Here is a 72,089-nt window from a genome sequence, read left to right as displayed (position 1 = left end):
TATGATAAACCTATGGGTAGATACTATGCCATATTTTGCTAGTATTATATATATTATGCAGCATTTCATATAGTTATCAAAATGTGTGTTCTTATATTTGAATTTAATTTGATAAATGTTTATTTGCAAACATGTCTCTACATAATAACTAACCTATTAGCAATGAAGACTGAAAGATGATTGGAAGAATTCAAAGATGAGCACCAATAATATTTAAGGAGAAGAGAATGCTAAGGAGTACCCATGGTGGAGGAAAGTTATAATAGTTCCAAAAGACACTGTAGCAAATATGGAGGAGCTATGAAGACTTATTGCCTTCTCTACATTTACTCCTATGGCAAGCAGATGTTCAGACTTTATTATTCTCACCTTAAGCTGTTATTTCTTCTTCCCGCTTGAGTTGTTATTCTCCTATTTTCTCTCCTACAGATTTAAAGCTAGGTCATTTACTTTTCTATTATGGAATAAGTGTCAATCTCTTATATATAGGAATCGACCCAAGTGTGTTAGTTTAGCCAGTTAGGATAAAGAGTTTATGAGAACAGACTATTAACTTTTATAGTTGTGTTTTTATAATTTTGTGTTATGTAATGAATTAAGTTTTTGGCTTCTATCTTGTGTTAGTAGTTTAGTTGAAGCCAACCAAGGGGGCCCACTTGGAAGGTGGATTAGATTAGGATAGACTAGATTTATTTCTAAGCATTCTTAGTATTGTAAGTAGAAGTTGTAGGTTCCTTTCTGTAGCATTGCACTTCATGAATGTTCCTACAACATATGTGAGAGTAGTTGCAGTGGATGAACTAAGTTGGAATATTTGTTAGCTTTTCATTGTATTTCCAATATTCATAGAGTTAAGTGTGTTAGTTTCCTATAGAAATAGTGTAAGTTCTTTTTCTTGCATTTTTACTTTCCTGTAGCATAAGCTTAGTGACTCATTAAGATACCTAGTGCACATATTGTGCCAACCGTTTCAAGTATACATCCCTGGGTTGACAAGATTAAATGCACCTCATAGTGAGAAAAATAGTCCTTAGCTTGAATATATTATTCCTCAGCATGGCCTTAAGCATGAATATGATACACCTATTGTGAGGCAAACCACTGACACTCAACATAAATAGGAAAACTTGGCACATGAAGGGTCACTCGACATACACTAGGTAACTCAACACATGAAGAGTCACTCGACATACATTGGATAATTTGGCACATGAAGGCACACTCAGTCAACACTAGATTGCTATAGTAACTCAACATCCACTAGAGCTACAATAACTCGACATCCATTAGAGCTACAGTAACTCGGCATCCACTAGAGCTATAGTAACTCGACATCCATTAGAGCTATAGTAACTCAACATCCATTAGAGCTACAGTAACTCAGCATCCACTAGAGCTACAGTAACTCAACATCCATTAGAGCTATAATAACTCAACATCCATTAGATCTATAGTAGCTCGACATCCACTAGAGCCATAGTAACTCAACATCAACATGTAGAATGAACAAAAAATGAGCAGGATAACAAGGCAACCTAGGATGCTCCTGCATCAAGAATGCCCCTAGATTTTATGATAAAGTTGGCTCTGCAGTATTTTTAAGTTATATTTACTTTTAGGATGACATAGTGATGAAATCTAACCATATATTGGTAATTTTAAAACATAAAATTTCATTATGTGACCATGATAATCTTGAAATATTTTTGAAAGCCAACTTATTCATGATTGAATTATTGGAACCAAATGTTGGGACATTTCTTGAGGTTCACTTGATTCAAATGCAATAGGATTAGATTGACCATATTTAAGGTCTTCATTTAGATGTGTTTGGTTGAATTTTTTCTTTGCCTTTGCAAGTTGTGCAATAAGTTTTGGTGTTTTTGATCTATCCATGAGATATTTTATGTGACCTTCAGGAAAAGTTTATAATGGAGTAGCCATGTTGTAGCCTCATTTTATAATGAATTCCATTTTCTTTTGAACCTTTTGGCTTCTTTATCCAATTTATTTTGCAACCTTTCAATAAGGAGTATGTGAGATTTGAGTAATTGATCATAAGTGTGTTGAGAACAGATTAAAGAAGACTGTTAAAGAGGGAGATTATTGAGAATAGATTGATACAAGTATGATCAATATGCTTCAATCATTGTTTTGTCATTGATGTCAAACCTATTATTTGCTAATAAGATAGTTGTTTATATAATTTAAGTACTATCTCTTATTTGATTAATAAAGAGGATTTGATCAAAAGATGTAACAATAGCATCTAGAGGAAAGGTTGAGTTATGATTATGTAAAAGAGTACAAGAATCAATTAAGACAGTGATAACATGATGCATTTATAATCTACTTAAGGTTACAAAGGTTGGTTACACTAAGAAAATTTAGAAGAACAAGTTACACAAATTTTTTCTACCAAGCTTGATCGAGTGGATAGTAGGTGCTAAGAAAAGTCAATGCAAACTGAGAAAAAAATTAGTTGGAGCTGAGCAAAAATTTATTTTAGTGTATGTTGAGAAAAATAGTGGATGCCGAGTAAAGTTTAGTTGATGTCTAGCACCAGTAAATTTTACTTAATGCCGAGTGATTTTACAGAGGATGTTGAGCAATGTAGTATGTGTCGAGCATCAGAAGCTAGATAATGCCAAGTGGATGCATTATTTAAAAGATCATGAATTCAATGAATATGAGTCGATAAGTTTGTTTTCTTAGATTCTGTGAACTAGGGGGAAGATAAGATTGATGAGTTGGTGGCACAGAATTCAAGGTAAACCATTTTTAGGTGAATTCAAAGAGGATTGATGGAGAAGTTTCTAGAGGAGATACAAAATATAGGGTAGATTCATTGTATCCTACCTAATCTTTCCTAACCCTAAATTAGACGATGGAGAATGAGCAACAAAAGATCTTTATTTCCTACTTATAGGAATGGTTGGTTAGAAGTAAATTTTATCATGCATGAGAACCTAAGGAAGATAAGGAATCAAGGGTTTTGTTTCATTAATTGACCTAAGAAGAAGAATTTGCATTGGCATGTTAAGCAAGAATGCTTAAGGGTATGAATGCTTGAAGGGTGAACAAGCTATCAGAGCTAAAATGTATGAAGGCTACATAGAATGGAGGACTGAAATAGAGATCTACAATCTACAAATAGAGTTCTAAGTTATTATCAGATCAAGACTTATTATTACTCTCTAATAATTATATCAGTCTAGGGTAAATCCTTTGGATTAAGGTTGACCTAACAGTCATTTGTAAATTCTTTAACTGGGTGACATTCCAAGTGAATGATCTAAAGTCCTCTAACAAGGCTCAATCCTAACAAGGTGATTGAAATCCTTTAATAGGGTCACATTTAATAGTGTGTATTATAACCTTTAACAGGGTTGGCCTTTCATAGGGCATCACTTCAAAAGAGTGAAAAAGAGTAGCATGTTACTGGTGGTTTTTCTCAAATTGGGCTTCCACATAAATCATTGTGTCAAATGTGTTGTTGAATTTGTTATGTTTCATGTTTACATTTCTGCAAGTTGATTTGACAATAACCTACAAGTTTTAAGTGATTGCATAATCTTATGGATGCACGCATGAAGATAAATGTTTTATGGGTTCACTAAGCTATGAAAAGTTTTATTTATACATCTAGACCTTGGATAACTGATTCAACCCCACCCCCAAGTTATTCTAAAAGTATTCCAACAATTAGTATTAGAGCCATCTACTTAAGAGGACTAGTTTGAAGGTACTAGAAGTACAAAGATCAAGATGTCAAAAAGAGAAGTACCCAAGCTTAATAGAGATAACTTTCCTGTATGAATTTTTTTGATGAAACTACAACTTGGAGGACTTGGAGATCATGCACAATCTACCATTACTACTGAGCATGTTAATCTTGTTGGAGCCCTAACTGCTAAGAATATGAAAAATAATAAAGAACACAACCAAGAAATACTTTAGATTGCCTCTGCCCTAAGCTATGATGAGTTTGATGATATCAAAGGTCTTGACAATGCAAAGAAAATATGGGATGCCTTAGCCACCATTTATGGAGGAGACACTAATGTTCTAAGAGCCAAAGTTGAAAGTCTCAAAGGTAAGTTTGATGATATGAGAATGGAAGAAAGTGAAAATATTGCTCAATATTTTGCAAGGATAAAAGTTGTTAATGCAATAAGAGGACTTGCTGGAAAAATAGATGATGATATTGTACTAAGAAATCTTTTAAGAACACTATTGCCTATATATGTTATTAGAGTTTCTACAATTCAAGAACTAAGATGCATACCAGGAAATAATCTATCACTTGAGGGTCTAGTAGGTAGACTCACTACTTTTGAGCTATCTAACTTTGATAATTACAAACCTGAGAATATTGAATCTACTTTCAAAGCTAAGGTGTCATTGAAGAAACCTGATGATAAGAAGAAAAAGAAAAAGATAAATTATGTGTCTAGTGATAGTGATACAAATGAGGAGGATGTAGAACAACTTGAAGCATTATTGGCAAGAAGATTCCACAAAGGTAAAGGCAAGTTCAAAGGTAAATTACCTATCATTTATTTCAATTGCAGTGAGGTTGGTCATATTACTACTAGATGTCTAAAGAATAAGAACTACAGAGGTGGTGACAAGTACAAAAGTAGGAGAGATGAAGACAACAAGGACTAAAAAGACAAAGGCAAGAAGTCTTGCTATATTGTTGAAGAAGAAACAAAAGATGAATTTGATGAACATGATGATGAAGTGGTATATGTTGCAATGAAGGATGAATCTGATCAAGATGAGGCAACTACACTAGTGACTTGTGTGAACAGAATGGCAGATGGATCATTGATAGTGGGTGTCCACATCACATGATTGGAGACAAATGTAAGTTCATTACCTTGAATTGTTATGATGGAAATAGTGTAAGATTTGGTAATGATGCACCATGTTTGATAAAAGGAAAATGTTACATAAAATGCATAGATAACATTCAATGTGAGAATGCTTACTATGTTGAAGGACTTAACTATAATCTCTTAAGTGTTTCACAACTAAATAATTTAGCATGTAAAGTTGAGTTTGAAAACAAGATTTCTAAGATATATAACATAAATGGAAAATTGATTGGAAAGGGTGATCAAACTAGGAGTAATATATTCTATCTTGATATAGAGGATGCCACTTGTCTAGTTGTAAAATTTTATGATGTCCGGCTATGGCACAAAAGGTTATGTCATGTCAATTTTGATAACCTGGTCAGTATCAGTAATACAAGAAAAGTTAGAGGTTTGCCTAAGTTGAAGAAGCCTAATAATATAATGTGCAAACAATGTCAGTTAGGCAAAATGATAAAGTCAAGTTTTAAGAGTAAAACTCATACCTCTAAAAGTAGACTAGAGATTGTTCATACTAACTTGTGTGGACCAATTGAAGTGCAAAGCTATAAAGGATACAAGTACATTATTTTGTTTGTTGATGACTATTCTAGAATGATGACAGTTATGTTTCTAAAACAAAAATTTGATTCTTTTCAAATGTTTAAGAGATACTTGGCAAGAGTTGAGAAGGAAATAGGTAAAAGTTTGAAGTGTTTGAGATCTGACAAAGGAGGAGAATTCACAACAAATAAGTTTGAGATGTTTTGTAATAATAGAGGAATCAAAAGATAGACATCTACCCTTAGAACCCCTTTATAAAATAGAATTGCTAAAAGGAGGAACAAGTCTATAATGGACTGTGCTAAAACATTCCTGATGGAGAAAAATGTTGCTTTGAAATACTAGAGAGAAATTGTAAGTACAGTTGTCTATACCTTTGAACTATGTATAAGTCAAGAAAGGTACTCATTCAACACCTTTTGAACTATGGTATGGATACTCACCCAATGTAAAATATTTTAAGGTATTTGGAAGCAAGTGTTACATTCTTAAAGACATTAGGAATGGTAAAATAGATGCAAAAAATGAAGAAGGTATATTCTTAGGATATTCCACAAGAAGTAAAGCTTATAAGTGTTTAAATACTAACACTAACAAAGTTTTGGAAAGTGCAAATGTAAATTTTGATGAATATATAGAAGTACATGAGGTTGAACCTATGAAAGAACCAAAAGAATACAAATCATTTCTATAATCTTATTGAGGTATGCCTGCTGAACAAGATGCTTCAAATCAAGCTACAAACTAACAGCAAGTTTCAATGACTGTTGAGTTACATATTATGAATGTCGAGTTACACTCAGGAACTGGGTTAGACTTAGATGCTAAGTTACAGAATTAAGTTGAAGCACATTTAGATTTAGAGGTTAGTGAAAATGTTGAGCTACCTAACAAAGATGTACACAATGATTCTGAAGTTGAGAGACAAATTGAAGAAACTAGAGTTGAACCAAGATTGTCCAGATATGTCAAGAGACATCATCCTACTGCACAAATTATTGGAGATAAAAATGCTAGACTAATGACAAGAAATAGATTCAGAAATGCCACATGTTTACTAAGCATGAAGGAACCTAAATCAGTAAGAGATGCATTAGAAAATGTGGACTAGCGTAAAGTCATGGAAGAAGAGATCGAACAAATTGAGAAAAACAAAACATGGACTTTAGTTCCTAGACCCAAAGACAAAAATGTGATTTGCATCAAGTGGGTATTCAGAAACAAGCTAGATGAAAATGGTGGAGTCACAAGAAATAAGGAAATATTAGTTTGCAAAGGATATGCACAAGAAGAAGGAATTGACTATGGAGAAACATTTTCCCCAATTGCTAGATTGGAAGGAGTAAGAACTCTACTTGCTTATTCTGCATACAAAGGTTTCAAAGCTTATCAAATGGATGTTAAATCTATATTTTTGAATGGCATATTAGAGGAAGAAGTTTACATAGAACAACCAGAATAATAAGAACAATAAGAACTCTACTTGCTTATTCAACATACAAAGGTTTCAAAGCTTATCAAATGGATGTTAAATCTATATTTGTTGATGTTAACAATAAGAACATGGTATGTAGCTTACACAAAGCTCTATATGGTTTGAAATAATCACTAAGAGCATGGTATGAGAGACTTCATAAGTATCTTTTGAAGATTGGATTTAAAAGGATAGATGACAACAATAATCTGTATATAAAGACAGAAAAAGGAAAAGGTGTTTTGGTATCTGAAATTGTTGTTGATGATATCATATTTGGACATCAAGATGCTTTATGTAAGGCTTTTGCAAATGAAATGAAGCAAGAATTTGAAATGTCTATGTTTGAAGAGATCAATTTTTTTGTGGGTTTGCAAGTATATCAAATGTAATATGGTATATACATCTCTTAGTCAAAATATGTTAAGGAAATACTAAAAACTTTTGGATTGGAGGATTCCAAACTAGTAAGTACACCTATGGTGATAGGGCACAAGTTGTCAAAGAATGATGATTTAGCTAAGGTAAATCAAACATTATACAAATCTATGATTGGAAAATTACAATATGTAATACATAGCAGACCTGATATAGCATTATCTATAGAGATAATTTCAAGATTCTCTGCCAATCCCAAGGAGAATCATTTGATGGTTGTAAAGAGAATAATGAGATATCTAAAAGGAATAGAGGAGAATGGTCTATACTATAAAAAAAATGAAAAATTTTGAATTAAGAGCGTATACAGATGTTGGTTGGGTTGGAAACATTGATGACAGAAAGAGCACCAGTGGAGGAGCATTTTTCTTAGGAAAGAGGTTGGTTAATGTTGAAGCTGAATATGTTGCTACTACTTTGAATTGTACAAACATTGTATGGATCAAACAATTACTTAAAGATATGAAGGAAGAGATCATAGAATCAGCAACACTTTATTGTCATAATACAAGTGCTATCAATATATTAAAGAATCATGTGATGCACACAAAGACTAAGCACATTGAAATCAAGTATCATTACTTGAGAGAATTAGTTCAAGATAAAGAGGTGAAGATGGAATATGTTAACACAAAAGAGAAAATTGCTGGTATCTTCACAAAAGCATTACCTAAGGATGCTCATGAGTATCTAAGAGGTAAACTATAGGTGATACCCCTATCAAAAGTTGTCTAAGTAACAAAAGGAGTGTCCTACATCAAATGAGTTGTTTTTCAATACTACAAATTGATGCAGAGGATCTTACTTTAGGAGCTACCTAAAGTAATCAAAGAACTGACACTTCAAATTAGTCATAAGTAAGGTGACAGAGGGAGAAACTAAAGAAGTTCAGATCTGCATGTTAAGATGGCAAGTCTTTGGCATTGTTGTCAAAGAGGGAGATAATTGTTGATCAAGGAAAATATAAGAAAGAGGAAGTTAGTCATTGATCAAGAGAACAAAGAAAGAGAAATTCTAATTCTAACATCTACCTAGTAAGAGGGAGATGCAAGAAGTAATTTAGAGGGAGTTATAAGGAAGATTTTTGTAACCTATTCAGAAGATGGAAGTTGGTGATAGAGGGTCTCGATTTCAATACAAGGATTTTTATTTTTATTTTGGTATTTTGTTGGTCTTATTGTTTTAACCCAGCCAATTTGGTTGATTAGTTTGGTTTGCCATCAATGCCAAAGAGGAAGATTGTTGAGAACATATTGAAGAAGACTGTTAAAGAGGGAAATTGTTGAGAATAGATTGATACAAGTATGATCAATATGCTTCAATCATTTTTTTGTTACTAATGTCAAACCTTCTATTTTTTGGTAAGAAAACTGCTTATATGATTTAAGTACTATCACTTATTTGATTAATGAAGAGGATTTGATCAAAATATGTGACAATAGCACCTAGAGGAAAGGTAGAGTTATGATTATGTAAAGGAGTACAAGAATCAGTTAAGATAGTGATAACATGATGCATTGATAATATACTTAAGGTTACAAAGGTTGGTTACACTAAGAAACTTTAGAAGAACAAGTTACAAAAAGTTTATTTACCAAACTTGACCAAGTGGATAATAGGTGTTGAGCAAAGTTAGTGCAAGCTGAGCTAAAAATTAGTTGGAGCCGAGTAAAATTCTATTGTAGTGTATGCCGAGCAAAATAGTGGATGCCGAGTAAAGTCTATTTGATGTCAAGCACCAGTAAACTTTAGTTCATGCCAAGTGATTTTACAAAGGATGCCAAGCAACACAGTATGTGCTAAGCATCAGAAGCCAAATAATGTTGAGTGGCTACATTATCTAAAAGATCATGAATTTGATGAATCTGAGCTGACAAGTTTTGTTTTCTTGGATTGTGTGAACCAAGTGGAAGATAATATTGATGAGGGATGTATGCAAAATGCACTTTGTTTTTGTTTTTTTGGATTTTTGGAAATATAAGTATGAAAAAATGTACACTAAGGGTATGTATGAAAAATGTTTTTTGGAATATTTGAAATTTTGGATTATGAAATTTTGACATCAACAGCAAAATCTAGACAGAATTTTATGGACTTTAGACTTCTTCTTTTTAAAATTCTTTTTTGGACTATTTTGATCAACTCAACCCTACAACCCTAAAATAGATAACTAAAAAATAGCGAGTTATCCCAAGACTAGCAGTGATGTACTCTCTAGTACAACATATTCATGATTAATTTACAACATATTACAATCTAAATCCATGGATGATCATTGGAGGGAGGTCAACATCTTAGGGAAACTAAAATCTGATTGAATATAAACAATTTCATTTCAATGTTTGATGGGAAGGATAAATAGAGTTAAATTTGTAACTTGTTTGAAGTAAAATATTTTCTTATTCCTAGATTTTAACATCTCAAGACTTGCAAGAAATGAAGGAAACCAACTTCCACTTGGAGGAAATCTATGATTAATCTATTTTGTCTCAATATGTAGTTAATTTCAAGATTTGTAGGAGGTATGATCATTGCTTTGAAACTTGAATCAATCCATGATCCAAGGCATGTTTTCATACTAATGCAATGTAGTCTTATGAAAACATCCAAAGTTTATCATTCAATAAAATTGATTATTTTCCCTCCTTTTTTTGCAAGCTCAAAGATGTAGGGTCTAGGAGGTGGAAGATGGAGATGATGTTACAAGTTCAAGTCTTGGACTTCAAACAAGATCAAGCTACAAAAGGAGTGCTTCAAGTTTCAAGACATCCAAATGAGAGGAAGATACATCATCAAAGTGCAATTCGGGTTCAAGATCAAGCCAAGTACAATCACATGAAGACATATTCAAATACAATCAGGTTTCAATTAGATTGAGATACAAGTTCAGGATGCAAACTCAAGTTAAGGCATGAGAAATATCTCAAGAGAGAGAGAAGACTCACAAGATGAGGCATTTGAGAACATAGGCCAACACATTCATCCTCAAGAAGTTGATAGTTTCAAAAGAGCTAATCAAAGTTAGAAATGTTGAGAGTTTCTTTATAATAATTGAAAAAGAAATAGTTGTAGTTTTAATAACCACATTGATCATCAAAGTGCAATTCAGGTTCAAATGAGAGGAAGATACATCATCAAAGTGTAATTCAGGTTCAAGATCCAGCCAAGTACAATCACATGAAGACATATTCAAATACAATTAGGTTCAAATTAGATTGAGATACAAGTTCAAAATGCAAACTCAAGTTAAGGCATGAGAAAGATCTCAAGAGATAGAGAAGACTCACAAGATGAGGCATTTGAGAACATGGGCCAACACATTCATCCTCAAGAAGTTGATAGTTTCAGAAGAGCTAATCAAAGTTAGAAATGTTGAGAGTTACTTTATAATAATTGAAAAAGAAATAGTTGTAGTTTTAATAATCACATTGCACAAACCAACATTCAAAACACATCTTCTCAAATGGAGCTATAGAATAAGGATGGTGAGGTGGCACCAAGTTGTCTTCTCCAATCAAAAAATTCCAACTCAAGTAGAGCTAATCACATTATACCAAGTGTCATTTTCTCATTAGCTAAAAAATTATTGTAATTTTTTTATTGGCCCACAATGTAGTGTGCTCATGTAATTGGTTGTAAAAGATATGCATTGACAGAACTGAATATGATTCAAGTGTTGCCGGCTAGTTGATAGCAACTATTGGATTCTATTGTGAAAGAAATTACCAACATGGATATCTCTAATATATTTATTTATCATGATTATGATATTGATCATGTTGATTGAATCTATGGTAGATGATTATAATATAATCCATACATGAATGAAGTTCACATCCTTGTTCATGACACTCAAGTGACTACATTTTTGCCAAGATCTTATCATTGATAATTAAACTCAAAATAATCTCAATTCCCACTCTCTAGCAATCTATAATCACAAATGCAAACAGTAAAATCACTTTCTATTCTTTCAATTTTGAGTTTCATACCTCTTACAAAGTTTTAGGTGTTTCAAGTGCCTCTTCAAACAATCCTTGAGACTCAATAACTTCCTTGTACATAGGTGTATCTTTAAAGCCCGTTGCACCAAAATTGTATGTCCTAACTACTACTCCACAAGCAATAATCTATAGAAAGAAGAGATCAATCACATCTATTATTGAACAAAAATCATAATCCTACAAATATATAGGCATATTTAAAGAGCACAAGAAATGTATATTTCTTGAAATCTTTTTACCATTAAACATAGATGAAATTTTTTTTAACTTTAAGCTTCTCGTACGTTACAAGATAAATTTCTTCGAATGCTTAAAACACTTCTGCAAGTCAAAAATGGATCTTGGAATTTCTTGTATTCTTAGAGATACAATTATGTATAATATATGTTAAAGTAATATTTTCCATATAATACGGGTCTTTGATTAGAAAACTAATAGATTTATAATGAATCTACTTTTTTACTTCAAACAATAACAAATATAAGAATATTGAAAATGTATGTATTACAATCTAGAACCAGTCTATCATCTTGTGTTTAGAGCATCCAATGTAGTTCATTTAAGGAAACATGGTAAAAATATACTGAACTTATTACAAGAAAAAGGAAACTTCATACACTTAGTCCCACAATCTCAAATCCTAATCACCAAAAGATTTGATGATCTTGCTATGCATAATCATTCAAAGTTTCAATGCACACAACAACTTATAAAAATAACCCCTATTAACTCTAAAAACTAACAAGGTGGTCAGATTTGGACGGGCCAAAACTAGGACATCAAAGATATACGTGTATTTGCAGGAAGCCCACATACCTCCCATGAGATATCCTATTATTACTGCAACTAAAAATACTCAATAGCATTTCTAAAAATACTTAAAGCTTAAGGGGATGGATAATTACCCTTCAAATTTAACTCTTCAACTAAGTATGAGTTGCTTGAAGGGATTGGAGCCGATGATTGACTTTCATTGTTGTGTTATGAAACCTCCTTAAATACTAGTAGACTTATTGTACCAAAATAAGCTTTGTTTTGTTGGTTAGTCCATGGTGGTATTGTACAAAATCCTCTACTCCAACAATTCTAAAATCCTTAGCTCCCACAAGATGTGATTATTTGGCTCCCACAAACCTCGGCTCCAATACCTCCAATAGCATGCAAAGACAGAATAATAAATTAACAAATTCCAACTTTTGGCTATTTAGTTAATATAACCTGACTTGGTTGAAATTTCAACCAAATTGGGAAACCCTAAGTTGGTCAAAATTTTGACTAACTCAGGCATAAAAACAAAAAAAAATTATTGAACAAGTCTCTTCATATGTTGGTCAAAAATTTAGGTCAAAATTTGGCCTATAATGTACTAGTGCATATTGAAAGATAAATGTTGAATCCTAAAATCTGGCTAAGTCTAAAATCTTGAAACCTTGAATTTAGGCTTAGTCTAAAAGCATGAAACCTCCACACCAAGAAGTATTGATTCCATGTAAATTGAGGAATGATCAGTCAAGAACATAAAGTAAATCTAAGAACATAAATAAAGCTAAAATACACATTGTGATAATATGCATCCATCTAATCAACATCATCAATATACAAAATGAGCATAAACAACATTGCAACAAAAAGGAATCTATCAACAAGAGATACAACCAAATAAAATCCACCTTTCTTGTTTCCTCCCAACCTTAATGGCATCATGAGACCTCAAGGGTACTAACCATACCCCCAAGCATCAACTCTCATTTCACCAACAAGGTCATTGGAGTTGTCTCATGATATCTTTATTTCCAATAAACCATCCAATAACATCACATGAAATAAGAAATATCTAACATGCTAATCTACCAATAGCATCACTAATCCAAAGTAGTGGTAATAAACCTCAACTAACTAATATGAATCAACATCATTATAAAGGAATGCATCAAATAAAATACTAAACATAATCTAAATATGATATCAAATGCATCCAAAGTAAAGCATAAATCACAAGGGAACATACTTTGGATACACCGAAGTACCAAGTGAATATCCAGCATTGACCTCAAACTAGAAGTAGACCATCTGTATACATTGGTCCCTAGTAGTGGTATAGGTAGCTATATATCCCAACCACGTGGTATTTGTAGGCCCACAACCATCGTACTCATAGAGATAGTGGCCCAACCACATGCACAAAGGATAATCACCCACGGATAACACACATGCCAATCAAGTGTGATACAAACATCTATATGATCATGAAGATAATGTAGCACATCAAGTCACTAGTCAGACTCATTAAATATAACTATGTAGGGACTCTATTGGAGTGTAAGTGCTTGGAATTGGGAAGCCCAAGCTATGTCTATAGTGGAATGAATCCCTTTGGAAGCCATCACATCGTGCCCTCGAATTAAGCGCACAGGCACACACCCTTAGATTAACTGTACAAAAACACACCCTCAGATTAATCACTCATGTGTTCAATTATCTTATGTTAAGTCTCATTACCCATTCATTAATTAAGTTATCACTTGTTAGAACCTCTTTATGTTACCTTCTCTGAATATACACTAGGGTATATGAAAGAAGTCACTCCACACGTCTACCCTACATAACCATGCTCGTCACATGATGAATGTCCAAAGATAATTCAATTTTCCAACCCAACTCCTAAACGAACAACCCCTCAACTGACCTATATCTGGAAGTTTGGGTCTCACAAGATCTTTTCATACGCGTGTGCACGTGTCGGTATGTGGGCATAACCAGCTTCATGAAATAATCAAGTAATACCAATGCAAGGGTTGGATATTAGAAATGAAAGAAATGATACAAGTATAATAATCTCACTCAATTGATCGATATGCAAGAGTACAAATCTACATGAATCCCAATAAGGCACTAAATTACAAAGCATCATGAATTCACTCAACTAACCAAAATCTGGTAGTATGGGTTCTACACAAATTGCAATGAAGAAAAAATGAAAACATGGTCAGATTATAACCCTAGCATACATTCCAAATCCATGACCAAAATTTGTGCCAAGAAATACCTGAGAAAATTGGGCGACATGCAAAATAAGGCGATGTAAAAATTGCTGAAAATTCAATGTTGTTGAAAATCAATAAAATTGAAACCCATTATCCAAATGGTTTCTAAACTCCTAAAAATCAAATAAAAATTGAGTTCCAAACTCTTATACAAAAATGACTGGCATAACAACTCAAAACTTCTAAGTTCCAAAGTTGAAAACCCCAATTTACTCATGAATGCCCAAATTGGACAAACAAACATACAAAATTTGAGGGGAACACAAGTCATCAACCTACAAATATAAAGCAATAAAAAATGGAAACAAAAACTAACTAAAACTATCAAAACAAAAACGCCCTACCTCATAGCCAAATGGGTTGAAATGGGAACAAGTGCCACAATAAATAGAGACACCAATAGTAGTGACATGCTTGATAAAGGAGGAGTTTCTACATGAATCCAATGACCCTACTCTCACATCAATCCCATGAGCTTAGCTCTCACAATGAACAAATCACTAAAATGCTCACAAGAATTTTGAAGGATTTGCTCCAAAATCTTGAATTCAAATGTAAGAAGTGAGTATTAATTTTACTTTTTGGGCCATATATGCACTTTTTAAAAAAGTGACATATAAAAGGAAAAACAAAAAACATTATAAAACTAAAGCCCTTTTTAACCTATATAAATTAAGTAATTCCAATCAAATTGAATTTAACAATTACAAAGTTGTCAATATTTTTTTTTTAATCAAGTATAAAATTCCCTTTAAATAATTAAATTGCAATATTTTAATAACTTCTATGACCACCGTGAATTCCTAAATGCATAGACACACTCACAGGTCTAATAATAAATGCATAATGAGTTTGGATTTACCAATTAACTGGAGGGTTTACTATTTTAATTAAACAGGATGTGTTGTCATATAGGGATGACATTAGCTAGGTATGAATGACCAAACCACTAACTCCACATACCACTATTGGGAATATAAGTCCTACACAATAAACACCATGATCAAGCATAGATGCAAAATAATAATATAGCAGAAGTAATAGTGTGCAAAATTGCATAAATAACCATTTGATTAATTTCATTAAAATAATTTATTTAAATCATTCTTTTGCACCATAACAAAATTTTACTACAAGAACGGTATAAATATATGTAGCACAAACACATAAATCTTAATCTGATAAAGTCCATCATATATCTATAAGAATTGAATACAAAACAACCATATAACATCATAAAGCATCATGTCACATCACTAGCATCATCATGCATATATGATCAAACTAAATAGTCTAGCAACTAACATTTATCAACTACAATACTAGAAATCTAAATAATGTCTAATCATTGAAGCATTTGAAAAGCAAATAAACATGAATATCATAAAATATCATCGAACAAAATTGGTCATGCTACATAATGCAAACACATGAGGCACTACAAATCATAAATGAGCTTCTCAAAAGGCAATAACCACCTTATATGCACTATTAGGGTTGGTTATCTTTTTTATTTTCCATCTAATTTTAATGGATATATATATATATATATATATATATATATATATATATATATATATATATATATATATATATATATATATATATATATATATATATATATATATATATATATATATATATATATATATATATACCTCTTTCCAATAATTTGATAATAGATTGAGCTAGGAAACTTTGATTTCCACACTATTGTAGGCATTGGAGTCATGATTTAGTATCCTTTCTATCCAAGTGACTTTTGATTTTTTCTTATCTCATCTTGAAAGCTTTTGAAAATAACTTTTCAACACTTTACATTCATAGTTCATCACAATAAACATGATCCCCTATTTCACCTTCGCAATAACAAGCCAAAACACAGGGCATATAACTACTAATGAACTTTAGCATATTCTATAGTTAGCCCTAGATGATTTATGATTATTACTAACATGTGATTGAAGGATGCAGTTAATAATGGTTTCTTGTAGGATCTACACACTAGGTACTTTGATATGTCCTTTTTTCCTTTATCGATGTTCTTTCTACTTTAGCTTGCATATGCACAAGTGTCATATATGACTAAAGTGGGAGTTAAATGTATCATCTTAAATTGTAAGAACTTGTGTGGTATATAATTTAATGGTTGTATAACACCCTCCTAAGTGTGATTTTATTATAAATGTTCATGATAATACTTTACCATTATATCACACCTAATTTAGATTATTTCACTTTCCCTCTTTATCTCATGAAAAAATTGAGGTAGGACTTAGTTTCTATGCATCCTCCTCTATTTTTTCCTATCTAACTTATGTCAAAAATTGAGGTGGGATATAATCTCTATGTATCATCCTCTTTTTTTCCTCAAATCACAAAATTAATTTCCTTTGTAGGCCTCATTTTACCTTGAAATAGAAATCAATTATCAAAATCAACTACATATATAAAACTTACATCATTAGATCTTGTGTGGCTCAAATTTCAAGAACTAAAAAATACCTAGTCTAACCTATATCCTAAGACTTTGTTCCCACTTCAAGGCTCAGACCCATTCTAAGGAATTGAAAGGATTTTAAAATCTATGGTTGACTTCTTAATTATATTCCCTAAAACCACTATAAAAGTAACTCATTTGCTTCATTTTGGGGAGAACACGTGAAGTGAAAGGTGAACACCCCAAATTGATTACAAAAAGAAATTGCAAGGTGGAATACCTAGCTTGATTTTATTCATTGAATACATGGACCACTATTTAAGACTTCATTCAAGCGTATAAAAATCCAAATCAATCATTCAAGACAATTTTCTACACCGTGTAGTTTCAAATAGATTGTAGATATGGATAGATATACTTTTAGCCTTGGGGTCTTAGTATGATTTCCTTATTATTTTAAGATCTCTACTTTATTCATTTATGCTTACATGAATTCAAGCATACATTGTTTGTATTTGAATGCTAGGTTTCACTCTACTCACAAATAGGGTATATATAGGATTTTACTTTGATATGCTATCTCATTTGTATTCTAGACATACAATTTAGATTCATGAGCACATAAAATTTTATACATTTTCTAACAACTATCCGTGGAGGTGGGAATCACCAAAATAGTGGGTTGACTAAGGAAAATTCCTATATAGTAACACATACACACTTTCTAGACTTGAAGGTTTTAGAGTGCAAATTTAGTTATAGATCCAGGAAACCAATCTGAGGACCTTTCTGGATCCACTTTTATGATCCTCATTTTGACTATTTTAGGTATAGGTCAAACTTTTTACCTATAACTTGTATAGGCCAATATTGTTTTGTCATGTTTCCATGACAGAACAAAGTCTTCAAGTTTGCAGAGTTTAAAGTTGTAGCTTATTAGATCCAAAAATTAGATCATTCTCGGACTCTGTCGGTAAAAAAATTGGCCTCTAAACACCTTATTTTTATCTCATTTTCATGTGTGCACATTCCTATTTCTATCTCTTACATATACTTTAATAGATCATATTTATATACATTTCCTTCATATTTTGTAATCAAAACATTAAATCCAACCCTAAAAGGCCTAGATTATAAGTTTGTACCTTATATCATTAGATTGTACTTACTAGATATAACTTGTAGTGAATGGTTTTTAATTCTAATGTATAAAGAAATATCCCATCACATATCATACATATACTCATGGTAGTTTTGGTGCGTAATCAACACCTTGATGTTGTTCACTATTTTCCTCTAAACATTATTGTAATGCCTCACCACAAACCTTTAGAAAAAAAGTTAAAGCATGTAATAATATTGTTTTGTAATTACATGAACATTAATGACAATAATACATAACAATAACATAAATTTCATGAGAAATAAATAAACTTACAATTATCATCACATGATCATGCACAAGTGTATGTCTTATAATCACTCTCAAGGAATTCATGAAAAACTCAAAACATATCATGAAATAAATATGCATGTTCCAACAAGGTATTACTAAATTTTGGACAACATCCTAAGAACTATAAGAGACCTAACTAGACCATTGTCCACAATTACCTCTTGAGGAGACTAGGTCCATCCTCAACTCACAAAAGAAAATTATTCATTGTAAAACCCAAGTGAAGTATGAGATAAACTACACCAAACCAAAATGGGCAAAAAAATGAATATATGAAAGTTATCTCGATAACACAATGAGTCCAAATCTAAAGTCCATAATTACACAAACCCACAAGAAATACAAACAATAATAGATGTGGGAAAAATATAGAGATGAATGTGCAGTAATAAAGGATACATGTGTAGAAACACCAAACAAATGAACAGGTGAAATAAATATATGCACAATTCTACCCATAAAGGTCAATTTTCCAAAACTACAAGTGTTGATGCTAATGCATGATCTAATAAAGTATATTTCCACACCAGGGGGTAGTAGATACAATATATTGAGGCCAAAATTACTCAATATGAGCATCATCAACCTAAATGAAACTAATCTAATGAGTTTATATAGGATGTGAACTCATTAAAAGTAAGTATAAAGGGATATAAAAGATCACATCATCCTAAAACATTCACCACTAGAAGTAGTCACCACTTGTACACCAGTGTCTAGTAGTGATGTGCAATGTCACCCAACCACATGGTACCTTTATGCCCACCTCACAGTGTTTGCAAAGATAACCACATGACCCAAATACAAATAATGCACATACAAGAAGTAGGCTATCACTTACACTATATAAGTGAAATAATAAGGGAATGGTATAGTAATCTCGTTGCAATCACTCAGATGCAAATAACAAGTACAACATAAAGTGCACTCAATTATAAGATACATAGAATATAAGTACATAAGGGCACTATGTAACACCTCACTAGGGAACCCAGAAGAAATTAATAGTAGAAGCATTAACTCACATACGTAACAACCATCATAAAATAGATTACATCTCTTAAGGGTCCCATAACATTGAATCACATTTAAGTTTAATTAATACTAAATCCGAAACATAACAAATCCACCATCAAAGAATAACTACAAGTATAATTCCAACTAAATAATATACAATTACATAGGATGCCACTTGACATAATCAGAATGCTTAATCATCCACTATACAAGTCACAAGGTATGAAAAGCTCAAAGAATATGTATCATGAATATAATACATCATCTCATAAGATCATTGGTAATCAAACACATACAACAAAGTATAACCATCCAACAAAAATACAAGATCAAATAGAAAGGAACATCTGCACAAACACATCTAGCAATGGCATCCAACTGTAGGATCTCAATGGTATAAGAAAAATGCACTACCACTCAACCTCATGGAACCCAAATGGCTGACTCCCACCATTGCAAGGATAAAATCAAGTCCCATACGGATATCAAAGCATAAGTTAAAACCAACATCTAGGTCAAGGAAACACCTGAAATTAAACTATCTCAAAGGGTACCAAGACACCAGTATCATCTAATCCCAGAGGCAATACAAACATGTAGGAAATCTACTATGCAAGTGGGCAAGTGTCATCACATAAGCCAACTCTAAGGTTACCCTAGTAACCTCATTCGACTCTGGCGCCAGAGTGTCTCTATGCAACACCAGTATCCTTTAGTATAAACAAGGCATACTAATGAAGCAAGGTTGCAACCAAGCATCTTCTCTACTCCCATCCTAGCCTGTATTAGCACTCAAGGCATGGGCAAGGAAAAATACAAACTCTTATTAATTCATTTTAAAACTAATTTAATGAAATGTTATCACCTATTAAAACAACTTACAATGGCTTACCCAAGAAACTACTCTGGGTTCCAACCTCCATTGCAAGCCACTTCCCAATGTACATATAGATTACCTACCCTAGGCTCATAAAAATACAAATCAAAGAATCATAGTTTCCACCTTAGTCCTTTACAAGCAATTGGAAAGCACCTATAGATAAAACATAGTAATCACCCCAATCCTTTACAAGCAACTAGAAAGCACCTAAAGACCAATCTCACCTCAGTCCCATACAAGCAACTAGGAAGCACCAAAAGATAAAACACAATAATCACCTCAGTCCTATACAAGCAGCTAGAAAGAATCCAAAAATAATTGATCGAAGACTCAAAGGTTACATTAGAAAAGTCACACCATTCACCTCAATTCTACACAAGAAAAATGGAAAGCATTAACAACCAATAGATCATAACTCATCATAGAAACACATGACACATCACCATGGTTGGGTATAAAAGATTGTGATAAAAACTAACCGTAACATCATCATAGAACAAAACCTAGAAGCCTCTGATAAACATCCTGATTTGGTCAAAGTACTAAGTCAACCTGCACCCAACATCAGTAGACCACACATCACATAAAGTGTCAAGCAATGTTACTTTCACAATACATTAGGTTTTGGAAAACACAAAAGTTTAATTTTCAATTATTGGTTTTCAAGTTTTCACTCTCATTTCCAAAACACAAAGATTCGATAACAACCAAGGTTTCAATTTTGTTTTCCTCATGTGTCATATCTGCCCAAGTTTTCCCAATTTCATAATAAAATAAGATTTTGTTTTGTATACAAATATTTCATAACAACTGAATCCTTTCTAGAATAATGCTCTTCATAACAAAAAAATGCTCTTAATTACAAAAGGGAAACATCTATTCATTTATTTTAATATATAATTATTTATATATAAAACAAATAAATAAATAAAATATTTTATTAAATAAATTTATTTAATTAAATATTACTATTATCAAAATTTAATAATTATTAATTATTAATTAAATATTTATTAATTTATTAAAATATATATTATTTTATTAATAAATTAATAAATATTTAATTAAATTAATAATATTAATAATAATATTAATTATCATATAAATTATAAACTATTAGCATAAATTTTATTTAATAAAAATAACAATTTAAAAAAAAACTAAAATTGCAAAACTATGAATTGTGATTCATATCGCATATCCCTTTTTAGGGAAGTTGCCTAGCAGTTTGGCTACCTTAGCAGTGTCCGTTGCCTTAACAACATCCATTGCTACTACAGCTACTACTATGATAGCCAAGGGGAGATGTCATTGTCACTTCCCTTTTTTTATATTATATATATATATATATATATATATATATATATATATATATATATATATATATATTTATTTAATATAAACAATAAAAAACAACGTCCTCCCTTTCCATATTAAATTAGCATAGTTGGAAATTGCAATACTATATATAGCAGCACAAAATATAATGTATATATAATATATATTTTTAAATTAATTTTCATAGTAGATCTGATAGGGAAATTATGAACAACCAAACAAATTTAACAATTTCATATTTGGTATTCTTTCTCAAACCCCATCCCGAATCCCAAGAAAATAATTATGAATCTATAAAATCTACCAAACAAGGGTTTCAATTCCTCCATTCATTTATAGATGCTTTTGAAAATGAAGAACAATAAAAACAAAAACAAGGGTTTCAATTCAACTTAAATTTCGAATATAAATCCACAAACACAAAGAAGACAAATATTTCAAAGGATGAATCTACTATGCAAAACCCATTAGATCCTACCTAGATCTGATGCTAAACAAGTGACTCCACAAAACTCACAAACAATTCCCTTCCGAAAACCCTCTTCTTAAAAATTCGCTCCTCCAAATCTCTATATGAGGAAATGAACTCTTACTTCCTAATAAAGAAAATTTCTCCAAATTAGGACTTTGATTGTGCAATCATGCAAAACTCATTTTCCTTAATTACTTTATTATATTTTAATTTCATGCACCAACTTTTGCACTTTAATTAAAATAAACTTTATTATATCAATTTCTTCTCTCTCTCTCTCTCTCTCTCTCTCTCTCTCTCTCTCTCTCTCTCTCTCTCTCACACACACACACACACACACACACACACACACACACACACACATTAAATCATGAGACACTTTTAATTAAATATTTATTAATTTAACTAATAATAATTTTTATGTTTATTATAAAAATGAAACTTGTAAATAAATTATTATCAAATTAAATTAATATAAATACGTCAAAATTAGAACTTTAATAAAATCTTTTAAATTTAATTCTTTTATTTAATTAATTTCTCAATTAATTAAATATAATTAAATACTAAATAGTAATTTTTATTTATAAAATTTTCATTAATTAAATCATTAAATTATCTTTTAATTTGATTTAATTATAACTAAAAATCACAATAGACCCACAAGACTAAATACGACAACTCAACTGAAGACAAAGAACATAATCAAACTCCAGGGTCAAAATCATGAATTCACATCACGTGACGAATTCAGACGGGTAAACAACTCAAATACTTGTCCTACTTCCTAGGACAATTGGCTTAGGTTAGGGTTTGGACTCAAGAATTATCTCCCCACTTTTACCATTGAGATACTGCGATAGGGTATGCTCATCCTGGCAATTCAGGGAAGTCAATACCTAGTACCCACAATCTGCATAAAATCCATGCATGTACATACACATATCATCTAAACTAAACTGGCAATGGTGGAGACTGATGCATCATGTAGATCCCGACTAGTAGGTGAGTATGACTCCCACCCTCAACCACATCAAAAATGTCAATCATAATAAAATAGACAAGTACACCATACACATGCAAGTATGGGGTAAGTAACCATAACAACTGCATATAAATCACACATCTAACTATCATTATGAGATAATTGAAAATCAATAAATGAACATACATATATCACCATCAAAATAATCATGAACACATGAAATAACTGAATGTTAAATAACATCTAATCAATCTAGTAATTGAGTACTGATAATCATAGAACATAATCATAAAATTGGCCCAAAAGAATCTGACAATACAATCTGAAACGTAAACTAGGGGTAGGCATTACACACTACTCGATTCTAATAAAGGTTCAGTGCAACTACTCAAGAAGGGAGTGTCAATACAAGGCACATGATGAACCATCTATCATCAAGCCCTTGATTAAACCCACATACAAAAAGATTCAATATGTAGCTTTGATCAACATCTATACATGACCAAATATTATGCATTTGATTGATCAACATCCTCAAATAAATAGGAATTGTATCTTTGATCAAAATCCTTAGATGTCTTTACACTAACTTACCTTCAATCGACATCCTTATATGGTTAGGTAATCATGTTAATTATTGTTAATGTGTGTTACTCATGAATTTATTTGTTTAGTTTCACTTGTTTGAGACTTTCACTTGCTTGAGACTTTCCATGAGTTGCCGTGACAACTCTTTATCTTAGTCCATTATGGAGAGCCACTCCACTCTATTATCTTAACAAAATCTACTATAATCTCATTTAAACAAGGCATTAAACCATTATTTAAATACTAATACAATGCAAGTAAATAATCTCAAGGTCATAGTCAAATTGAAGTAGGGGAAGCTCAATTGATTTCAAACCAAGAGCATGGATCTCTCAAAGGTCCTGACAAGGCATAATTGAATTGTGATCATGATGTGGTCTCAACATCAACATAAATGAATCAAAATGTGATCTCAAATCAAATACTAACAAAATATAGAAAACCAAGTTAGTATTAGGAGGAGAACTCAAGCATCGGAGTGACCATGACTTAAAACCAAGTGATCACACATGCAAGGTACATGTATCAAGATGATAAATCGGTCACTTTTAAAAGACCACATATTCCTATGAAATCTATCAAATATTTCACTACAACATGAGAATGATTCATAAGGCCCCGTCAAAATATAAACTCCAAATTTCAACAACAACCAACAAATAGTGAAATTCATCAAATTTGTAATAAAAGAGTGAGTTTGGATCATAATAACTATTTTTTAGAATGTTCTCTATTTATTTTAATTACACAATCCTATCACAATCATGGGATACTACCAATTCAATCATTTGAACATGCAAAAAATAGTGACATATGAATTTAGAGATCCCATAAAATGAGGCACACCCAAAAACATCCAAAATCAAAAGTGGAATCCCACTATTCTAAGAGAACCCATTGGCTCTCACATGTTCAACATACCAACCATCCAATCATGTCAAGGTTTAAATATCATAAAAGAAACATACAAAATAAAATACAAAGTCGAAAGGTTAAGCCTAGGCATATGCTCATGTAGCTCAATAACTAAGGAAATGGTCACAAATCCTCTTAGAATAAAAATTCACCAAACTCATTATTTTAAAATATATTTGATTTTCACAATGATGAGGTTCTTATCAAGGTTTGTGAGAAAAACAACCATTAAGCTAAAAAAAACCTTTAAAATTTAAAACTCAAAAATGAAAATTCTTGAAGAAGTCTTTGGCTTAAAATACACCCAACAAGGCAAGGAAGAAATAAAATCCAACTGCTAGACATTCATAAAAAATTTAGTAGCATAAACTTATATATTCCATTTGATTTCAAATTTAATTTAGACATGTACAGATGAAGAAAATAATGGAATTAAAATATGGGGGAATACTTATTCTCAAGCCACAAATTGCAACAACTTATTTCAGTTTAAATAACAAAGTAAAATGAAAGTTCAAGGAAGACCTACCTCAACACATGATGAATAATATAAAATGGAGAGAAGGAATTAAATACTCTATGAAAACTAAGGATGCTCCCATATAAAGGCGATCAACCAAAACATGAATCCAATGAGTCACTACCCACAAAACTTTGTTAGGTAGATCTCATCGAATAAGCACATCAACAAAATGCTCCAAAGAGGATTTTATAGAAACTGGTCTCTAAAAATGATTGTCAAAATAAAGTACCATTATTCATTATATGGAACTTTTGATCAAAATACAAAACTACTAATCAAAAAGCCACATAATCCAACAAAATCAAAATAATGAATTACATCCAATTTTCAACTAGATCGATCCAACTTGGTCCCATAAATAGGAATGCACTTTGATGCACTTGCCCAAAAATAATAAAATAACAATAAGGATTAAAACAAAGATTTTAATCCCAACCTTTCCATGACTACTATACATAATGACGAGGTATTTCCAATCATTGTTATAAAAATGATAATGCAAATGAAGTCTAGATTTTACCCACATCATAGTAGAGGTGTAATAGATCAATTAGGATACACTATTCCATCTGGGAATGATATTAGCTAAAATAATAAATGACGAATGTAAATATGTCCTATGCAATTGTTATGGATAAAGACATGCTCAAACCCACAGCTTAGGCATACATGATGTCTAGTACATGTTCATTGACATATGCATCCATCGAGTGCACTCACACATGACATATATAGTTGAAGCACATGCATGTAATAACCATAATGTGTCTAAAGGAAGGGGACATGTTTGTGGCAATATCATTCATATGTATTAGGATATTACAACACTATTCATTCCATATTTAATCCTTAGTGTACAAAATAAATAAACATTTCATTTAAATCAAAATATTAAATACTTATTTTATAACATTTAATTGTATATCAATGAAAACCCAAGATAAGGTATCTATCTACTTGATAAGGAACAATATCACAAAAAATCAATACTTACATCATGATAATTAGAATAAGATGAACATAATCAAAGTATCCTCATATATGAAGTAATCTTTATACCACCACAACATCAACAATGATAACAAAAATAAGCACAAAATGTACTATAAGCAAATGTGTCTCATAATGCCAATATAAAATCATAGCATGGGAAAAACTATAGCGCATCATAAGAGAATTAATCTCAGATCTAGATACATAATATAAAGTAAGTCCACATAATTAAAAATTTTAGCATCTCAAATCAACTAAGCAACAAGTTACACCACCATGGTTCTCACAACCAAACATAAGTACATTAGCAAATTGATAATGCAATGACATAAATTAAATTTTCCCAAAGCTAACAACCTCTCACGAGTCCAACATGATCATAAAATACAAAAATATATCCATCCAAACATAAGGATATCTTAACCAATCACATAATGCAACAAAGAAGCATCCCAAGATAGAGCAAGGCATCGTAAGAAATCTCATCAATTGCATAGAGGCACTAATCTAATATAATGCTAAATCCACAACCATTAGGATGTCATATAGGAAGAAAATAGAAAATATGCTACAATTGTTGATGTTGCAAATGTTACCATTATCATCATTATTATTAGTATCCAAAATATGTTGTCATTAGTGTACACACTTGAGGCATATTGCATTGCAACTCACATTGTCCTTTAACTAGATTACTGAGAATATCTCTTGTCCTTATTCTTGGTGGCCTCTATGTTCACCACCATCCATGTTTATTTCAACCCTTCCAACTTTTTCAAATGGATCAATTATTGATGGGTTTCTAATGTTAGGGTTTGACCTATTTCTTCTTAAGTAATATTGGTGTGTATTAGGTTACTCTAATGCTATTTGAGTTATTCATTCACACTCAACCCTCTAAGATGGCATGATACACTTATTTGATTTTGTATTGTCAAATTTTTAAATTTATTTTTGTATTTCATATCAAGGAATAAAAGAGTTTTACTAGGAACATAGCATTACAAATGACAAAAGCTTACAAAAAAAAATACCACACTGGGACTCACAAAAACAAAAAAAAATCACTTGACTGAGACAGAGAGTTTATGCCACTATCATATAGCTAATACAATATCACATAAGTAGTTCATGGTTCAACATATGAGTTAATCCTCCTCCTTTTCCTCACTAGAGTCTGAAGTGGTGAAATACACAAGGGAAGACATGAACAACATAGGGGGAGCTTCCCTTTAAAATATTTGTCTAGTTTTCTAGGTACCTTCCTCTCTAATCCTTTTGATGAGCTATGATAGGGGGGCATTAAAATCATTCCATGAGTTACTTCCTTCCTTTTTCTTCATTGAGGTAAATCCATAGTGTAGGTCTTTCTTGGTCAACAACCCTTTGCCTTTTGGCATAAACTTCCTTGAACTACTCCTCATTCATCTTGAATATAGTAGTTACCTGTACAATAATATCAATAACTATGAGTCTCCTTAGAGACTCAGTAAGGATTCTTTCTTTACCCTAAAAAACATTATTATTCCTTAATTTCCAAAGAGACAAGAGAATAAATAGAGAGAGAATAGACCAAAATAAATTAAGTTATTTGTTGTTAGGACATATTTTACCATATATAATGTTTTCAACATAAAAGTTGGAGCCCAAAACAAGCTCAAACAATTGCCAAATATCCTGGGAAAATGGGCAATAGAAGAACACATAGAACACAAATTCTAGCTGAGAGCACACGGAGCATAAGTTGGGGTCACCTCCAAGTTTTTTGAAGGATAGCTTGTGAAGGAGAAATCTCTAGAGAAAACATATGACTTTTGGTTCAATAGGGCTAGCCCAAAGCTGGTTAAGAAGCTTCTTCCAATTATTATGGGTGAGGGAAAAATTCCAGTGGGTATTGAGATGGTCAAGGATGATAGAACTAGACGAGAGGATGGAGAAGACATAATTAGATTTGACAAGGTGAAAGGGGGAGGAGTTAGGCCATCTCAACTAGAACAAACAAGAATCACAAGAACAATATTCAAATTTGAGCCTAGATGATTCAATAACACTCTAATCATTCTGAATGTTCTCCTACAGGAGTCTTGTAACTCATGTCATTCCACTAGACTTCCATTACTGAGAATATCATTAAAGGTTCTAATTCCAACCTTAGCCCATTTCTTCACTAAACATCCTTGCACAAGGGCTCGAGGCTTAGAATTACTTTTCAAGTTCCACTAAATGAAATTGTAGCCACACCAGATGTTACTAGTCTCTAATCTCTAAATAGTACCAAGAAAGGGTCTTGCTTATGCCCAATTCTTTGAAAGAGATTTAAAAACATTGGAACCTCCCACCACAATTTTACATTCCAAGCCACAAAATTTAAAATATTCTAGTTATTCCAACTTTTAGTTCCACACTAGTGTCCCCTGCTTAAGTTATGTCTGATCAAGATTTTCCAGGGTTCATCCCCTTGTGTTTCTTTTGCAATCTATTTAACGACTAGGGCAATGCCTTGGGTTCTCAAGTCTTTCAAACCCAGTCCTCCTAGTTATTTTCTTTTAGTGCACCACTCCCATCTTACAACATGGGTTTTACATGTTCCCTTCCTAGACCAAAGGAAGTCTTGAATGATTTTTTGTAAAAACTCAAATTGGATGGCATTAAAGATCCATGATGAGGAGAATTATATTGAGCAAGAAGAAAGGTTTTACTAGTAGACCTAAATCCTCCCTACCAATGATAAGTACATACTATTCCATTTGTTCAATTTACCACTAATTTTCTCTCTGACCCAGATCCACATATCATTAATGTTTGGATTGGTGGTAAAGGGAATGCCAAGATACTTAACAACATGATTCAGACCACCCCAATTGATACAAAACTTGCTACACCAAGGAGGAGCCTTAGGATTCCATCCCAAAATGTTGGATTCAGAGATGAAAATTTTTCTCTCTATAGCAGCACAAAAAAGATCTAATTTATCCATTAGGTGCTCCATATCTATCTCTTCTAGTTTCAATAAAATGGTAGTTCCCTCTGTAAATTGGATATTGGAAATTTCATTCCCATTTGGTAAGAAGGGGCCTAAAACTTTGGGGGAAAGAGAACTATCTCTAAGAATAAAGTGCAAAGATTCTACAACTATCACAAACAATGCAGGGGCCATCGGATAGTCCTTCCTAATATATATTGAGAGTGCATAACATTATGATATGATTCCATTCACCTTAATTACAACAATAACATCCTTCAAGAGTATACCTACCATGTGAATAAAGGTTTCTGGAAACCCTAGGGCCCTTATCATCAAGAAAATGAAGTTCCACTTAATCATGTCATACGCCTTCCCATAATCAATAAGTAGCATACCAATATCTTATTATGAATATTTGGCCTAGTACATGGTTTCCCATCAAGTAAGAAGGTTCTCCATGATATATCTTCCTTTGACAAAACATGTTTGAGTTTGGCTAATAGTCTTAGGGAGGATGTGCATTAACTTAGAAGCCAAGATCTTTGCAAAGATTTTATAAGACACATTAAGGAGAGTAATTGGTCTCCAATTTTTAATAAGAGTTTTATCCCCTCCCTTGTGAATTAATTTAATGAGTCATGCATTGATTTCTTGACCCAAATAGCCTTCTTCTAGAGAAAATAGATACAATTCTTGAAGAGTGGGGCTAATCCAAGCTATGTTGGTCTTCAAGAACTCCACAGGTAGCCCATCTGGTCTTAGTGCTTTCTCTTTGCCCATGGTGGATATGGAATCTTTGATCTCAAAAAGGGAGATTGGCGCTTCCAGTTGCGAGGACTCTGTCTCAGCCAACTTCTTAGGAATAGGAGATTGGATCTTACTCCTAGCTCTAGCCATGTTATCACCAATATCTTCTAAGGAGAACAATAATTTTTAAAATCTAGTGAAGGCACAAAGGATGCTCTTTGGATATGTGAATGTGTCATCATTCTTGCCTACACAATTAATTTGTCTTTTGCTTCCTTAAGTTTCAAAACTTTGAAGAATTTTTTTGACCCTTTGTCATCCATCTTTAACCAATTAGCCCTGGAGTAGACTTTGGCCCCATTAATCTTCCTAGTTTGGAGTATCCTAAGGTCATGCTTAGTTTTACTAACATCCTCAAGAATTTTAGGGTCAGATGGTTTTGAAGAGAGGATTCAACCTCTTGCAAGGAGTTGATCAAAGAGAGTTCTAATGCTCAACCATCCTTGGATTTTTTCCCCATGGTTTTAAATAGTTTCTGCTAGGTGTTAACCATTTTGATTCCATTTCAATATGGGGTTTGCATGCCTAAAAATGGTTGAATTGTACTACTATACAATTTTGGTAGTAGTTAGCACATCTTGGTCTTCTAGTAATGAGACATTAAGAGCAAAGGACTTTGGGGCTTTGAAACCAGAATGGGGGGTTCCAAGTTTGAAAATTTAAACTAAGATAGGGTGATGATTAGAGAGAGAGAGTAAGGGAGGACTTAGACAAGGTTGTTATTTGAGGGCTTCTTGCAACTGAAAAAATTATTATCACAATAGACTCTATCAAGTCTAGAGTAAATCCTCTTGTCTCCTCTCTAGTAATTGGACTAGTTGAACCAAATACCCAAGGAATGCTGCCTCAAATCAATAAGGGGGTCTATGAGATTGAGTTTGTTTATCATTCTAAACCAAATGTGTTGTTCATTTCCTTTAAAATCAAACTTAAGGCCTCCAAACATAGCTTGGGGCCTTTCCACCATATTAAAATCTCTAGCTAATATCTAGGGGATATTTGGTATAGAGGTTAACCACTATCATAACTTGATTATGTTAGAGTGATCATTAGGGGCATAGAATGAACAAATGCCAAATTCAAAGTTCTCAGCTTGTAAAGATACCCATGAGCTTTTTTACAGGGCAAGTTCCGTGAATTATTAATTTTATTCCTCCTTTTAGGGCCTACTAGAATGACAGTCCCCTCCTTTCCCTTAGGATGCTTAGTTGAGAAGGCAGTTGCATCCTTCCATATGCATTTAAGAGCTATTTCAATTGCAAATCCAACTACTTTGACCTCTTGAATCAAAATGATATAATTTTTTTTTGTCTACTTTAGGAATCTCTTAACAATATACTTTCGATTTGAGGTTTCTAGACCCCTGACATTCCACGAAACTAGTTTTAACATGTCCATGAAAGTGATTAATTATCTATCTCCATAGGGGTATGAATCCCTTGAAGCATTTTGGCATTTTGGTTTTGGCCATCTTGAAGGGTTTTGTATTACCACTCATCTGAGAGGGCCTACCCCTTTTCCTCCTTACAACTTCTCCATTTTCATCAATGAGAGCAGGAATGTTTTTCTTTTTTTCTCCTCTTATTTGTAGATTATTTAGCACTAAAGATAAATGTGTCCTCCTCCACACTACTATTAATTTTGGAGCCTTCTCCCACTCTAACTCCTAGATAGATAACAGGTTGCACCCTCCTATCTCAGTGATTATCCTCTAAGGGAGACTGAGTGATGTTAGATTCACCACTAACAAGAATGAGAGCATCCACCTCTATAATACCATTAATATTTGAATCAGAGGCAACTAAGATGATCATGAGGGAGTAGTCATGAAGCCTTTCCTCTTCATTCAAACAATCCATCCTAGGAGATAAAGGAACATCTAAATCTGAACTTTCTGGGTTCACTACGTCAACTTTATCCCTAGGGATTAATGACAAAGGAGATGCAACCTCTTTACTCATCCAACTTGGATTGGGGAAGGGCTTTTGAATCAAGGAGGAAGAACCTTTTCCAACCAATTTAACCTTATCTTTCAAAGATCTCAAGGTTAGTTATTGAGCATTTAAAGGGCGTGAGCTTGCAACAAAAGGCTTTGGATTGAGACTAAAGTCTAAGGAATGAAGATCTAGTAGGGAAGCAAGATCTTCTAAGGAGGCTTGCATATCTAATTATTTAGGAGCAACTAAAGGCTTAACAAACTGGTCCTTCAAAGCATCTAGTGAGGCTCTAATCTTGTTAGAGTCCTTTAGCCAAAGAGAAGCCTGGTGGTCAACATAGATTTGCATGGAATATTTATGGGTGGAGGAGATGATAGACTTGAGTTTCAGATGAGGTGGGAGAGGCACAAGGGGGGACTAAGGGGACTTTTACCAGCAATAATCAAACAATTCTTCCTTTTGTGCCCTTCCCTTCTACACAAATAATAGGCATTAAGCCTTCCCATGTATACTATGAAGTAACAAAAAAGAGAGAAACCATCATCCAAGCATATATTATTAGGGGCATCAACACTAGGGAGGATTGAAATGAGGACTCTGATATCAACACATGAGATTATGGTATTAGAATAATAAAATTTAATGACCTTTCCAAAAGGCTCAAGCAATTGTGGAATGAAGTTCTAAACAAAAGGGGAAGGTTGCTAATAGTAATCCATCTTGGGCTGGCAAGGGCCATGACTTCATTGTTAACCAATTCGAGAGACAATGACAAGGCCCTAAATTCTGCATTGCCAAATTTCTAGAATTATTTCTCAACTACAGCTTTTTGGGAATTAGTGTTGTAGAATATCACTATAAATAAACCCTTCTGCAACATACAACAAAAGGAAAAATGGTGTTCTAATTTTTGGTCCCATACTCTTTGAAACTAGTCATTGAGGAAATTCCTTGAAGGTCAATTAAGAGGGTCCATTGTAATAAAGAAAATTGTGGGGTTCTTTAACCTATTCTTTTCTTTATGTAACTCTATCCTCATTTGTTCATTAGGCTTAATAATGAAACAGGGTGAAGATGAATCATTACCTCCATCTCCATTTCCAGTAGGTTGAGTGATTGAGGATGAACTATCCCTGATGAACATGGCTTCGATTGGGACATGGTGGATTCCTTGCAACACTTGTTTGAACGATGATTTTCTTCCTCTCCTGTCTTCTTCTTTGCTTGCATCTTCTTCTTGTTCTCCATGATGATCGTCAGATGAGCATGAGAGGCGGTGTGACTACAATAAATGAATTGATTATTGTTAACTTTCACAAAGAAATGGGCACCATTATTGTGTTTAAAGGTGGTCGAGATTAATTACTTGATATGATTGAATTTCTCAAATCCTGGAGAGGTCGAGGCCATTAAATGCTAGTACGAGGGAGGATGAAGAGGGCTCTATGAACACTGGGTTGTAGAACCCTTTGTGCTTTCACCTTTTCCTCTCAATCTTTTTTTTGTGAATGTCACATATGGGTTTTAATGATAGTATGAAACATGCATTGATCAAATAAGAATACTTGTAACAACATCTAGATAAAATAAGCACAAATATTTTATTTTTTTGAAATGCCCACATGGTGTAATTTATTTTATGATCCAATATAAAATATGGATAGCTATATAACTTATAAAAGTGTCCAAATCATCAAATTGACTCAAAATGAAAATACTAACATACTCCTTGTTAGAAAAAAAATGATATCAATTTTATAACAACAAGCTAGGACTTCAAAATGATGTCAAAATCCTACAAATCCAAGCTGTCATTTGTGAATAGAAGACTCCAAATCCTAAGAAAAACCTTCCTTAGTATGCTCAAACACCCTCTCTTAATTGTACAATATGTCTCTAGAATGATACAACCACCACTAATGGTAGTAAAATCTATATTTAGTGCTCTTGAATTTGATCCAATGCCCTCTTACATTTCCCAAAAATGTTTGAAACTTTTGGAAAAAGAATTGGAAGAGTGAATCAACAAAGCTCTTGCTTAGTTATCAAATAAAACACTTGCAAACTAGCCATGAGAGATCTTTCACTTTCGCAATTGATGCCCTCTATGAGGGTTTTTTTTCCTCAAATGACCATTGTAATAACAAAGTCTAATCAATAATATTCTTATTAAAACTCGAGTTTATTCAACAATGTACTCCAAAACATTTTTTTTATTTCCTTAAAAAAATCCCACACCAAATATGGTGAAATTAAATATTTACTTCTTGAAAATTAAAATGTTACGACCCCTCATGTTTTAGATGCCCACTTTAATAAATAAATAAATAAACTTTTATCAAAACCACATCTCTTAGACAACCACTTATTATATAAATGCTAAGTTAAATATTTAATTTAACTTTATAACATCATAATTTATTAAAATAACCACCAACTCAATATCAAATAAATAAAGCACAACAAAGGGAAAATGCATCTTTTGCTAAATGATAAAGTTGGTGCTAAAAATAAAAACTTACTAAAAATAATAATAACTAATAAAGTAGTTGAAAATACCCTAGAAAGTGTCATTACATAAGATCAAAGCACCACCTAGAAAGGCCAATTAGATTGATTGCTATTCTCCAAGTCCCAAGGAATTCCCTATCCAACCCATATTAGTTGTATACAACCTAAAACTGAGTTAGAAATCAACGACTATTAATAGCTTAGGAAGGGGGCATTACAACATGTTTGACATCAAGAAACCTCTAGAGAAGGCCACCTTGTTCACTAATCAAAATTTTGTAGGGAAAATAGATGAAAAAGGGAATGATTTTAGAAAAATAAAAGTAAAAAGGAGGTGTTGTTCCAATTAATGAATCAATTTCATTTGCTATTCAAAGCTCAACCTTCCATACACTTTGAACATATATTTATTAGGGATGGTCAATTTACTTCCAGGAACCAAGTAACAAAATGAAGTACATATATACAAAATTAAGCATATATTCTAACACTCATTAGTTAGACATTTCTCCATGAGGATTATAAACAAGTAGAATGTGTACAAAAGGTTTTCAAGTTTTGACAACTCTTTTGAGACAAGGTTGTTGAAATGACATAAATTATGATCTATAAATCGTTAAATGTACCTAAATGATCTTTACACAAAAAGTGTAATCCATATTTGTAGGTCGCCCAAAATAAAATAGTATCCTCAATTATTGAACCAAAAGAGAATCCAATAAAAGAGATTTGAAGAGCATCTATTCAAAATGGAGTCCTTAGATTACTTGCTCCATACCCCTCATGTGGGGGGATGAAAGAAGTACAACACATATATTAATATGCCATTTCAAATTTCTAAGAAAATCAAAGTGTAGTGAAATATTTATAGAATGTGGAAAAAGTTACACATGACATGGGGTGCAAGTTTAGGGATTGTTGGTACACACCAAATTGTCAAAAGTAGATACAACTGCGCTCAATACATAAGTAATAGCAATGAAATAAGATATTTTATCTTTGCACCAATAACTAAGAATGTTTAAAGAGATAATAAAATGAATACATGTGTTTTCTAGTCAAAATTTATATAACAAAATCCAATTTTCAAAAGGTTAAAGTATATCACATTGTGATATTGCTATCATGATTCAACTTTGCAGTTTTCAAGTCAAACTCACTTATTCATTTTTCATTTACATTTCTACATGGTTAAGATAATTATAACCTTTATGATCCATACAAAAATGTTTTGTTATTTTTTCCATATAGATATTTGTTAAAGATCAGGTTGTGACCTTGACTTAAGTAGGACATAAAAATGAAGTTCTTATGACGAAGTTATTTCATCATAAGAACTTCCAAAAATATTTAACCATATAGAATCAACAAACATACGACTTTTTTATTCATATAAAAATATTTTTACTATATTTTACTATCTTAAATATAAAATACAAAAAATTATTAAAAAACCTTTTTTTTATCAAATTCAAAAATCAAGCCTTATTAGAAAAAATAAAACACACTTTCATAAATATCCAAACTTCAACCATCCCCATAGTCTACACAAACTTTTTAAAAATGTACCACAAATAAACAAACTATAATTAGATCAAAAAGATTTGATCTCCTCCAACTTTATTGTCTGAAGTGTGTATCTTTTCATTCTATTTTATAACGGCTATGAGAGTCGTTTGATTGGCCAAAAGTTAGACTAAGATTCTCTTTCTTTCTTTCTTTCTTTTTTACGTCTATCCTCTTCGTACGAGAGGATTGACTGAGATTTCTGAAAATCAAATAGCCGTTGGACATGTTTTGACTCGCTGCGCATTTCCCCAAAGTTCATTATTACAGAAACGAGTTCAAATTTTTTAAATTTCTAAATTTATTATAATTACTTCGACTTGGAATATACTTTTTAGTCGTTATATTGCATGGCCAATGAGCGCGCCGATATATTCAAACGAACCAATTTTCTCGGCCGTCGATTATCTGACCATTCAAACCTGACCGTCGATTGGTTCCCCTGTGGTCCTTTTCAATAACAACAACAAACTTTGAGATAGGAAGTGAATCCGAGCCTTATTGTTTCCTTACTCGAATCGGAAGTAAGGGACGTTGCTGAGCTTTATAATGATCATCTTCTTCTTCTGTTTTTCTGCATAAATTTTATATTTCAGAAAGTTTGAATCGGTTGTGAACTAGATTGAAGGCTCGAGCTTTTATTTGAAGGAGGGATTTGGCTCTTTTGAATGAAAAATTTGCGTACCCATCAAACGATTTTTCGGTTCATGTACAGACGACACGGATTCAATAGAATTTTACAACATTTGGTTGGGTTTTTCCAGTAGTCTAAGAGGGACATTACAAGCTTTCTTCTCCAGGTGAGTTTTTAGTATGTAAGTTCGAGAATTCATTGTTTAGATGAAAATGTTTAAGACCCACCTGAGATTTTGGAGTGTTACCTGTTTCATGAAAGCAGCCCATGGCCTGAGAAGAAATACCCTCTTACAGGATTTGAACGTCGGACCAACCCTTTAATTATACGCATCTAATCATATGTGCTTGATTTGGCCTTAAAATGGGATTTGATCACTTCACCCACCCACTGGGCCAGTGCAGACAAGCAAAAATACTCTTCGTACGAGACAAAGGGCTTTTGCCAAATCCTCATTAATCATTCTATCTATACCTTCTTCTTCACTTCTTCTTCTATACCTGATAAGCAAAATCTCTTCCCACGTGGGTATTCGATTGCAAGGTTCTTCTTGCACTTTAAGACATACAGACTTTGAAATCTAAGTCAATCGGGCATACCCATCAAATCTATTGCTTGCCACAGATCTTTGCAGTTTTGTAGGTTATCAAATTTGGGACATGAACAAATTTTAGATTCTGTAAATTCTTTCGCAGTTTTCATGCATTTTCATACTCTGATTTTTTTTCTCTTGAATTTTAACAGTCTCGGCTAAGCCAGTGTATACTCCTTAAGTTTCCTCGTTTCAAATCATTTAAACTCTGTTATTTTCTGAATTGAATCAGAGTCAACTACGTTAGGCCTCAATTCCTTTTTCTGGGATTTAACAATCGTGCAACTCAATCGAATCTGTATTCTTGTGCTCTAAATCATGCAATTTTTGTTAGTTTCGAGGGTTTCATAATCTTGGGTTTGAATCATAATAGGGTCCTGAATGTGCCTTCTTACATTGGCTTGAGTATTAGATTAATTTATTTCCCATAAAAAAGTTGTGCAAGATGTAAAATGCTTTTCGTTTTCTTGTCTGGAACCTTTGGTTTGAAAAACAGCATATGAGTGAGATATTGCATGATATTCCAGTTTTTAAAGCCTCCCTTAAGTTCATTATTCTAGCTTTTGAAAAATTATAGAGGTTGCCATACCCTTTCAGAAGTATTATCTATCTTGCTTCCTTGGTTTTTTCTCTGCTCAAGAACTGTAGAAGGATTTAGATCTCATTGTCCAATCTTGAAAGAGTGCTTTATATTACTAGCTAAAATGGATGATTCTGTGGGTGAAAAACAGCATGCTGCGCGAAATGTCTTCTCTAAGGATTTTCCGCAGAACTTCTCAGAAACATACTCCGCAGGAAGAAACTGAGAATGGCTTGGAAAAGCCATCTGATTCTAATTTGCCTTCAACAGCAATGGCTGGTTCTATGAGGGCACCCCTTTGCCCAATTTCTGAACAGCAACAGAAACTGGCAGGTCTTTGTACAGAGAATTTCTCTGGTTCTCGAAGATTTGATGGAACTCCCACCAAAACCAAAGGGAAGGGTTGTGGAAAGGCTGATGATTCAGAGTTACCTCCTTTTACATCACCACAAAAGAACGGATCTGTACCATCCTCAACTACAAATGTGAATAACAGAAACAGGTTTGGCTGGGCACAGAGACATGAAACCAATATCACTAATGGAAGGCGGTCTCCACTTCCACGGGACAATCGTAGTGAAATATCTGGAGACACAAATTTTACTCCTCAGTCTTTAAGCAATGCATTTGGAATTGAGGCAAACCATGCAAATGGGAATGCAATTCAATCTGGTAGAGGGTTTGTTGTTGGCAATGGAGGTTCTAATAATGCAACTCCTCGCCCTATAAAAACTGGAGGGAAGGCATCATCGAATCATTCAGACTGCGGTTCTACTAGCAGTACACCTACAAAGAGTGTCTCAAGAGCACTCAACAATGGAGCTTCTACTGGCACGGCCACCAACAGTTTTAGATTTCCTACTGCTCAGAACTCAGCTGCAAGAACTGGTCATGCATGTAAAACTCTTGCTGTGGCATCGGCAACACCTACAGTGGTAAATACTGTTGAAGTGCCACATTTTGAACTCAAGGAAGATCCTTCATTTTGGATGGATCACAATGTGCAGGTGATGAATCTTTTTTCTTCTTCCCATTAAGCAGTGTTTGGGCTGAAAAGTGAAACTTTGTTTTCAACGTACATTTCCAGCTATTTGTAATTCTAGTTTTATTTCTTTCTGCAGGTTTTACTTCGAATACGGCCTCTAAATAATGCAGAAGTAGCTTCTCAAGGGTACTGTCGGTGTTTGAAGCAAGAGAGTGCCCAAAGTATTACTTTTCTTGGTCCTCCTGAAACACGTTTCACATTTGATCATGTTGCCTGTGAAACAACAACACAGGTATACATATAGATATAATCACATATCTGATTGGACATCTTATGATTGCAATCTCATTTGAAAATTGTTCTGATCATGCAGGAGATGCTATTTAAAGTGGCTGGTTTGCCAATGGTGGAAAACTGCATGTCAGGTTACAATAGCTGTATGTTTGCTTATGGTCAGGTGTGTTTTGAATCTTCTCAATGTTTATGACTTCCAATTTTCTGTATGCCATTATTTTTGACACATAGTTATGTGACATTGAATTGGATGGTATTTTCCTGCTATATAACACATATTAATGTAATTTGCTTTCATTCATGCTGATTTATGAGATATTTTTGTGTAGACGGGAAGTGGAAAAACACATACAATGCTTGGTGATATAAATGAATTAGACCAGAGACCTAGTGGAAATCGTGGAATGACTCCTCGAATTTTTGAGTACTTGTTTGCAAGGATCAGAGCTGTAATCTTTTTTGCTCTTTGATTTTTGGTATTTTAGTTTTTTCGTTTAATTTATATAGTTGTGTGAATGCCTGACATAATTGCTTTCCTTGTGAATGCAGGAAGAAGAAAGCCATGTGCATGAGCAGTTGAGATATGTTTGCAAATGCTCTTTTCTTGAAATTTATAATGAACAGATAACAGACCTATTGGAGCCTTCATCAACTAATTTGCAAGTAAACCACCAATTTATAATGTTTTAATCAGTTTGTTTCTGTTAAATGCTAATATTTTTAGCAATTATTCCTCTTCAAAGCAGTATCTACTTTTTTGGACATCATTTATCACTTTTGTGGCATTCAGTGCCATGCTTTTATTGAAGTTTCATTAGCTAGTCCACAAAAGAAATGTTTGAGTTCTTGTTCACCCAACCAAATAAATTTGCTCCTTTAAACAATATGTTTTGCACTCGTGATCATATTCCATAGGACTCTGTTTTCTAACATGCAATAATTATTTTTCTTTGTACAGTTGCGAGAAGATGTTAGAAAAGGTGTATATGTTGATAATCTTACAGAGATTGAAGTTAAAAGTGTACAGGATGTTGTTCAGCTTCTGTTTCTGGTACACCATTTATTTCATTGTAAATTTAACCTGATCAGATTTTGGTTATGATAACAGTTTAATCAGATTACAACTTACTCTAAAGATTGTTATGATTTCTTTATTATTGATAGGGAGCATCAAACAGAAAGGTTGCAGCAACTAATATGAATCGTGAGAGTAGTCGTTCACACAGTGTTTTTACATGTGTTATTGAAAGCCACTGGGAAAAGGACTCTATGACCAACATTCGGTATGGAAGGCTTAACCTAGTGGATCTTGCTGGTTCAGAAAGGTATATTAGAAATGCTTTTGTTTATATCTGTACTTACCAGCTCTTGACTTTCTGCATTTTCCCTTTTGCTTCTTGTTGTGTCACCTGGCTTAGTTTATTGTGAAACAGGCAAAAAAGTTCTGGTGCAGAGGGTGAACGCCTGAAAGAAGCTGCAAACATCAACAAGTCCTTGTCAACTCTCGGGTAATTGTGAAGATTCTTCACATGAAACTCTGTGGACATATTATATGCATACATCAGATGTTTAGATGAAGAGTATCAGCATTTAGTAATGGCATAAATGAATGATGAGCATGACTGAATTGAACTCCAATGATAAATAAGAGCTCCAAAATTTAAATTGTATTAATTGTTTAACATTCTCTCTCTCTCTCTCTCTCTCTCACACACACACACACACACACACACACACACACACACTTGTCACTCACTCACCGCACATAGTTAATTGCATATGTTTTTGAATAACAACCATGATATAATCCCAATTTTATTCAATTTTCCCTACATGTGCAGCCTTGTGATTATGATTCTAGTCGATGTGGCTAATGGAAAGCAACGGCATGTTCCATACAGAGATTCCAGGCTAACATTTCTGCTTCAGGTGATAAAATTGATGTTGATGGATTTGAGCTACTCCCTTGCTTCCCTGTTTCCTTATAGTTATTTTCTTATTTCATTTTTTGGGGCAAATTGAAGTGAAGCCTGCAAGCTTTTCCTTTTCTTATTTATTCAGTCTAATTGTAATGCAAGCTACTCCTTTGTTTTTACAGGATTCACTTGGTGGCAACTCTAAAACAACAATTATAGCAAATATTAGTCCATCTTTATGGTTTGTGTTTATTTTTTTCATCATAGATGTAACTTTTATAAGCACTTGACATCTGTATTTTTGTTATTAACTGAAAAGATGATGCAATATCTAAACAATTGACTCTTCATTGGCAGTTCTGCAAATGAGACATTGAGCACACTTAAGTTCGCCCAGCGAGCCAAATTCATTCAAAACAATGTAGGAATCCATCCTACTTCAAGTTCACATTGTTTGAATACATCCTGAATCCATCCTTTTGTCTTTCAACTGATTATCACGATACCAATTGTTTGTTATCATCAGGCTATTGTAAATGAGGATGCTTCAGGAGATGTTAAGGCTTTGCAACTTCAAATACAACAACTAAAGGTTTGAACTTCACTGTGTGAATTATGGCCTCTTTTACTCTTGTCCATGCCACACATGTGAGCTAAATCATTTTCCAATATAATACAGGAGGAACTTAATTTCTTTAAACGTCAAAATGTTTCAAGATCTCTAGCATTTCGGTCAACAATCTTTTCAGAGAGTAAACTTGGTAATGGTGAAGGAAATATGACTATTGTACCTGGTTACAATCTTGAGGCTCCCAATTGTTCTCTTGACTTGCTGCCTAATCTAAATTCTATAGGAAGCCCTATATCCAGTAAGAAGGTGCGGCTTAATTTAATTCCACATTATCTACAGTCTAACGGTGCATATTTATATAGTGGGAAAATGCCAAACGTCAAAGGCTTATAATGTGTATTTATACAGAAAATAAGTGAAAAAGGATCATTGTAGATTAAGTCTGATATAAATTTTTTTTGGACTCATTCTACAGTTGAAGTCATTGGAAGCTACCTTGATGGGTGCCTTGAGAAGAGAAAATGTGGCTGAAACTGCATCAAGGCGTCTTGAAGCTGAGATTGAACACCTAAACCGACTGGTATGTCCAAAGATGATATATTTAATTCCTTCCACGAGTTCATCTGCTTTCAGTGATCAATTTGTGAGTTTAGAAGAAACTGTTAGAACCCACGAGTTTAATGTTTCAGAGTTAAATAATAAACAAATTCTTCTGATCACATCCAGGACCCTTGAAAAATCACCTTTTTAATAAAGCTGAATGAAAGCTAATTGGGATGTCACTTTTCTACTAGCAAATAAGTTGAATACCATCTGAATATAGATTTTGTATCAAAGAAGAACTTGGTTTGCGATGACTACCCTGCAAGTGGTTGAAAATGTTTTTTGTATTTGTTAGATTGTTTTGCATTCCCATAGAGTAGTGTATTCTCTACAAAGTTATACTTAATAGTAGAATGTGCTTGATAGGATCATGGAAGAGAAGCAAATAATTTTCTATCTGAATCTTCAATTTTAATCAAAGAAGAGTTTTATCTAGTTGCTGAGTTTTAATTATCATGCCTCCATAAAGCCCTACTTAATTGTGAAATGTGCACAAAAGGTACGGCAAAGAGAGGAGGATACCCAGTGCAGTAAAATGATGTTACGTTTTCGAGAGGACAAAATTAGAAGGCTGGAATCTGTTGCAGATGGTTTAATTTCATCAGATACGTATCTCTTAGAGGAGAAAAATGCTTTATTTGAAGAACTTCAGCTTGTTCGTGGGCGTCTTGATCGCAACCCTGAGCTTACTAGATTTGCCATGGAAAATATAAGACTTTTGGAACAACTTAGACAGTACGTTATACATTGCATTTTCAAATTTATGATCTGCTGCAGAATTGCATATCCTATAATCTTAATTTTCATTTTCAGATTACTATATTAAAATAACATTTTCTATAATCTGGAATTTTTAATTTTTTGTCCTGATCTCTATATAGCTTCCATGTTTTACTGATGAATTACTTTGTGATGGTAGGTACCAAGATTTTTATGAAGGAGGGGAGAGAGAGAATTTAATTGCAGAGGTTTCTGATTTGCGCGATCAGGTTTCTATTTTTTTAATACAATGTGCATTTTGAGCTCATTTTTTAACCCTTTGTAAAGAAAAACGATTCCATTTGTTTGAATGGTTTGTTTGCAACTATGCTTGTCAGCTACTTGAGGTCCTAGAAGGAAAGTTTGAGCAAGACAAAAGTCCACGTGCAGTTTCAACACCTGAGGTAGGACTGTTAATTTATTGCCTTTTGTTGCTGGTAATTAAATATTTGCAGAGAGTCTGATACGATCAGGAGATTTGATGCAGGTGGTGCTTGCTCCTGAGCTTGCCTCTGTTACAAGAGAGAACGATATGTTAAGATCAGAAGTTCGTCTCTCTTCTGACTGAATTGTTTTGTTTTCTGCTGTGTTTGAATGCCTTCTTAACATTAAAAAAATAAAACAAAATATCTTTTACATTCCTTAAAAAATAGTATGCTTTATTTTCTGTAGGTGGATAATACTCGCAAAGAGATAGAAGACTGCAGGAATCATCTGAGTGCCTGCCTAGAAGTAAATGAAAAGATGTCAAGGTACTTATGGAGTGTTTTTGACTTATTTCTGATTCTGACGACAGCAGTCTATACATTGAAGATGAAAAGTTTTACGTCTGCTGATAATTTCTTTTAGAGAATGGTTCTTGATTTGATATTCATACTGCTAATGTCTTCAGAGAAATTGATGAATTGCATTTGCAACTTGACGATATTAAGGCAACTTGCTATCAGCAACAAAATGATCTGGAAGCACTAAGGGTATAACTTTCTTTCTGTCCTTGCTTCTTATGTCTTCTTGGAGATGTAGGTTTGCAGTAACATCCTATACAAGATATCTCCAATAACAGTTGTGGTTTACTGTTTATTGCTAATATTTGCAGTCTCGGTCAACTGCTGGTGGCATTGTGAAGGAAGAGAATGGACATGAACAGATCATAGATCATTTGAAAGAACACGTTCAAGCAGTTAGTGTTTAACTCTTAAACTATCAATTAATGATCTGGTTTCACATGTATTGATTAGATGTATAGAAAGGGAACATCTGTTTGGTAACATGATTAGTTTAGTAGTCTATACGGAGGACTACTTTGAAATAAGGACATACTTCCAAATTTATTTCGCGAGTATGCAGTAAATAAGTTGCTGTTTTAGACTTCAGTACTACAGTTTTTAAAACCAGTTTATAGTGTGGAAAGGAAACAAGTAGTTTATGGTTTGGTAATGAGTTTATAAAGAGGACTGCTATGAAATAAGAAGGATGTATTTTGAAAAGCATTTTTGCAAATCTTCAAGAAAAAGATTGCTGTTTGATAGTGTAGTAACTAGCTTATTTAATCTTTAGTAGTTTCCATGTATGTATTGGAATCTGTAGAAAGGGAACAACAGTTTAGTAATGAACTTGTTTACTAGTTTATGCAGATGCCTGCTTTGATATAAGAAGAGTTTATACATTTACTATTTTAGTTTTACAATTTGGGAAATCGATTATATTTAGTGGCTTAGGCAGAGGTCTTATTTGAGACAAAGGGTTAATTATCAAATGCATTTTGTTTTTTCTAACATCATGATTCTTTCTTTCCTGCTTCTTGTGAATTATCAAAGAGTTTATGCTTAAACTATACTAAACTACAATTTTCTATACAGGAAATGGAATCAATGACAAAGATTAACGATGCTCAAACATCTGCAAGGAATAATAGAAATGATTTGCAAGAAAAAACACAGAGAGAACAGGAACTTGAAATGAGACACTCAGAGGAAATCATGCAACTCCAACTAGAGATTGAAACAATTGAAACAATTTTAGAAGAAGAACGATTGAGTAGAAAAGAGGTGGAAGAAAGGGCTGTGCAACTTTGCCAGGATTTGGATGCAGCAAGCAAGAAATCTTTGCAGCTTAGCAAAGACCTAGAAGCAGCTTTGGAACAAGTAAATGATGGAAAATCAGTGATTGAAGCATTGGAGACACAGCAGCTATTTTCAATAAATGAGATAGAGAACCTTCAAGTAAGAAATAGGGAAATTTCGGAGTTACTAAACAAAAAAGAAGAGGAAAGATACAGAGTGGAAAATAAGAACAAGACTTTGCATGAAAACCTGAATATAGATAAAGAGCTGGGAGGACATGAAAAACACAGAAAAGATACTTGCAGTGAAAATGTTAATAATGAACACTCCTCTATCAAAGTTAAGTTAGAGAGGATGCAAAAGGCTCTTGAAAAAGCCAGGAGGCTGAACATGAGGTTACAGAATGAGCAAGCTTCACAAACGTCACATGAAGAAGAAATGGATAATGTACGCAGACAGGTTGAAACTGAGACAGCAGAGGTCATTATTTGCCTAGAGGAGGAACTGGTTGCCCTTCGGCAACAGGTCGACTCAACAACTGCAAGAGAATTTGAAAACAATGAGCACCTGACGAATCTTCAAGGAGAAATAGAAGAACTAAAACATAGATTAACATTTCTTACAGAAGAGAATGATAGACTGGTAAGGATGACGGCTGAGAAAGATTTGGAGATGGAAGAACTGAAGGATGAGTGGGAAAAAGCTGCCAAAGATCTAATCAATTGCCTTGCAGAAGGGGACCAAGCCCTTGAAGATGCATCTGAGCAGATGGAGAGTATCATGGATTCATTTCCCCATAAAAGGCTTAAAATTGATCAAGGAGTAGAGCGAGTGGTGGCCATAATTAGTGAAAAAGAAAAAGTAATTGATACACTTCAAAAACGGCTGCAGCATGCCCAAAATCTAGCACGTGAGACAGAAGGAAAAATGCGATCCTTGCAGGAGGCAACACTGGCAATTACAGAAGTGCAGCAACAAGAAAATGATGACATGTTGAAGGAGTCATGTATGATGAGATCAGAGCTGTCCCATAAAATATCCATCATTCAAGGATTAGAGAGTGAGATAGCTAGCTGCCAAAATGGCATAAGGGAGGCAGAAAAACGATCCAGTGCTGCTTTTGTTATGGTCAAGAACCTTACTGAGCTAAATGATGATCTGTCAAAGGAGTTGTCTAGGTTAAGGTTGGAATTGTCCAAAAATGTATCTATCATTCAAGGGTTAGAGAGAGAGGTAACTGCCTGCCAAAGTGACATAAGGGAGGCTGAAAAACGTTCCAGTGCTGCATTTATAGTGTTGAAAAATTTTAGCGAGTTGAATAAATCTCAGACAGAAGCAGCAAAATCAATAGCTTCCCAGCTTGATGAAGCTTCGGAGATGAGCAATCAAAAGGGAAAATTGGTTCAGGACATGCAGAATGAATTATTGGAAGCAAAGTTGCAGATTGACTCTCTGAAGCAATTGATGCTGAAAACTGAGAAAGAAAGTGATGAACTGAAACTTGTTCTGGCCAGTGAGCAGGGCAAGGTGAAAGAGGCTGAGAAAAATGCTGCAGTCAGTGAAGAGAACATGGGGAAGATGGTAGCTGAAGTAGACAAATCATGGCAAAAGGTTTTTGAGGTTGAGACTAAACTCTGTTCATATGTTGGATCTATTGAGACTGAGCTATCTACTATTAAAGAAGCGATGATAACAACTTTTGATAATTTCAAAAGACAAGTACAAGATCAATTTGAAGAGGTTCATGCATTGAAGGATGAAGTCTTGTATAAACTTGGCAATCAAACACAGGTTATAGAAAATGCAATGCAAACTATTGAGGAGTTAAGGGAAAAAGAAAATCAGTTGGTTCTTGCATTTGTAGATGCAATTCTTGTTGCCCGGAAAATGCAACATCGTAACAACACAGACGCTCAGGTACTCAGTGAGAGAGAATCATCATTGAGATGTGCAAATGAAAAGCTAGAAATGGCAGAGATAGAGTTGAAAGAGAAAGATCACCATGTCCACGAACTGACCGTAGCTTTGCAAGCTCTTGAAATTGCAAAATCAAATGTAGAATTAGAAAAGAAGCAACTTGTAATTGTAGCAGATCAGGCTACATCAAGGTGTCTAACAAAGGAACAAGAACTGCACGTGGCAAAACAAGAATTTTCATTCATTAATACAAAGTTGAAAGAGCTTGAAGATAGTGCTTGTTTTGTAAATGCTAGAATGGACCAGTCTGTAAAGCAACTGAAGTATCTTGGAAAAGAACGTTCCAAACTTCTTGTTGATCAGGAGGTGCAGCAGGAAATGTACAATGAGAGGGAGGGATCTCATTCTGTAAAGGACTGTGTTGAGGAAGGGATGAGGAGAAAACAAGTAACTGAAGAATTAGGTACCACACAATGCAAAGTAAAGGTGATGGATGATAATATAATTGAATCAACCTTGACTACTGAGTCTCTGTTAGAGAAAAATAACCATGTTGAAAAGGAAGCTTTACTCGAAGATTCAGCTATTGCTCATGATAAGGTTTCTAATAAGGAGAAAGAGCTTTTATTAGTTCACAGTACACTGACTGAAGTTCAGCAGAAGTTAAAGTTAGCTGATGATAAAGTGGATGCATTTGAAGCACTAATAAATGATTTTGCATGTTCTGAAGAGACTTGGAGAAATGAAAGGCAATGCCTTTCTTCAAAAATTGAGCATTTGCAGGCTGTCCTCCTTGAAAAGGAGAATGAGGTAGAACAACTACGAAACCAGCAAGTTACCCAGATTTCAGCCACTGTTTCTAAGTCTGCTTTGGCAGAAAATATCAACAATGTAACTCTTGCGTCAGAAGTTGAGAAAATGAAAGCTGAGACTGACAATCTCAAAACAATTATATATGAAAAAGATCAAACCATTGTGTCTGTAAGGAATGAAATGGAAGCTGCTCTAGCAAGTTTGAAGGAAGCCGAGCTGGAGATGAAAAGAATATTGGATGAAAATGAAGAATTGAGCGAGTCTGTGATATTGGGAAGGTGCGAGACTGAAGGGCTAACTAATGAAATCAAACATTTACGTGAAGACATAAATCATAAACAAACAGAACTTGAACTCCTGCAGGCAGAGATGGTCAAAGTCCTTGACGCAATGGAGGAGAGGACAAAGAAAACTGAAGAAACATGGCGAAAAGAGAAAGAGGTACGAGCTAGAAAGTTTATTCGTCACTCCTTTTGCAGATTTTTATTGTGTGGCACTAGCTGCTTTCCAACCTTTACTGTTACTGACAATTTACTTGTAAATACATTCATTTAATTTGACTGTGTTAATGTCAATGATCTGGGTGTTGTTATTGAAGCGGACATTGTTAACTTTTATTATAATTGTATTCATTATTTTAAGAGGGTTACTATTAATTGTTGGAGTATTACTATTTAAGAAGATATAATCTACAGATTTTTGTTATGTCACACTGGCTGTTGTCTAACCTTTGGTATTACTGGAGGACGAGTTTTTGATGCATTCATTTATTCAATAGAGTTTCTGCTCAATGATTTGGAATTATTATTTAAACAGGTGTTATCGCTCGAGCTAAATGATGCCAAATTGGTTGCTGCTGAAAAAACCAGTGAGGCAGTTACTATGCTCAGAAAGTTTGAGGAGAGCCAGGAGACTATCAAAGAAGCAGATCTTATGCTCAATGCATTATTAAGAGCCAATGAAAATGCAAAATCTGACACTGAAAGGTGGAAGAATGCGGAGGAAGAATTTGTTACACAAAGGGGGTCCTTGATTGACGAAATTGAAAGGGCGAAAATTGCATTTACAGATAAGGAGCAGCAGTTTGAGGCAATGCAGGAACAGATTCAAATGAAATCACAAGAAACAAGAGACCTAGTCTCAGATGTAGAGAATTTTGTAATGAATTCCATGAGAGTTCTCGAGGAGGAATTTAAGATCATCAATGTCGAAATGGGTAGCCTGAAGCAGGATGTTTTACATGCTTTGGATGGCAATAGATCATTGTTTGAGGAACTTTGGTCTATTGTTGCTGAGAATGATATTACTCAGTTTCTATTGCATGCTTGCCAAGTTGATACACTATTAGGAAAGATCTATATGTTAAATATTCAAGTTGTTTCTCTCAGTGAGAAACTAGCTGAAACCAATGCAGGCATGCTTCACTTGGAGGAGAATAACATCCGGTTGCAGCAGGAAGTTAATATGCATGTTGGTTTAGGTGCCAATTTACAAGCTCACAAAGAGAGCACTTTAGGCAACATTATTGAGAAAGAAACTCGACTGAAAAGGCTTTTGGGGCAATTAAATGATTTTGAAAAGAAAATATCTGTTCTAGAGGTGCAGGAGGACTCAATGATGAGATGGTCCACTGCCAAGGACTTCGAATTGGCTGAATTGATCTCAGAGGTGGAGAAGAAGCATACTGAGTTAGATGCTGCTAGTGATAAAATTAAAAAATTAGTACATGAAAAGGAGGAAATGTGCCTGCAGCTTGATCATTCTTCTAAGAGGATTTCAAATTTCGAAAGGGAGCAAGAATCAATTCAACAATCAATGAACACTGAGATTGATTTGCTTCATTTACAATTGCATGAATCCAACGAAAGGGCCACCAAGTTAGAGAAACATAACAAAGGTCTAAATGATGAGATAAACCAGTATGAAACAGCTATACTTGAGTTGCAAGAGGATTTGAGAGGTTGTCCGGAAGGGAACTTTAAGTCAGTCAAGAGAGGAGAAAATTTGTCTGGACAGCTACAAACGTTAAAAATGGAAGTATCTGACTTGAAAATCAAGGAAGAAATTCTAAGGAAAGAAATGATGGCTAAGGAATCCCAGATGGCAATTCTCTATCAAGAAGTGGATGGGCATGGCAAGGTTCAGAGCTGTCTTGATGAAACACTTAAAATGATGAATGATTTGCAAAAGGAAAAACAGGAGCTGTCTTTTGAGTTGGATAAGTCTAACAAAATGATTAGACAGCTAGAAAATGAGAAGGTGGCTTTTCAACAAGATGAATCGAGACTTAAAGAAAGATTAGATTCTTTAGTTCTTGAAAATGGACAGAGCTGTGAAAGCCTATGTCACTTTCAGAAGCTTTCTGCTGAAGCAGATGAAAACTTAAAGAAGAATACTAAAGAGATTGAGGCCATGCAGAAGAAGTTAGAAGAGGTTGCTGTCAATTCAGCATACTGGGAACAGGAAAGCAAAGGATTAGAAAACAGGGTAGGCCAGCTGGAGATTTCTTTGAATACTCTGCAATCTGATTTTGATGCCAACAAGAGAGAGTTGCTTGAGCTTCAACTTATTCATTCTACAGCTCTTGAAAATCTTGAAAACAAGCACCAAGAGGTTGCTGATATGGCGAGTAAGCTGAATGCTTCTGAAATGGAAAACACGGGATTGAGAATTGAAATTGATAAACAGATGGCACTCAAGGACAAATTATATTCTGAGCTTCAGCAAAGTAATGACATTGCTGCAGAGGTCAGGAGAGTGCATGATGAAACTGCTGAACTCTTAAAAGTGAGAGAAGCAGAGGTTACAATGTCAATCCAACAAAAGGAAGAGATTTCTAATAAATTGCATGGAATGGAGAATGAAAACAAAGAGCTGAAGGAAGCCTTAAGCAGACAAAATCACAAACTGCAAGAATTAACAATTCAGATAGCTCTTATAGATGATAACTTAAAGCAACTAAGCAGCAATAGCTATGATTCTGTCCTTGCAGTTGAAAAGCTTGAAACCAGGCTTTACAGTATGCCAGAAAAAGTTTTGTCTGCTATGTCAACAAAGATTACAGATGAAGAGCAGCTCGTTGACATAGAAAACATTATTCAATACACATGTGTTCTTGAAGAGAAGACACACAGATTTCTGGATCAAACGGAATTGCTTGAGACAAAATTTGAAGAGGTTTGGTATCAAAATGCTTCACTAGATATAGAATTGAAACGCAAGGAAGAAGTTCTCAATGGATTGCAATTCGACTTAAGTTTATTGCAAGAATCTGCTTCCAAATCAAAAGATCAAAAGGATGAAGTACAAGAAGCAACTGCAGCATTGAAATTGGTTCAAGAAGATCTGTTGGAAAAAAGAAACGAGCTAACCAAAATCAGGTCTGATAATAGCAAACTGGAGATGAAGTTAAAAGAAAAGGAAAGCGAATCTGACAGATTGAAAGCAGGTCTTGCAGAACTGAAGGAAAATCTGGCCACTGTTTGCAAAGAAAACTCTCAGCTTGCAAATGATGTTGAAGATCTCTTCCAAAAGAAAAATTCTGCAGAAGAGGAATTGCAAGAGAAACAGAAAGTTATCGAAGGACTAGAGGAAGAACTTTTAGAAATGAGCTCTTTGGTTGATCACCAGACAATACTTTCTATTGAAAGCATGAAGTGTGAACTGAACAATGTAACTCGAGAGAGAGACCGGCTTCAAGCGGAGACACTTGTTTTGAATGAACAGCTGGAAATGGCACAGGCTTTTGCAGATGAGCGTGAAGCTATTGCTGTGGAAGCCCGCCAGGTTTGTTCTCTTTTTATTTGCTTAATTTCTTTCTATTCTTGAAACTCTTCTGTGTTTGCTTCTGTGACCTTATGAAAACAGTTCTTTCTTTCCTAAAACATTCCAAAAGAAGGTTGCGGAAGCACGCAAAATTTATGCTGAAGAGAAAGAAGAGGAGGTTAAGCTTCTGGAACGATCTGTTGAAGAACTGGAACGGACTGTAAATGCATATGAGAGCCAGGTATGGACTGTAAATGCATTAGAGAGACAAGTAGGTTCGAAGTATCATTGATAAGAGCTTTTGCAACAGTGTATGACTTATTTTTGTTTAAACTTTGTAAAACACAGGTGGATATTGTGAAACGAGAGGCTGATAGGCAGCGACTGATGAGGGAGGATTTTGAATTGGAGTTGCAAGCATTAAGACATCAGATATTAACAATGCAAAGTATGCACACCACTGGACATAATTCAAGTGCAAGTGATTCAGTGGAGAGTGTCACTACTAACCAAAGGTTCAGATTTCTAGTACAAGTACAATTTATCATCTCTCAAGGAATTGTGTCTATAGTCAAATGAGATGATTACTAATTGTTGTTTCCTGTACAGGCCTTTGGTGGGCAAACAGCTAGAGCAGCGAGATTTACATAAACACATTAAGAATCTTGAGAAAGAAATTGAAGAAAAGGATGCCGAGGTAAATTGTTGATTTTGATTTAACAGAAATTCTTTTTAATTTAGTGATGTAAGACTACTCATGATATATGGGTTAATGAGTTTGACTCAAACTACACTGTTAAATTCTGATAGCAATATCACACTTCCTACTTCCTACTTATCGATGTAAGACTTATCAATCATTTTCCCCTCTGGCACAGATTAAGAAGTGCAAAGCACATATTGAAGAGTTGACCATGAATGCAGAAATACAGGCTAATGAGTATCAACAAAAGGTATGGTATGAAGGAAGCTGGATTGGTTTTGAACCTTTTTTGGTGCATTGTTGTATTTGAAAGTGAATTCAATAACTGAACTCTCCAGGGCGAAGTATAAAAAATATTGCTTGTTGATTAATGTTTTCTTTATCATCTATTTAAAACAGTATAAGGCACTGGAAGCTATGGCAATTCAAGTCAAAGCTGAGCAAACTAGTTCTACTGCCATACCTTCATCTAGCAATAAGCTAGGAGAAAAAACTGCTATCAAGCCTAGGGGTTCAGGTTCACCATTCAAGTGCATTGGTTTGGGTTTGGCTCATCAAATGCATTCAGAGAAGGATGAGGAGCTACAAGCTTCCAGGCACCGTATAGAAGAACTCGAAGCATTTCTGGCAGCACGACAAAAGGAGGTAAATGAAACATTCAGTTTGCTTTAGTAATATTTTTGGATAAAGCTCAGTTATTTTGAAACTATTTGTAACTGTCTGTTGTGTAGAATGCTAGTGGACAACTAGGCAGGAAAATATTGTAACTTTTTTGTGGACTTGAACTTAAAGTATTTTATATTCATAATTTTCACACATCAAACATGATGAGACATAGATTGTTTGCCGCATATCTATTTGATAGAAACTTGTGGAAACAATTCGCTTGAATCTTGTTTTCCTACAATCATTGTATTTCTGATTCTTCTCAAATGTTTACAAGGAATCCTAGCCTTAATGCAGTAGAATTTTCACCATTATTCTTTCTCAGACGACTGTCTTTCTGTTTCTCAGATATTTATGCTGAATTCTCGGTTAGCAGCAGCAGAAAGTATGACCCATGATGTCATAAGGGATTTGCTTGGAGTAAAACTGGATATGACCAACTATGCTGTAAGTTTAATCTCTGAATTCTAGAATTCAGCAAAATAAATATCAGCTAATGCTTTGTTTTGTGTATCATAATGTACTATTCATTTGCTTTCATGATGCAATGGCAGTCTGTATTGGATAATCAACAAGTACAAAAGATAGCTGAAAAAGCTCGGCGACAAAACGAAGAATCCCAAGAAAAGGTTTGGCTATTATTTATACAAGAAGACAATACCTGAATTATTTCCTAACAGTTCACCTAAAGGACAATCATTGTTGTACATTTCAGGAACAAGAAGTTCTAAAGCTAAAACATCAATTGAATGAGCTAATAGAAGAAAGAGAGAGGTACATTTTCTTTATTATATTTTCCGCATGGACATATATCCTTGGTATTAAAATACAAATTGAGCCCTGGAATTCGGTGTACAGCTGGCTGGAAGAAATTAATCGTAGACAGGCAGAAATGGTTGCTGCTCGAGTTGCAGCTGAGAAACTCCGACAACGAGATCAGTTCTTGACTACAGAGAATGAAATTTTAAAGGTAAATTGAAGGAACAGTCTTTTATTTTTTTCATATGTTGAGTATGTGCTTCACATATTCACAGTACGTTAAATATATGCTTTTGCGACATTGCAGTCAGATAATTCTAATCAAAAGAGAAGGCTCATTGAACTGGAGGAGGAAATTAAGAAGCTATCGGGCCAACAAAATCTACAGCAAAGAATTCACCACCATGCAAAAATCAAGGCACGTGTGTTAATTTGTGAAATTATGCGTTCATTTTGATGTTTATGGTAATTTACTCCAAGAGGTGCATCCAGAAGTGTGATTTCGGGTAACTCGTACTGGGATGCTGATCATCCTCACCAATGTCCCTGGCTCAAATGTAATTTTACCCAAGAGTTCCCTGTAATGTGATTTTGAGTGATCCACACCAGTGAACCTAGCTTATTTGTATTACTAAGATGACATGGATAGTTCATATGAGCAAGGTAGCACAATCTTAATAAGTGCACTTGAGTCCTTCGGATCTGTGTTTGGGCATGCTCACATTGTGAGATACGTTTTACTGTTTATTAATTTATATGGATCATTGTAATGAAACACTTTTTTTCACAGGAGGAGAATAATTTACTCAGGGCTCAGTATGAGGATGTCTCTGCAAAACTACGACGTACAGAGCTTCTTCTAGCACGAGTAAGTGACGAACTTGCTCGGTACCGAACAGCTGATGGAAAGTCACCGTATATCAGTGTTGACGAGGAGCAGAGACTGAGGAGCAAACTCCAGGTACATATGAAATATAGCCCTTCGTCTTCAATCCTATATTACTAAAACAATAGTAGGCTTACAACAATATATATTCAAAACCTCTCATGTCAAACTGGGTCACACATATTAAGTTTGTTGCAGTCTAGGCTGTAACCTGGAACATTACCTTAACTTTTACTTGTTTAGTACAAAACTTGCCCCAGTTTCAAGCTCATGACTAAAATGGGTCAATTAGCAATGGCACTTTGCATGAAACATTCTAATTCAAAGGTTGATGACAAACATTCTAATACAATTACTGAGGAAGCTGAATGAATATTTTGCAGGAAACTGAGGAAGAAAGGGTGCAAATGGCACAGAAACTGTTAGGCTTGTGTAACAGCATTTTACAGGTGAGTAAGATAACCCTTTGTGTGTTTGTATATCAAATTATCTCTTTACAAAATGTCTTTTAACTTGATAGCTTAATGTGGAATCCAACAGGCAGCTGGAATTGTTAGACCACCAAGGGAAATTGATCCTTCCTTAGCAGTTGAAACATTGCAAAAACTCAAAGAGAGGCTTGAAAGTTCAGAGAGAGAAATACGAGACCTGAAACTTAAGGTAAAGGTTATTATTCTTCAAATTTATAGAAACTTATTACAGACTTTATTTCTGCTGTTTACAATTGCTAAAAGCTGCTGCTTTTTTGTTGAAACAGATGAAAGTTGCTGGTGAAAAGGTGAGGTTGAGTGAGCTTCGTCAACAGTCAACTTCTCCCTTGAGCGTGAAGACAAATGACAAGAGTTTAACAACTGTGCAGCAGAGCTGTCCAAGTCCTCGTCCTAATTTAAGATAATGATTGATATGAAGTGGAAAGATACAAGAATCTTAATCTTTGTATAAACCAAGGAAGAAGAGGTCCATATTCCATGTAATCTAACCCGATCGCTTGTGTAAGCAATTGGGATTTGTTTGAGTTGAAGGATATTTTGTATATGCCCCTCAATTTTAGATTCTTTTACTAATCGTGTACATATTCTAGGGAGATCATTTACAATGCGCTCCATTGCATTGATCAAGTGTTCATGGGAAATTCTTGGTAAATGAAAGATTCTTTTGTCAAGATTCATTCTTCAATTTGTTTCCGAGAATCATTAATCATAATTATGTTTTTGTGACCTGCTGTTATGGTTCTTTTATACTAACGAATCTCATAGTGTTAAATTAATCTTCAACAAAATGTTCAAATTTTCAAATATCTTACTCTTAGGAGAGCTATAATTGTTGTGCATTGAACTTTCACAGAATATTGTAAGAAGTATAGAAAACTATAGAAAATCAGTACATATTAAGATGTCATGATTGATCTTTAGTATGAAAGTCAATTTTCATTTTCATAAAGCATTGCAGTTATATGTTGCTCTTATTTTGGAACAATGGGTAGCGCTAGGGACACGATCAACCAAATTGGTGTAGGGGAACAATTGAATTATTTCTTACCTGAATAGAACCTCTCTATTTGGGAAATACCACATGCCAAGAGACAAATTGAACCATTATAAGAAGTTGCCTAGCCTTTTCTATATGGTAACATGAGTGTCCAATTCCTATCTTCTATGGTAACATGAGTTGCCATTATGACATGATTGGTTCCAATGCCAGTAATACAATTGATGATTTCCACAACTATTCTTTTGAATTGTATAGTTGCTCATCCTTTATTCAAACATGATCTAGAGCATATTACATATGTATTATATAAGGGATTTACTTGTCCTTTATTCCTTGATTGGGGATTACCACTAGAAAAATGAGTGAACATCATATGTGCCAAAAAATGAAGAAACGGGTTTAGGATTTTATCCATGTAATTCTACCATGGCTTGTGGATTATAGACTACTTACTTTAAAGAGTATTTATAAGATCGGGACCTCCATTAAATGTTATTAGAGTAACTATGGTTATTGCATGAGTAAATTGCAAAGAGTGTGTGGATAGAAGTGTTGATTGTGAGATACTTTGTTGGCAACAAGGGAGATGTTGAACAATTACTTGTCCTTTATTTTGTGGTTGGAGATTATCATTATAAAAGTGAGTGAACGTCATGCACGCCAAAAAATGAAGAAATGGGTTTGGATTTTATCCATGTAATTCTACCATGGTTTGTGAATTGTAGACTACTTCCTCCTTTTGCATAGACTTACTTTAAAGGTAGTATTTATAAGTTTGTGATTTTGGTCATCTATTAATTGGGACCTACATTAAGTGGTATCAGGGTAACTATGCATGAGTAAATTGTGAGGAGTTTGTTGTTAGAAGTGTTGATTGTGAGATAATTTTTTGGCGACTAGCGACATGTCAAATAATTTGTAAAAAGTATAGAATAGGAACATCAACACAATGTCATTTGTTCATGAGGGTAACCTACTATACTCAACCTTTTAAAGGAGTTGCATACATTTGCATTTGTAGGTGACTTGTCAACATGTTAAGAGTGACCAATACAATTACTAGTACGTAGAGATTCTTGTAGACATGAATGAGAGGTAGATAATAGGATGAAGAACTTCGTTTCTTACAATAAATGCCAACAAGAAAGGTTAGGAAGATAACAAGAGATATTGCAAAGAGACAAGGATTATAAATCAATCTAAGAAAGATTCCATCATAAATTATTTAGTGGGTACAAGGAGAAAAGAATGGATGTTGATGCAAGAGTTGTAGTGCAATAAATTACATAAAGTAACAGTTCTAATAGATGTGTGGTAAGACAATCAAATGTTAGGAGGTGAAGGATATGAGTTGTTCTCTCAGTGATAGACAATTGTTTATTTTGAGAAAGAAAGAGAGTGAGGAAGGTGTTAATACCTCACAAAATAAGGAAGTACTTCCTCACATCGTTTCCTAGATCATGAACCCCCCCTTTATTCATATGAATTTTAGAATTTTCCCACTACTATTCAAATAAATTTAATAATTTTTCTACAACCATTCAGACGTTGTAGCTCAATATGTTTACTAACCTAAAGTCATTACAGTCACTCTTTCGAAACAAGAAGAATTTCATGCAAGTATAAAGTAGAAAGATAAGGAAATAAATTTGAATTCAAAATGATGGAATCCAACATATCAAACCAAAATATAAAATCCTTTCCATTTTGGACTTTGTCAGCTTTTCGCCAAGATTGCTTGATTGTCTTTTTCATCACACGGAGAAAGGTGACATATTTGATGAAACATCGAAGGCCAATGGAATGCAAGAAGGGTCCTCATTGAAAGCAATGTCATATGTCGAAATGCTAAAGACATTGAAGAGACACATGAAGGTTTGTCTTTGAAATACGAATGAACACACTGGCATCAATATAAAATTGAACATCTAATGAAGGCAAAAGAGGTTTCACTGAAAAGTGATGTTACACCAGAAAGCAGGGATCGAGGAAACAGATGGGTAGATTCTCATCGAAATATGTTGACTTTAATGTTACATCAAGCACCTAATGAAGGAAAAGAGCATCTCATTAAGAGGGTTTGTCTCATCGAAAACACATCTGATGCATCAAACCCCTAATGATAGTGTTATGTGATTAGACAGTTACCAATGTTGTTTAGATATCTATTTCAGCATCATGCTTCGAATCGTGATTTTATACTATGTTTTTAGGATATAGTTTATTTGAACTGTTTACATGGACATTATGTCTCAAAATCCTTAATTTTGTTCAATATCTTGATCAATAATACATATTTTTGAATTTTACTTTGAAAAAAATATCAAACTTAAGTAAATTACTTAAAAATTCTAGCCAAAGAGGTTTGAACCTATAACCTAGGGGTTGGTAGTGGGTTCCTTGGCCATTAAGTTATTTGTTTTCCTTAAAACTTTTTAAGAAGTGGAGCTCTATTAAAGTAAACATAAATAAAATTAAAATTAAAATAAACTAATAATAACTAAATTAGTTTGATTTAATAAATATACTTCTTTAAAAAATCAAACCATATGGTTCTATGGTTGTGCAAATTTTGCGAAAATCACAACCACATGAAAAGTCTATAAATTTGGCTTAGGAGGGGCTGGGAGGAGAAACTATCTATATAAGAACAAAAAATTAAATTGAAAGGTTTTCAATTTTGTGGAAATTGAGTATTTTGGGAGAGATTAGTGAAGGATTGAAAGAATATCTTTGGATTGAAAGGATATCTTTGTTTTAGAGACCAATTGGATTTGGTGGGAAGAGAGTTGGAACATGATGAAGGGTGCTCCCCTTAATACCACAAACACAAAAGAGAAACAAAGAAATAACAACATTTGGTAAGAACAAAATATGGGTTACTTATTATCGCCGCAAATGCAAAATTACAGAATTTTGAAATACAATATGGGAACTCACATGAGCTCCTTCCATACAATAATTCCTTAAATAGGCATTTTTACACCGCTTGAGAAGTTTTTAGACAACAAACCCTAACCCTTGAGACTGACTAACTCTAAAATTATATATAGAGTTTATCTGATACACCTTTGACACTTATTTTAGAAATTTTGGTCGACCCAACTTTGGGAGGCCATAACTTTTGAACCATTACTCTGATTGGCTATTATAACCACTTTTTAGAATCCTCAAATTTTGATCTACAAGGCCTAACTCATGCAAACTCTAGTCGATCCCATTTCGGAGCCCATCTAGGGCATTTAAGGTCTTCAACAATGAGCGATAAGTTTTTATACCAAAATTATAGACCAAAAATTGACAATAACTCCATATGAATACTCATGATATGGCACTGAGCCTCAACTGGTAGGCTAATATATCCAAGATGAACATCCACCTCTGAAATTAGGACATTCCGAGCTCGTATGACTGGCTTACTAAGTAGTGTACACTTAGTTTGTGCACTTCTCTAAACCCTTCTATCCAAGATACCCCATGGATTGGAACATTCAAATGTCGGCTTAGAGCTCCCTAGTCATGGAGTGAAAGAGACATAAAATAAGCATGAAGTGAGCTCTCAAATGAGCCTTAGAGATGCAACCCTTGCTAGCAAACCATTAAATGGGAGGTTCTTGAGACAAGAGCATGGATGCAAGTGTCCAAAAGAACTCTCAAAATGCAATGCAAAGAATGAAGCTAGACTAAGATGAAATGCATAATGCAACTAAGCTAAGAAAGATGAATATATTACAACCCTTTTAATTAATCTATGTGATCTATGCTAATGTAAATCGAAAAGCTAAGCTATTGCAAATGCATCTAAACTAGAATGAGGATGGAAATGAGAGAATGAGACAAGAAGCAATAAGTTCTCCACAAAGCTCTAAGAAAACTTGTCAAGAAACTTGCAGTATAACATTAGCTCAAAAACGAGATCCTTAGAGAGGGAGAGAGCTCTCTCTTTTAAAGGTAGACGGATGGTTGAGATCAAGATCAAGAAGTGGATGATCAAGGGTGGGGGTTGACTTTTTGCATGATCCATGTACAAGAGAAAGTCAACCAATGAAAAGGAGTTGATTTTTCATGTGAGACAAAATCATTTTCTTTTAATTTGAAAATAGGGAAAAAGGCTTTATGTTTGCACATTAAGTGGGTTAGAAGAATATGGTCTTTTATTTAATTAAAAGGAGGCATGTTCTTTTAATCAAATATGGACTTAGGATATTATAGTCAAACTATAAATTACAATCAAGCAAACTGATTTTTAGCAATTTGGCCTAGGGAAATATTTAATTAATTTAGCCAAAATGCTGATAAGGGGGCTAATAGTCTAGATGACAATTTTTAGGTGATTATATTTGCCCCTCTTTGACTAATGTGTGATCGATTTGGGGACACATTATGTCAAAGAATATAGAAGCCAAGTAGGCAGCAATATATAAAGAGATATGATTCTAAAGAACGAAATGCAAAATGAGATAGCAAGTCCTAAATGTGCAACTTGATAGCGATAGTACTGAAAAATAGGAGAGAGATGATATCAAGACTCAAGAAGAGTACTAACATCAAGAAAAGTAGACAGATCAAGAGAAAATGGAAGAATCAAGTTTATGCTCTTAAGAACTAGATAGTTATAGCAAGCAAGCAATGATAGATTATTTTTGCCCCCTCGGGATCGAAATTGAAATGAGGTAAAGGGAATGCAAAAATGAGAAAGATATGAGAAAATTGAGAAATAGAAAAGTCCATGATGAAAGATATGTGTTTAGAACCAAAAAGTGATTATAATGAAGTGATAAAGTGCTCTAGTTTGACTAGAGTTGACCATGAAGGATAAAGTATGCAAATTAGGTCAAATCAAGTAGAAAGATGATTTAGAAGTGGAAGAGGTGAATCGAAGTTGGTATAAAGTGTAGAAATGATGAGGATATGGAAAAATGAAGATGTCCCATCAAAGACTCAAAGATTAGACTTGGAAGGCCAACTAACTACATAGAAGAAGGTAGGATTGTAAAATACAATTTTCACCATCAAGATGAACTTAGATTTTAATTTCAATCTCAAAAATACAGGATGTCAAATTAGCGAGGGGTGCAATTTTTATGATATTTAGAGGCGTTTGAAAAAATGGGTCAAAATGAGGTCAGAGCACTATATAAGGGGTCCAAGGGTCATTTTCAATTCATTTATCTTATGTGATTTTTGAGAGCTCTTGAGTGATTTTGAGAGAGATGATGGCTCTACCAGGTTTTTCGAAGCATAGGCAACATTTCGAGCATGGTTGGTTGCATAATCGACCACACGAGTATGAGGCCCTGATGAGCCTTTGAAAATTTCATGCTTTTTTTGAGAATTTAACATGCTTTTAATGCATTTCTAGGGGTTTTTAAAGCAAAGTATTGAATAATACTTTAAAAGTATCACACGATACTTCTCTCATCAAAATTGTATCGCATGCTTCAGAAAGTTCTATCATATTAGATATACCCAATTGTTGCATGATATGGTACGGACTATTTCCCGACACAAAAGTATCGCACAGGTGTTATAAAATGTATCGTGCAATACTTAATCAACAAAAAGTATCGCCTAAATGTTATGAAAAGTATTGCCTGGGCTATTATTGAGTTTTTTTGAATGTGTAGGACCAAACTTTGAGCATAAGGTTGGTTTTTTCTATCATGTTGATCTGTTTATAATGTTACTAATATGTTTAGAGCTGATACTCATATTTCCATGTTTTCCTGACTTGATTATGCATATTGTCTTTCTAGCACTATTGATCAAAGCCCCCAAGGTAGTGGGGTTGAAGTCCTCCGACATCTAGAGGATGACGAGAAGACCGCTATAGATAGCATGGGATTCAAGTGGTTGCTATACATGCCCCACATAATGGTGAACTATGGATTTCTCACTGCTTTAGTTGAGCAATGGCACAGTGAGCATAACCCCTTTCATTTGCCACTAGTGAGGCCACCATTACTCTGGAGGACGTAAATCACATCTTTCATGTGCCATGCCACGAAGACCCTATGAGTATGATCACTATGTTTTGATATTCATTTTCTTCAAGTTTTTTCTATTCGCATGAGGTGTGCTAATGTGTGTGATTATGTCATATGCTTACAATGATCGGACCCTGATAGAGGGGAGGTTGGAAGCACAATAACTGTTCAAGGATGTTAACATCCTAGACCGCCACTTGAGCTAGGAGAGGCTCATAGACAAATATGGAGACCAATTTGCTCACTAGTTTCCCAGGCGCTTGTCACTGGCTGGGACTAGAAGGGCTTCCCTCTAAGTTGGGGCCAATTGGTTGCAGACTTGGTGGGCTGACCAAGATGGATGGCGTGGGAGATGACTATCCTTATAGATATGTACCATGAGCTGCATGAGATAGTGTATCAAGATGGTCAGACCCAGGCATGCAACATAGTTCTAGCACATATATAGGCTTGGAAGCACATCATAGTGATTCGACCATGGGTGTAGCCGCAAGAGCACAATAGGCCATTCATTTATAGATACACCGAGTTCATCCCCTAAAGCCACAATGGGGATGAGATATACTACTAGCATCTATTTAATGAGCTTACTTCTTTTGTCTGGCAGTCATACTGATAATGTGCCAGATGGTCAGATGTAAGGGAGTTAGAGTAAATGCGATACAATAGGCCATTGGTTAGGATACGATATTCCAAGATAGTTGAGAAGTTTTCCATCAACTGAGTCTAGAGATAGTTCAGACATAGATAGGTGATCTCGATGGAGACCACCATATATGCCTACTTTTGCAGAGAGGAGGATCAGGGATGGCTACCCATGTTTGACTATCATATGGCCGTGAGGGATACAACAACTTTGATGCAGGAGCCTTGGGACTACTGCCCAAATTTGGCAGATGCGAGAGTTGATCCAACCTATTTGTATGAGATGTAGAGACATCCTCTCCCATGGTGGGTGCCAAAAATGTACACTCAATTTTTGCACTTCTCTTAACCCTTCTATCCAAGATATCTCATGGATTGGAACACTCTAATGTTGGCTTAGAGCTCCCTATTCATGGAGTGCAAAAGGCATAAAATAAGCATGAAGCGAGCTCTCAAATGAGCCTTAGAGATGCAACCCTTGCTAGTAAACCATGAAATGGGAGGTTCTTGAGACAAGAGAAAGAATGCAAGTGTCCAAAAGAACTCTCAAAATGCAATGCAAGGAATGAAGCTAGACTAAGATGAAATGCACAATGCAACTAAGTTAAGAAAGATGAGCATACCCTTTTAATTAAGCTATGTGATCTATGCTAATGTAAATTGAAAAGCTAAGCTATTAAAAATGCATCTAAAGTAGAATGAGGATAGAAATGAGAGAATGGAAAAAGAAGCAAGAAGTTCTCCACAAAGCTCTAAGAAAACCTGTCAAAAAACTTGCAACATAACATTAGCTCAAAATGGTATCCTTAGAGAGGAAGAGAGCTCTCTCTTTTAAAGGTAGTTGGATGGTTGAGATCAAGATCAATAAGTGGATGATCAAGGGTGGGGGGTGACTTTTGGCATAATCCATGTGCAAGAGCAAGTCAACTAATGTAAAGGAGTTGACTTTTTATGTGAGACAAAAGCCTTTTCTTTTAATTTGAAAATAGGAAAAAAGGCTTTATGTGTGCATATTGAGTGGGTTAGAAGAATGGGGTCTCTTATTTAATTAAAAGGGGACATGTTCTTTTAATCAAATATGGACTTAGAATATTATATTCAAACTATAGGTTAAAATCAAGCAAATTGATTTTTAGCAATTTGGCTTAGGGAAATATTTAATTAATTTACCGAAAATGCTGAGAAGGGGGCTAATAGTCTAGATGACCATTTTTAGGTGATTACAAGTAGCAAGCCTTCATAGACAAAAAATCAGCATGAGATAAACCTTATTCAAGAAACAAAAAGGAAATATTTTTGGGTGATGCAAGATTGCTTTTACACCCAGGATGCTCCTGCATCGGAACATGCCTATAGGGTAGCCTGCAACAATATCCTTCCTACGACCTAGTTCAAGACATTCTCAACATTTCCAAGTAGGCATGGATCCTTAGACTTCTGAATATAATTACACATGATATGTTGTTTAAATTGTATTTGAAAGAAGAATTTAAGAGTTCTATATGACATTTTCCATCTTCATTATCTTTTTGCAAATTATAAGGTCTTGGGCTTTTTTTTATGAAATCTGGTATAGGTCTTAGTATTTATTTATGTTGGAAGTTTTTTATTTCTCCTTCCAAAGGTTTGTATGAGTCAACATGGATTGGGACAAGTTGGAACACAATCTAGACAAGATATGATGGGGGTTTCATTAAGGAGGCTGGGTGAACTAGTTAGAACACACCCCAAACTTTCTGTATGGACACTTTATTATGTCCAGGTTGTGAGTTGTGTTCAACTTGGATGAATTCATTTAAAAAAAAGAAGTTTTGGAAAAAATGAACAAAAATAAAGAATGTATGTGCATAAATGATAAACATATGCACAAAAATTCTAAACATATGCAAAAGAATGCTAAACATATGCATAAGATTACTAAACATATGCATAGGTATGCAAAACATATGCACAAAAATGCTAAACATATGCACAATTTTAGGGCTTGTTAACTAGTTTGATCTCCTGATTATGCTTTTGTATTTTATATCCTTGTTTTGGGTCACCTAAGGCTTGTAAAAAATGTATCATGATGTTTTCTATGTGTTTTCACATGTTCATTATTGCATATACAAGTTTCATGTTTTGATTTTATGTTATTGAAAATCATAAATGCTTGGTTTGTAGTTTAAAGTTAATTTAGGGGTATGCAACCCTAGTGAATTGCCTATAAATATGTGCATTATTATTAGATGTTGAGTAGGGTTAGATTCCCTAAATGAGTAGCTCCCCATAGGTGTTAGGACCCAGGAGTGGTTCCTAGAGGATCCTATGTTGTAGAGGCCAAGACTTTAAGTAGGTTGGCTCTAAATGTGTGTTTTTGAAATAAAGTGGTAACACTAATAAAATGAATGGGTTATGGAGGTTTGGGTGTAAACATTAATCAAGATAAAGGATCTTGTGACCACACATGTCCTGTTGGATTATTGGGACTATATGACATCCTATAGAAGGCCTGAGTGTGACAATGTGTCATTAGTTTAGGATGTCCAACATTAAGGAATTTGTAATGAAACTCACCTAGTGGTATTCTAAACCCTCACTCTTGTATATGGTTTCCTTTGGTTGTCCTTATGTTGTTTCCCTTATTTTCTATGATGTTTTGGGAGGGGTAAACCCTAACCATAGTTTTCCTTAGAACCTATGAGGATCATGGTCTTATCTCCTTTCTCAGAAGAGTGGACCATTTATGGTACTGCATGGTTGGGTGGTAAAATATTTAGAGGTATTGTTCATGGACCAAGCATAAGATGGATACAGATGAAGATTCCTTTATATTTTATCATTCTCTATATAAAATTTATTGTAATTATGAAAACCATAAAAAGGGGTGTATTTGATGTATATTTGTAATTTAAATAAAAGTAATGCAATTTTGGGAGGGTAGTTTAGGAAAACGGATAAGGGTGAAGTTTGTATTATGGACTTATACATGTTGCATTTAAGAAGCAATATTCTATTTCTCTCTTACATTTGAAAAGATTCTAAGGAAAGGATTCTCTATTACCAATTTGTATTAACAATGTTAATGAAGAGCCTATGTTATGAAATGGAAGAGATGATCTTTAGCTGTTTATTAGTTGAATTTTGAAATGTAATTACAAGGTGAGGAATGAGTCCAATAGAATAAATGAGGAAAGTGTACTCATTTTAGTAAAATGAATATCTATTCTTAGGTTATTTTATAAAAAAAAAATGTTAAATTAAAGAAAGTTAATCTTTTTTGGAAATGTAGTATAGATTAGGTGATTGGGGGAGGGGGAGTGAATCAGGAACTGATAAATTTTTTAATTCTAATTCACCAATTAAACCTTCACAATCTAATCTGATCTAATTGCATGCATGAAATAGTAAAAGCAATAAAACATTCATAACACTTGACATAATATTTGGTAACCTTGAAACCTTTTAAATAGACAATAAAATTGGGGTGGGGATGATACCCACAAGCTTTAGAACTACAGTATAAAGTTAGTTTGTTAAAGCTTACAATTGATCACTTCTCGTGATTTGTCCTGTTAGGAGCAATAAGGACTGTTAGGTCCACCTTGTACAAGGATTTATACAATACAATGAAGGATGCACTCAATCAGGAGATCCTGCATAAGATTGTTAAGTCCACCTTGTTAAAGTATTTGACTAATGCACCTATTAGGATAAACTAGTAGTAGATCTTTGATCAAAAACTCAGTTTGTTGTGATAGATAAGATTCTACCTTTCCTTACACTTCTTGTAGCCCTTTGTCTTCTAATTCACACTCATACTTGTTATTCTTGTTACACATTCTCATTTGGATCACACAAGATATATTACATATACACCAATCTAATTAATTACCTTCTGGAGTTAGCTACAACACAAAATTCAAACAATCTTCACTAAGTTATCTTATTACTGATACTGCAGGACTCGGTTGACACTGTAGCTTGGTCAACAATACTTTCCTTCTACTTGGTTAACATGACTAGCTTGGTAGAAACTGCTAGCTCGGTTAACACTACTTCCTATTTTCTTTGCACTGTGAATCTTGGTAGATTCTGTGAAGCTCAAATTACACTGATTTCTGTCTGTGAAGCTCAGTAGACTCTGTGAAGCTTGACTTACACTACTTTCTATCTATAAAGCTTGATAGACTTAGTAACCAATCAAATTGATTAAGTGTTAAGTCACTAATTGACAAATGATTTGACCATAATGTTAACAATCTCCCCCTTTGGCATTAGTGACAAAAACACTTATTATACAAAAATTATGAATACTCAAATATATAAGTCAAAACTTCCCCTATCAATATGCTTGGGTCTGCAACTTGGCTTTGACTGCCGTGCTGACAACTCAGTAGACTTTGACTCTATTTTGATTTTTCAAATTATTTTTGTAGCTTTGCTATACATATATATCTTCTTCTTCCTCATAGATATATTTCTTCTTCTTCCTTATAGATATATTTCTTTTTTATTGATTTTATTCCTTATGATATACATTTCCCCCTTGATTTTGACATAAATGCCAAAAAAAAGTGCATATTTACAAGGTAACACCAAAATGTGAGAGGAAATCACTATGTACCTTCAAAATTATGGACATGGTTTTATCCCAATTCTTTTGCAAAACTTTGGAAGAGTGTAAAGCTACTTGCAATTTAGTTGATAATTCCATCATATGATCAACAATCAAAAAGTTATTTTCATGGATTAATGTTTTAGCATGAGAAATATGTTTTTTCATTACATCCATGTTAGGAATTACCAAACTTTGAATCTCTGTCAGTGTAGCCTTAATTCTGGCTTCTTCCCTCAACAATTCTATCTACAAGTCTATCAGATACTTGATTTTCATAAAATATGCAGAGCTAGTGCTTGGGTTAAGTGACAAGTGGTGTGCACTTGCCTTCATATCACTATCAATTTTAGACAACTTGTCCTCTATTTCCTTGGTGAAATTGGATATATCACTTATTTCACAAATAGCGAAACAACATTATTTATAGAATTCTCAAAAGTAGAAAGAATAGTGGACAATTTCACTTGATCAATGCCAACCTTTTGTGTTACCTTCTCCAAAACTTTGTAACCAAATTTCCTTTTTGCACTTTGCAATAGTTTTTCTTGTCCATTCAATTCGTTATTAAACTTGTGAACTATGTCAAAAAGTTGATCCCGAATAGGTTTCTTTTCATCAACCTCTTTACTAAGCGCATAAACAAATATACCTTTAGTGTCTTCAAGCACTTGATTCCTCCTTTTCTTTTACCCTCTCAACTTCTGTTGTTTTTCCCTTTTCTTCCAAGTTCTCCTAGAGTGTCCATTTGACTAGGAGTAAGATTGGAATGATCCCAATGTGGAATAACTCTATCTTCTGCTAGATCAATCTCATCATTGGAGGCTTCTATCTCTTTACCCTTTTCCTTTTGAACAGTAGAAGGAATAATTTCTTTTCCTTTGTTCAAATCCTCTATTCTTAGTTGATGCTTAACCTTAATTGTGATTGCACTTATTGTTGAAACACTAGAAGCAAAAATAATACCACTTACAAAAGAAACAACAATAGGAATATTTGCAGTACCTTGCTGAATCTTGGTTTGGCTTGCTGCTATGAAGAGTGGTGCCTGTTGCTCAATAGATGAAGTAGTAGTTATAACACTTATCATTACACTTAGTAGTATAGCTCTAATAGTCAGTTGAGTTTTTGGTGGAACAATGATTAGCTCAAATTTCTGTGACTCAGTTGTAACCTTCTCTAAGCTAGATGACCTCCCTCCCTCAAGGTGGTCAAAAATAATTTGTCATTTGACCTTGATGAGTTGCAGTTGAAACCAAATAAGTAAGAACATGGAGAGCATCGGAGCATCAAAGACTAATCCATGTAAGTTTGGCTCACTCTTGACATGTCTATTATTTTATGTTCAAAAATTCTTTTCTTCCAAGGGCTCTGATACCAATTGTTGGATGATTGAGAGTTAGAGGGCGGGGGGGGGGGGGGGGGGGGGGGGTGGTGGTGAATCAGGAACCAATAAAACTTTTACTTTAATTCACCAATTAAACCTTCACAATCTAATTTGATCTAATTGCATGCATGAAAGAATGAAATAAATAAAACATTCATAACACTTGACACAATATTTGGTAACCCAGAAACCTTCCAAATAGAAAGTAAAAATGGGGTGGGGATGATACCCACAAGCTTTAGTATTGTAATATAAAGTTATCCTATTTTGGTGATCTACCCTATTAGGAGCAATAAGGACTATTAGGTCCACCTTGTAAAAGGATTTATACAATACAATGAAGTATGCACACTTTGTTAGGAGATTCTGCATAAGACTATTAAGTCCATCTTGTTAAAGGATTTGATTAATGCACCTGTTAGAATGAACCAGTAGTAGATCTTTGATCTTCAACTTGGTTTGTTGAGTGAGATTCCTTTCATGTAAACTAATCACCTTGTTGTGATATATAAGATTTTTATTTTCCTTATACTGCTTGTAGCCCTTTGTCTTCTAATTCACACTCATACTTGTTATTGTTGTTACACATTCTCATTTGGATCACACAAGAAATATTACATATATACCAATCTAATTAATTACCTTATGGAGTCGACTACAACACCAAATTCATACAATCTTCACTAAGTCATCTCACTACTGATACTCAAGTTCTGAAGACCACTTAGGTGATATTCTAACACTCGACAACACTATCAACTTAGCAAGCTTTGGAACTCAATTGAAATTGGTTCATAGTCCATATTGATCACTTGGGAGTAGTGTGAAATTGGTTAGCACTAATGACTCAACTAATACTGGAGAACTTGATAGACACTGAAGGACTCGGTTGACATTGTAGCTCGATCAACACTACCTTCCTTCTACTTGGTTAACATGACTAGCTTGGTAGATACTACTAGCTTGCTTAACACTACTTCTTGTTTGGTTTGCATTGTGAAGCTCAGTAGACTTTGTGAAGCTTGTCTTACACTGATTTTTGTTTGTGAAGCTCAATGTACACTACTTTCTATTTGTAAATCTCGGTAGAATTAGTAATCAATCCAACTAATTAAGTGTTTAGTCACTAACTAACAAATGATTTGACCATAATGTCAAAAAAACTTATGGTTATGTTTCCTTTCCTATGTAATCAATGTAGGAATTATGTTATTTGGAAACAATACTAAATAAATGTTATTTTCATTCCACATGCAATCAAGATTTGACACTTTACTCAGCTAGTTTGTATAAAAAGAAGCATATGAATCAAGTAATGTTGCTCAGGGAAAGTGCTAGGGAGCCTGTAGGGACTCTTTCACTTTAGGAAAACAATGTAAGAAAGATTGTTAAAAATTAACTCACTAAAATTAGCATCTTTTAGTCTGTGCTTGTGGGCTTCCTAGTGAGGAATTCCATCTAGTATTAGAGTCCTAGGTCTCTACATTGGGAAATCTTTCTTAGTAAACATAATTTCTCAAGAACACTGGTCATAGAAATTTTGGAGACATCTTCTTACCTTTTCATCTTTTCATTGATTCAAGATTCCTTCTCTTACATGAAGAAGATCTAGGTGAGGAGTCTAGAACTATCCCTAAAGGTTCATCAAGAAAGATCTTAGGGAAAGAATGAAGAAAAAATTAGGAATAAAGGAAGTGAAAGTCAAGACAAAATATATAAAGGAATTCAAGTTAGGGAAATTACACAAAAAATATTGCTAAGGCTAGATCATATTTAGATTAGGGTCAACTAGGAAGGGGCTACACATTTCCCACCCTAATAATAATAATGAAAGGGAAAGAAGTCCTAGAAGAATAATGACCATAGAAAGTAATGAACCATCTATAACCACTCAGATGAGGGGTTTGCTAAGGGTTTAAATACCCCAATTCTACAGAATTGAAGGGTGATCAACAACCAAGACTTGGTTGTTTGATCTAGAAAGATTATTTTCCATGCATCATTTTAGTAGAAACTTCAAGGCTAGATGTGATATAATGCACTTAAGAAAAAATGTATCAACCTAGTGGCTTTAAGAAGAGGAAAGATTGTATAAAATAATTGAAAATGTCTCATGGGAACTCTTTTGGGAAAGTTTTAAGGATAGGTATTTGTCAGACCAATAGAGGAAGGAAAAAGATAAAGAATTTTACCATATCAATTTGAACATGTTTGTAGAAGAGTATGAAAGAAGATTCTATTATGTTAAACCATTTTTAGGATGTAAGGAAGATGGGCCTATGTTGGTCAAATACTTTATCAAAAGGTCTTGGATCTTTTTCTAATATAGTAAATCTTCCGGTAATTCCTCTTGATTCATATGGGGTAATCCTAGGGATTGATTGGATGGATGCTCACTAATCAAATATTGATAATAGACAAATAAAAATATCCATTTTAAAGATGATTCAAGATAAGGAGGATAATTTGTGGGTATTCAAAGAGCCATATCTCTTTGTATGATCTCAACAATGCAACTAAAAAAAACCATGCACAAGGATGTCAACTTTTTGTAGTTTTAGTCAATGATTTTGAGGGTAGAAAGGAAAGTTCAAAATCATTGGAAAATCCTCTTACTTTAGGAATTTTTAAAAGTATTTCCAAAGAAAATTCCTGGGATGCCACTGAGAAAAGATATTGATTTCCAAATTGATTTTGTGCTTGGGGTAGAACCCATCCCTAAAGATCGTTACCAAATGACCACTCAAGAGTTAAGTGAACTAAGACTTTAATTAGAAGAACTTTTGGAGAAATGGCCAATTAGACCTAGTGTATCTTCATGGGGTGCACCCATGATTTTTGTAAAGAAGAGTGATTCATCACTTAAGTTGTTCATTGATTATAAACAACTCTATAAGGTCACCATAAAAAAATGAAATCCACTATTATGGATTGATGATTTATTTGATTATATGAATGGGGATAAGGTATTCACAAAGATTAATCTTACTTCAAGATATTTCCTGTTAAGGATTCATGAGGAGGATATTCAATAAACATTATTCCGATATGGTCATTATGAATTCACAATAGTACCCTTTGGTCTCACAAATTCTTCCTCAATTTTTATGAGTCTAATGAATGGAGTATTCAAGACCTATTTGGATAGATTGTTAATGGTATTACATGATACTATTTTGGAGTGTACAAAGTCAATAGAGGATCAAAAATAACATTTCAGACAAGTGCTTCAATGTCTTAGAGAGAACCAACTTTATGCAAACTTGAAAAATATAATTTTTCCCAAACTAAAGGTAAAATATTTGGGACATGTGATCTCAGGTGAAGGTATTTCAGTTGATCCTACAAAGATCCAAGCCATAGTAGATTTCTGGCTCCCACAAATTTGTTTAAAGTATGAAGCTTCATGGGATTAGCATGATACTATAGGAGATTTTTTTATAGGATTTTCTAAAATTTCTCATCCTATTACTTTATTACATAGGAAAGGAAAGAAATTCCCATGGTCTAAAAAGTGTGAAGAATATTTTAATCCCTTAAGGAGAAATTGACTAGTGCCTCGATCCTAGTTGCACCTAATGCTTTAGGAAAATTTGCAGTTTTTAAAGATGGTTCATTGGAAGAAATATGGATAGTACTAATGGATGAAGGGAGAGATTTTGCTTACGAGTCTACATAATTAAAATACCACGAG

General features: G+C 34.0%; 1 protein-coding gene across 3 annotated transcripts; it reads left to right on the top strand.

Moving 5' to 3' along the window:
* Nucleotides 1-36,286: 36,286 nt before the first annotated feature.
* On the top strand, nucleotides 36,287-55,447 carry POK2 (phragmoplast orienting kinesin 2). 3 transcript variants are annotated; one of them, XM_089831284.1, is made up of 38 exons: nucleotides 36,287-36,579; nucleotides 37,737-38,592; nucleotides 38,707-38,862; nucleotides 38,944-39,027; nucleotides 39,194-39,313; nucleotides 39,414-39,527; nucleotides 39,823-39,915; nucleotides 40,029-40,189; nucleotides 40,298-40,372; nucleotides 40,706-40,793; nucleotides 40,963-41,021; nucleotides 41,138-41,201; nucleotides 41,307-41,372; nucleotides 41,460-41,657; nucleotides 41,827-41,931; nucleotides 42,454-42,689; nucleotides 42,874-42,943; nucleotides 43,052-43,117; nucleotides 43,201-43,260; nucleotides 43,386-43,465; nucleotides 43,606-43,687; nucleotides 43,810-43,893; nucleotides 44,573-47,947; nucleotides 48,323-51,292; nucleotides 51,402-51,512; nucleotides 51,620-51,786; nucleotides 51,881-51,968; nucleotides 52,150-52,224; nucleotides 52,374-52,619; nucleotides 52,989-53,087; nucleotides 53,195-53,269; nucleotides 53,356-53,414; nucleotides 53,499-53,610; nucleotides 53,707-53,817; nucleotides 54,190-54,360; nucleotides 54,669-54,734; nucleotides 54,826-54,945; nucleotides 55,043-55,447. In XM_089831284.1, the coding sequence occupies exons 2-38, from the start codon at nucleotides 37,738-37,740 to the stop codon at nucleotides 55,178-55,180; spliced, it is 10,899 nt and encodes a 3,632-aa protein (XP_089687410.1). In that variant the 5' UTR covers nucleotides 36,287-36,579; nucleotide 37,737; the 3' UTR covers nucleotides 55,181-55,447. The 3 variants fall into 3 exon arrangements, with proteins under 3 accessions (XP_089687410.1, XP_089687409.1, XP_089687408.1); XM_089831283.1 differs by having other exon boundaries at nucleotides 36,441-36,579; nucleotides 51,405-51,512; XM_089831282.1 differs by lacking the exon at nucleotides 36,287-36,579 and having other exon boundaries at nucleotides 37,508-38,592.
* The last annotated feature ends 16,642 nt before the right edge of the window (nucleotides 55,448-72,089 follow it).

Source organism: Cupressus sempervirens, chromosome 5 (assembly GCF_028749045.1).
Source record: "Cupressus sempervirens isolate cs-2001-9-10 chromosome 5, ASM2874904v1, whole genome shotgun sequence".
In the NCBI taxonomy this organism is placed as follows: Eukaryota; Viridiplantae; Streptophyta; class Pinopsida; order Cupressales; family Cupressaceae; genus Cupressus; species Cupressus sempervirens.
This window is presented reverse-complemented; position numbering and strand designations above follow the sequence as displayed.

Bases quoted from the DNA above. Each gene is read 5' to 3' on its own strand.
- POK2 (XM_089831282.1), top strand. From the start codon at position 37,714: ATGATTCTGTGGGTGAAAAACAGCATGCTGCGCGAAATGTCTTCTCTA. The intron at 39,314-39,413 runs GTAATCTTTTTT...TTGTGAATGCAG, and splicing joins TGTTTGCAAGGATCAGAGCT to GAAGAAGAAAGCCATGTGCA. The intron at 39,528-39,822 runs GTAAACCACCAA...TTCTTTGTACAG, and splicing joins CTTCATCAACTAATTTGCAA to TTGCGAGAAGATGTTAGAAA.